The sequence below is a fragment of the Nicotiana tabacum genome, chromosome 12, assembly GCF_000715075.1.
Source record: "Nicotiana tabacum cultivar K326 chromosome 12, ASM71507v2, whole genome shotgun sequence".
NCBI classification, from domain to species: Eukaryota; Viridiplantae; Streptophyta; class Magnoliopsida; order Solanales; family Solanaceae; genus Nicotiana; species Nicotiana tabacum.
The window spans coordinates 6,231,314-6,303,402 of NC_134091.1; the positions used below are offsets into that span (position 1 = coordinate 6,231,314).

At 37.3% G+C, this 72,089-nt stretch overlaps 3 protein-coding genes, 1 long non-coding RNA gene and 1 other non-coding gene across 15 annotated transcripts; 3 read left to right on the plus strand and 2 right to left on the minus strand.

The window, feature by feature from the left end:
- The first annotated feature begins 10,098 nt into the window (after positions 1 to 10,098).
- LOC142166787 (uncharacterized) lies at positions 10,099 to 15,313 on the plus strand. The gene is made up of 2 exons (XR_012697181.1): positions 10,099 to 12,597; positions 14,570 to 15,313. It is a non-coding gene; the product is annotated as an uncharacterized LOC142166787 (long non-coding RNA).
- Positions 15,314 to 18,677: 3,364 nt separating this feature from the next.
- On the plus strand, positions 18,678 to 23,674 carry LOC107808730 (uncharacterized). Of its 11 annotated transcripts, none has more exons than XM_016633286.2 (13): positions 18,678 to 18,758; positions 18,877 to 18,929; positions 19,845 to 20,021; positions 20,120 to 20,177; positions 20,545 to 20,666; positions 20,747 to 20,948; positions 21,035 to 21,213; positions 21,289 to 21,349; positions 21,470 to 21,539; positions 21,626 to 21,716; positions 21,795 to 22,148; positions 22,221 to 22,412; positions 22,998 to 23,674. In XM_016633286.2, the coding sequence occupies exons 3-13, from the start codon at positions 19,926 to 19,928 to the stop codon at positions 23,406 to 23,408; spliced, it is 1,836 nt and encodes a 611-aa protein (XP_016488772.1). In that variant the 5' UTR covers positions 18,678 to 18,758; positions 18,877 to 18,929; positions 19,845 to 19,925; the 3' UTR covers positions 23,409 to 23,674. The 11 variants fall into 11 exon arrangements, with proteins under 11 accessions (XP_016488772.1, XP_016488775.1, XP_075082191.1 ...); XM_016633289.2 differs by having other exon boundaries at positions 18,708 to 18,758; positions 19,851 to 20,021; XM_075226090.1 differs by having other exon boundaries at positions 18,709 to 18,929; positions 21,795 to 21,986; positions 22,088 to 22,144.
- A 377-nt stretch (positions 23,675 to 24,051) lies between these two features.
- LOC107808731 (AP-2 complex subunit sigma) lies at positions 24,052 to 29,970 on the minus strand. The gene is made up of 6 exons (XM_016633294.2): positions 29,830 to 29,970; positions 29,547 to 29,645; positions 29,387 to 29,437; positions 26,078 to 26,251; positions 24,873 to 24,932; positions 24,052 to 24,367 (listed from the first exon to the last, which is right to left on the minus strand). Exons 1-6 carry the CDS (start codon positions 29,830 to 29,832, stop codon positions 24,326 to 24,328), a joined length of 429 nt encoding a protein of 142 aa, XP_016488780.1. The 5' UTR covers positions 29,833 to 29,970; the 3' UTR covers positions 24,052 to 24,325.
- A 14,733-nt stretch (positions 29,971 to 44,703) lies between these two features.
- LOC142166992 (uncharacterized) lies at positions 44,704 to 47,533 on the minus strand. The gene is made up of 5 exons (XM_075227139.1): positions 47,143 to 47,533; positions 46,358 to 47,022; positions 45,930 to 46,011; positions 45,702 to 45,815; positions 44,704 to 45,611 (listed from the first exon to the last, which is right to left on the minus strand). Exons 1-5 carry the CDS (start codon positions 47,531 to 47,533, stop codon positions 44,704 to 44,706), a joined length of 2,160 nt encoding a protein of 719 aa, XP_075083240.1.
- Positions 47,534 to 48,502: 969 nt separating this feature from the next.
- Positions 48,503 to 48,609, plus strand: LOC142167656 (small nucleolar RNA R71). Its single transcript, XR_012697745.1, has one exon. It is a non-coding gene; the product is annotated as a small nucleolar RNA R71 (small nucleolar RNA).
- Positions 48,610 to 72,089: the final 23,480 nt, after the last annotated feature.

Below are 72,089 nucleotides of genomic sequence, written 5' to 3' on the forward strand. Positions count from 1 at the left end.
GTCAAACTATTTTAAAATCAAAAACCCCTTTATGCAGGAACCAGGTTGTTCACAATGCACATGCTGTGCACAAGTGCACATGCCATCAATTCAGATTGCAGCTAACAATCTACCCTTTTATTTTCAGATTCAAATACAGCAACTATAAGTGACCCTACTTGATTCTTACTTTGATTCAAACAAAGTTGCAGCAAACAACAGGTTCAATCGTTAACATTTGAACTACTGAAATTAATTGAGACATTTGTCGACTCGACTATATTAGTTATAACACATACAGTCGTAACCAAAAATCAGACATTTAACAGTATCGACACATGATTTGAATTATACTGACTGAGCAAAGTGGTACTCGAGGAACCAATTGATCAGTCAACATTTGAAGCTCAATTATTGCACAACAAATACATACATACACATTATCAGAACAAGTAGAAGAAGATACTCAATCAAACAACAAAGGTTCAGGCAAAGTGGTCAGGGCATAGTTGCTAAAATTCGGGGACACAAACAAAACATGAACATACCTTCACCACAATCAGACGGACCAAAACAAATAAAGAAAAAGAAAGAACTCACCTTAAACCTTGAAAAATCAAAATCTTACTTGGATTCGAACAGACCCTTTTTAAGGTTGAACAGACTTCGATTAAGGTCTATTAGACCTTAATCTCTTTGGCTCGAACGGACATGGACTAGTGTCGAGGAACCCTAAGGTTCTAAAAATCAGATCTGGGATTCATGCTTCCCTGATCAGATTCGGACCAAACCAAGCATGGTTTGGTCTCGAGGGGGATCTGGGGAGTGTCTGGTATGAATTTAGGGCAGATCGGGGTAGATCGAGTTTTGACTTGAATCTTCAAATGAAGATTCGAGAAGGTGGGATGGGATTCGAGGTGAACGGTTGGTGGATCCATGTTCAGGGTGTCAAGGTGGTCCTAGGGTGTTAAGGTGAAGGTCACCGGCGTTCATGCCGCCGGGTTTCTGGTGAAGGGAGATGGGGGCGGCTAGGGTTTGAAGGGGAAAGGTTTGGTGAGGACGAAGGCTGGGGTGTTGGATAGGGGGGCAGGGTATGGTAAAGGGCTTATATATGGAATGGGTGGGTTGATCTCAGCCGTCGGATCAACTGAAATCAATGGCTTGGATCTAAAGGCTTAGGGGAAACGGTGTCATTTCAACTAAAGGGGGTTTGGGTTGGTCCGGGTGGAACGGGTCGGGTTTTGTTCGTGGGTATGGGAAATGTGATCTTGGCCGTTGATCAATCTGAGATCAACGGCCCAGATCAGGCTGGATTAAAATGGCGTCATTTGGACACCCTGGGTATCAGCTGGTGCGGACCGGGCAGGCCTGGTTTTGGGCTGTTTGTTTGGGCCAATTTAACAAATTGGCCCAAGTCCGAAAAAGGAAGGGTTTTCTTTTCTTTTTTTATTATTTCCTTTTCTTCTTTATTTTTTTAAAAAAACAAAACTAAGTAAAATCAGATTAAAATTAAATAAACACTTAATACAATTAATTGCACATACATTAAAATATTTTAAAACAGGTAAAATCAAGCAAAAGCAAAATCCCGGACAAAGATGCCCATTTATGATTTTCTATTTAACAACCGTGTCACGGTTCGGATTACGCATGACACGTACATTTTTTGTATTTTGTTTTAATAAGGTAAAAATGGGCAAAAATCATAAATAATTAACAAAGTGCCACGTAAAAATCAAAAAATTGTACAACAGGATCAATTGTTATTTATTTTTTATTTCTTTTGGAGCGATTGTCTCGTGAAACAAAAATCACGTGCTCACAGAGCCCTCCTAAAAGATTTGAACAGAAAAAAGGCACATTGAACTTGCCAAAGATGTATGTACCAAAAGGGACTTACGTGGTGCGAAGACCAACAATTCCACCCAGGCTGGATGAGCCTGTGATCATTAGTCGCGGACCGTAGAAACCCTTAAGAGACCTAATTATCGTCCCTTGCAATTACAATAAAATGGTGGTCGCATACAAGGAAAGGAAGTTGTGGGAGAAGTAAATGAAACAAACCAATCTAGGAAGTATCAAAACCCAGAAGAATTGAACAAAACAAAGCAGAAGCGGTTTCCACTCAAGAATCCGATTAGCGCTGAAAAAGCAGAGGAATTTTTCCGAAAGATGAAAACCTTGGAGTATGCTGTAATTGATCAACTTAGAAAGACTTCCTCCCAGGTTTCACTTTTGTCGTTGTTGATAAGCTCACATAAACATAAAAAGTGCTTCTAAAGACGTTGAATGAGGCATATGATCCGATTGAGACCACGGTTGAACAGTTGGAAAGAATGGCAGAGCGGTTTTTCGAGGTCAACCGAATCTCCTTCAGTCAAAATGACTTGCCTCCAGAAGGAGACGCCTACAACAAATCCCTTCACTTGACTGTCAAGTGTGAAGGATATTATGTGAAAAGGGTTATGTTAGATGGTGGATCTGGAGTTGACATTTGCCCACTATCAACATTACAAAGGATGGAAATTGGGACTGAAAGGATTAGACCCAATAATATTTGCGTACGTGCTTTCGACGGTGTCAAACAGGATACTATAGGGCAGATTGACTTGGTTCTAACTATTGACCCAGTAGATTTTGAAGTAACATTCCAAGTTCTAGACATTGACACTTCTTATAACTTTCTCTTAGGAAGACCATGGACCTATGCCGCAGAAGCCGTGCCCTCTACTATCCACCAATGGGTCAAGTTCAAACATGAAAATCAAGAAATATTTGTCCACGAAGAAGATGAATAGTCAATCTATAGGGATTCGTCAGTCCCATGTTTGGAGGCTAGAGAGGGTAGTGAACACATTGTCTACCAAGCCATTGAAATCGTGGTTGCCGACCAGTGCGAGGAAGGAACCCCATGTCCTCAACCCTACTTGTCAAACGCATCAATCATGGTTGCCAGCGAAATGATCAAACATGGGTACAAGCCCGGGAAAGGGCTCGGGGTATCCTTACAAGGTATTACAGAGCCTGTCACTTTGACTGTCAGCGAGAAGTTCTTTGGCATAGGCTTTCAAGCTACCGAGGCCGACGTTAAATAGGCTAATGAATGTAAGAACAATGGTTGGGCCCGGCCTCAGCCAGTCCCACACCTTGCCAGGTCATTTGTTAAGCCAAGGTATATAGAAGAAGAAGAATAACAAGAAGAAGAAGAAGAAGAAGAAGAGGCCTTCATGGCCGAAGAAATTGAGGACATATGTCGGGAAATGAGGCAAATGTTGTAACAGGTTCACATGGTCAAACCGGGCGAAGGCTCAAGCACTGCTGAGGTGCAATATATGGAGTCAGGCGGGAATCCCGGTAGTTTAGTCTTGCCATATTTTCTACATTTCGAGTTATTTCAGGGTGTAACTCGAATGTTTTTAGTTTGTTGTCTTTTAAATTCCGATGTAAACCCTCATATCTTCAAATTCAATGAAATAAAATCAACATTTCATCGTCTATGAATCACTTTCTATTATTCTTTCTAATTTTGTTATTTTTCTCATATTTCTCTTTTCAGTTCTAGTAATGCAGACTTCATGCCCAGATCCTAACACGCTGTCTAACTGTGAAATAATGAATCATGAATTGGAATACGATGAAGATGAGGCTTTTAGGGAAACAAATTGAGAACTCGAACAATTTGAGAATAAACCTAAGCCAAACTTAAATGAAACTAAGCCAGTCAATTTGGGTAGTCCAGAAGAGATCCGGGAAACCATGATAAGCATTCACGCCAATGAAAGCACTAGTGATGCATTGATCCAACTTTTGTTCAAATTCAAAGATGTGTTTGCATGGTCCTATGATGATATGCTGGGACTGAGTGTTGATTTGGTAGTGCATAAATTGCCAACTTATCCTGGTTTCTCACCTGTCCAACAAAAGCAAAGAAAGTTTAAGACGGACATCAGCGATAAGATCAAGGAAGAAGTCACCAAACAATTAAAAACTGGTGTGATCCGAGTTATTCGATACACCATGTGGTTAGCTAATGTGGTCCCAGTACCAAAGAAGGATGGGAAAACCCGAGTGTGTGTTGATTATCAGGATTTGAACAAAGCAAGCCCAAAGGACAACTTTCTATCACCGAACATCCACATTCTTGTCGACAATTGTGCCAAACATGAGATACAGTCTTTTGTGGATTGTTACGCTGGGTACCACCAGGTTCTAGTGGATGAATAAGACGCAGAAAGACAGCCTTCACCACACCCTGGGGAACCTACTATTATCGGGTCATGCTGTTTGGTTTAAAGAATGCTAGGGCAACTTATATGAGAGCTATAACTGCCATCTTCCATGACATGATACACCAGGAAATTGAGGTGTATGTGGATGATATGATCATTAAATCTAGAACACAGGATGACCATGTGCGGGATCTGAGAAAGTTCTTCGAGCGTTTGCGCAAGTATGAATTAAAGTTAAATCTAGTTAAGTGTGTATTCAGAGTTCCATCTTGGAAACTTCTGGGGTTTATAGTCAGTCGGAGGGGTATCGAGTTAGATCCAACAAAGATAAAGTCTATTCGGGATTTACCACCTCCGAGAACCAAGAAAGAGGTCATGAGTCTGTTGGGAAGATTGAATTACATCAGCAAGTTCATTGCTCAACTGACTACAATATGTGAGACCATATTTAAGTTGCTAAAGAAAGACGCGACGATTAAATAGACAGATGAGTGTCAAGAGGCTTTTGATAAAATCAAAGAATACCTATCAACTCCGCCGGTGTTGGTTCCACCTGAGCCTGGAAGACCTTTCTTGTACTTAATAGTCTTGAAGAATTCTTTTGGTTGTTTTCTCGGGCAACATGATGCGACTGAAAAGAAACAACAAGCCATATACTACTTGAGTAAGAAATTTACTGGTTACGAAGCCAAGTAGACTCTTTTAGAAAGAACTTGATGTGACCTAACTTGGGTCGCTCAGAAGCTTAGGCATTACTTGTTGGCCTATACCACATATCTCATAACCAGATTAGACCCCCTAAAGTACATATTCAAAAAATTGATGCCCACGGGAAGGCTAGCAAAATGACAGATCCTGCTTACTGAGTTCGACATTGTTTATGTCACCCGCACGGCCATGAAAGCCCAAGCCTTGGATGATCATTTAGCTGAGAACCCAGTGAATGATGAATACCAATCTTTGAGTACTTACTTCCCGAACGAGGAAGTGAATTCAGTTGAAGTAATTCCAGAAGGCGCCAACGCTTGGAAAATATTCTTTGATGGAGTTGTAAATGCAAAAGGTGTCGGGATTGGGGCAATATTGATTTCGCCCACTGGTCAGCACTATCCAGCCATAGCCCGGCTCTGGCTCTTCTGTACAAACACTGAGTATGAAGCCTGCATTATGGTCATGAATATGGTAGTTGACATGGATGTGGAAAACTTGCTAATCATGGGAGATTCTGACCTGATTATTCGGCAAGCTCAAGGTGAATGGGAAACTTGGGACATCAAGCTTATCCTATCATGCAACATGTGGAAGATTTGAGTAAACGGCTCAAATCTATTGAATTTATGTACATCCCTCGATTCCATAATGATTTAGCTGATGGACTAGCTGCCTTGGCGGCAATGTTGCCATATCCGAGTAATGTCCATATTGACCCATTGGAGATCCAAATTCGAGAAAGACATGGTTATTGCAATACAGTTGAAATAAAACTAGATATTCAGTCATGGTATCATGATATCAAAAGATTTTTGAAAACAAAGGAATACCCGAGAAAGCTAGTGGAGACCAAAAGAGAACCATTAGAAGGCTAGCCAGCAGTTTCTTCTTGAGCGGGGAGGTCTTGTACAAAAGAACTCCAGATTTGAATCTTTTAAGGTGCGTAGACGCCCAAGAGGCTAGAAAGATCATGAACGAAGTGCATTTGAGAGTATGTGGACCCCACATGAATGGATCTGTCTTTGCAAAGAAAATCCTTCGGGCAGGTTATTACTGGATGACCATGGAAAAGGATTGCTTTAGCTTTGTCCAAAAGTGTCATCGGTGTCAGATACACGGTGACCTGATTCATCACCGCCTTCAAAGTTTCATCCTATGTCAGCACCTTAGTTGTTCGTTGCCTGGGGTATGGATGTCAATGGGCTGATCGAACCAAAAGCTTCAAATGAGCACAGATTCATCCTGGTTGCCATTGATTATTTCACAAAATGGGTTGAAGCAGTCACTTTCAAAGCCGTCACTAAGAAAGCGGTGGTGGACTTCGTGCATTCCAACATCATTTGTCGTTTTGGTATTCCTAAAACTATCATTACAGACAATGCTACAAATTTGAATAGCCATTTGATGAGGGAGGTATGCGAACAATTTAAGATCACGCGTCGTAACTCTACCTATCGGCCCAAAGCTAATGGTGTTGTTGAAGCAGCAAACAAGAATATCAAGAAGATCTTCAGGAAAATGATCCAAAATTCTAGACAATATCATGAGAAACTGCCTTGTGCATTATTGGGATACCGCACAACCATGCGCACATCAGTTGGGGCAACATCCTATTTATTGGTTTATGGCACTGAAGCCGTAATGCCTACAGAAGTTGAGATTCCCTCTTTTCGAATCATTGTTGAAGCTGAGATTGAGGATGATGAATGGGTCAAGACCCATTTAGAACAATTAACCATGATTGATAAAAAGCGGATGGCCGCAGTCTACCACGGGCAGTTGTATCAACAAAGAATGGCTCGTGCCTACAACAAGAAAGTACGACCTAGAAACTTTGAAGTGGGGAAACTCACTTTGAGACGTATTCTCCCACATCATGAGGAAGCAAAAGGAAAATTTGCTCCAAATTAGAAAGGTCCGTACATTGTAAGAAAATTGTTGCCGAAAGGAGCACTATATTTAGGAGACATTGAAGGAAATGATCCCAAAACAGCTGTTACGCGATTTTAATACTTTCTAATTGGGATGGCAAAGGATTTATTTCTCGCTACCCAAACACTATCAGTCCTTTGCAAACCCTTTGATCCGGTTACTCTTCTTTGATTACCCTCTTTGTAACCAAGAAGTTGTTATGAAACAAAATGATGAAAAATGAAGCAAAACAAAACAAAAGAAAAACAAAAATAAAAGTTTTCCTTGAACTACGTTCGACTTGATTCCGAAAGGATACGTAGGTAGCCTCTCTCTGAGGTTCAGTCGCACCAAAACAAAATCCACATTTCCCCAAAGTCGAAACTGGGGCAGAAGTTACAATGATCCAGCAATAGTTTTTGCCTGAAAGGCTCCAAAGTTGTAATTCAATTCAAATTCTTTTTACCCAAATCTTGTTCAAGTCCTTCAGATCAATTGGCAAATATGTTCAAATTAGAAGATATATTTACTTGTATCTGATACAATCAAATGAGAGAAATAAAATGAGAGAGTCTTATTGGTAAAAATCCACACGGGCATCGTAAGGCAATGGTAGGCAGAGAAATTGAAAATGAAAGAGTTTTGTTAGTGAAAACTCACAAAGAGCACTATAAGGCGATGTTAAGAAGATAAATGAGAGAGGTCAGCTGTTGAAAACCCATAAAGGGCACCACTAATCGAAAAGGGGATCCACACAGCCATCGGCATCGACAGAGTCCTAGCAAGGTTTCTCAGTTTTGAGATATGAGTTACGATGAATTTATGAGAGTTGGACAGTCTATATAGATCGGGCATCCAGTCCAAGAGGCATGTCGTGTTCATTAAAGTCCGCATGCACTCCAGATAAGTCGTCATTTCCTTCCGAAATAGATACCTCTCGTCTAAGTTCATTTGTCCATTTCTTTGTTTGATTTTCTTTGAATCTCTTTCGGTCTAATTATGTTTCAAAACTAAGACAAATAAAAGATGGCAAGATTAATTTATAGGGTTTTTGTTTGATACAAGTCGATATTCAAGAAGGCACCCAGCCTCAACGGGTGCATCGAGTCGACTTCGACTGGGCATGATGGTCGATGCTCTAGAGTCGAAAACTCCCAAAAAGAAAGGAAATCAAAGTCAAATGCCCACAAGGCAAAATAAATTTGAAAAGGTTAAGTCTCACATGGTTAACCATCGTGTTAAAGTTAATATCCCCAGGTTTAGGAATGAAACCAATCCCTAGAGAGCAAGCAAGAAATGGAGACCTTTATCGAAGGAGTCGGGCCGAGATCAAGTGAATGAAACTCTCAAGACCACAAAAAACCAACCACTATTTCAAACTGATAAATTATTCTTTGTTTGAAAAACAGGAAAAACAAGTGTAATTCAAAGCAACCTTGCAAGAAGCAGGTGCAACAAAAGCAAACCACGTAGAGACTAAAATGGTTATGCAGCAATAGTTAACTCAGGAGGGAAGTCCCCTCCAAATTCTTTACTCATTCTCTTAAATAAAATTGATGAAAAATGAAATGCAAAGAAAGAAAAGAAGAAAAGTTCAAAGCCATGGTAGTATAGGATCACCAATACCTAACTGCATCTTTTCCAACATATGGTCACACTCCCTAGTTGATGCCAACATAACCTGATGACTTTGTCAACATAGGGTCTCATTTCCTAGTTGATGCCAGCATAACCTGACGACTTTTTACTTGATGCTAGCATAACCTGATAACTTTTATAACATAGGGTCTCACTCCTTAGTTGATGCTAGTATAACCTGATGACTTTTCCAACATAAGGTCTCACTCCCTAGTTGATTCTAGCATAACCTGATGACTTTTCCAACATATGGTCCCACTCTCTAGTTGATGCCAGCATAACCTGGTGAATTTTCCAACATACGATCTCACTCCTTAGTTGATGACAATAGGGTCTTCAATTCCTAGTTGATTTCATTTTAGATATAGGGTCTCCACTCCCAATCTCTTTTTCCCAAGGATACACAAACCTGGCTTTTATTGCTTTCAATAATGAAGTAGTATAGAGTTGTGGTTACCAATAACTCACGAAATTTTCCAAGTGAAAACTGGGGCAGAAAAATTCTGTTCGTTTGTTATTTTGGTGTCTGAGCATGTTATACCTCGAGACATAGGGTTCGAGATGACCAAAAAAAGAAGTCTCAATCCAGAATAAAAGAAAAAGAAGTGAACTCAAAGTGCAGAAGTAGAGAAGGGACGCGGACTGCTCAAGACATGATTGAAGTCACAAGATTTGCATGTCCCACATTGATCCGTGAAGCTGGGGAAAAAAAGAATGAACTGGCACCTGCAGTAACAAGCATCAAGATTCATATCAGAGTCTAAGTGAAAACCAATCAAGACTCAAGATCAAGCTTCAAAAGACTTATAGATAGGAATCTTGTAACTCGTAGATGATAGGCTTAGTTAGTCTTTTTCATTTGGATTTTGTTGTTATAGCAGGACCACGGACCGGAGCCTCGACGGAACCTCATTCGGCTCTGCAACTCATTAATTCTATCATTCTCCAAAACTACACTAACCTGATTCCTTTATAGTCAAGGATATGTAGGCAACCTCTGAAGCAAGGCTCGGTCAAACTTTTTCAAAATGCTTCTCATGGAGTATCCAAACGGGCAAATATCGCTCGTAATTACTCACTTTATCTTTGCCCAAAAATCCTTCATGTTTCCGAGCAAATAGGGGCAGCTGTGAGCACCTAATTTTTTCTCCATATGGAAATTACTCCTAAAAATAGACCAAAAATAATTTTAAATGAGTGTAGGAGTTTTTCTTTACTTAGTTGCATTTTAGCATTTTTAGTATCTTAAATCATTGAAAACCCATAAAAATTGTCACATTTTAATTTCATATCATCTTAGGTTTAATTTACACTTTAGAAATTAATTACTCTTTAATTGTTAGAATTAATACATAAAAATCAAAAAAAAAATTGCATGCATTTGTTAATAGATAAATAGAATTAATTTTGCTAACTAGATTTAAGTTAGAGTCTAATTTAGGATTTTTCTTTAGCTTGTTTATGATTTTAATTAATAAAATTAGATTTTTAAAATTAACGAAAAGAGAGAAAAATAAAGAAAAGAGGAGTTTTATTTGGTCTTGTTCAAGACTAGGCCAAAAATGTATAAATTGGCCCAAAACTTAACCCAATTCTCTAGACCACTACCCAAAACCCAATATCCCCTCATCTCTAAAATACACTCTAATTCCCTCTACATAAAATACTAGACCTAATTTTAATTCCCACACACACCTACACCTTGACAACAACCGTTTTTCCCTCAAAAATAGATCTGAGAGAGCCTACCCCATCTTCTTCCTTAAACAACCAAAAAAACTAGGGCCAAAGAGAACCAGCAGAGGCAGCTGAAGCTCGCCTGCTTCTCCTCCTTCAATAGAGGCAGCTTCCTTCTTCGTCCTAAAATCACGCCCGAAGCCACTCCAAATCCAACCGAAAAAAAACTTTAAAATAATCTGAAAACCTCAGCCAAACACCATCCTTTTACACCTGAAACCAAGCTCAAAACCAGCTGAAAAATCAGTCGCAAAACCAGTCAAAAACCAGCTTTCAAACCTCCATAAACACAGCTGAAAAATACCATGTAAATCAGTCACGTAACAACCTTAAACTAGCTGCAAATAGCCATGAAATCCCCTCAAAACCCAGTTGCAAACACATTCCAAAATAGCTCCAAAATCCAGCTTTATCTCCACCCCAAACCCAGCTAAAAACAGTCACGAAATCATCTCTAAAAATCGATCAAAATTTCACTAAAAACAGTCGAAAAACAACCACAAAACTACTAAAAATAACTCCCAAAACCCAGCAAAATCACCTCCAAAAAGCTCTTCAAACACTGTAAAAAATGCATCAGCAGTTCTGGAAAAACGCAGCAGCGGTTGGTTTCTCATATTCCATTTCCAAAATCAGTTTTGAAGCCATTTGAACTTAGTCCATCAAGGTCGTCGAGGTCCCCTGGTTTGAGGTTCTCGTTTGCTTGACGATTCGTTAATACTTGCAACTGTAAAGGTTCGATCTTGTTTCAGATTCTATGTAAATACTTGAATTCTTAGTTTGTTGTTTTGGTTGGAATTATTTTACATGTTTTGATTAGTTATTTCCTTATTACTTCTTTTTCGGTTTGTTTAGCGAGTTCTTTCATGAGATTTGCATATTGTTGCTTCCCTGTTACTCTTGATTTGTGAACAAGGTTGCTTTATTTGGTCAATTGGAGTTCAAACTTGCTATGTGGTCATACATGTTTTATGGTGTTATTTGGTTCATTTTAATCCGTTGGTAATTAGTCTACAACAACTCAACAGTAATATGATTTGTAAATGAACTCATTTATGTGCTTAACTGTTCACTTTGTTCATTTATGCAAACTTAATGAGTAGTTCAATTGTCGTAATCTCTTACTCAGTTATGTTAAGTTTGGACACCTGTGCTTGAGGCATGGTACATGGTGGCAAATTACTCTCTCATTTGGGGGAAAGTTTATATGTGCATGTGAGGGAAATGAACCTTTACCCTATACGATTAGGTTAGTATTGCAAAGCCAGTTATCTTAATATTATGCTGCCCAATTACGACTCACATAGCATTGGGCATTTACATCTAGTCTGAAATATATGAAAATACCTTATAGACATGATTATAGTTTGGGTATACTTTAAATCGAACTAACTATTACAATCATGTACACACATACGTGACATAGTTGTGATGCCAAAAATAAACCAAGGTATACGTTCGCGTGACCATGGTCAAACCTTTTATTAAATAAAATGCCTTAATCAAATATTCATAGAAATGCTTAAGGCGCGGTTTTTAAATTACTATCGTGATTGCGATTTTTTCGAATAAATCAAAGTTTGTGTTCGCGCGACTTTGACCAATCCTTTTTTTTCTTAAATAAACTAAGTGTTCGGAATTGTGTATACGTACGTGTGACATGATTTTTGACACACTAAAACTAAAAAGTATACGTACTTGTAACTCATCTTAAGTTAATTCTTTAAATAGGGATTATCAAGTGATTAATAGCGGTACAAGGTAAAATAAACATAGGTCCTAAAATGAGTAATTAGACAAAATAAGCCAAGTATAAATTGCTAAGCGATTGTGCTAAAACCATGGAACCCAGGAATGCCTAACACCTTCCCACGGGTTAACAGAATTCCTTACCTAGTTTTTCTGGTTTCGTAGACTTTTATATGAAGTCAAATTTTCCTCGATTTGGGATTTAAAATAAACCGATGACTTGGAAAACCATAAATTATTTCAAGTGGCGACTCTGAAATTAAATAAATAATCTCACATCGATTAATGTTACTTAAATTGGAAAAACTCCCTTATATCCCCCCTCGGGTAAAAAGGAGGTGTGACAATGAGCTTGTTTTGACTCCCACTCTATCGGGAGTTCATCCTATTTTCCACGTTTCTATGCTCCAGAAGCATCATGCCGACAGGTCGCATGTGTTAGATAACATCACGGTTCAGCTATATGAGAGCATAGGTTATGAGGAGGAAACAATTGTCATTGTTGACAGGCAGGTTCGCCAGTTGAGGTCCAAGAAGATTTATACGATAAAGGTTCAGTGGAGGGGTCAACCAATCAAGGAGGTAAATTGGGAGACCGGGGAGGACATGCGGAGCAGATATTCGCACTTATTCGGCACTTCAGGTATGATCCTAGACCCCTTCGAAGACGAACATTTGTTTAAGAGATGGAGAATGTAACGACTTGACTAATCGTTTTGCTTTTTAGATCCTCGTTCCTCTAATTAAGACTCCCTGTATGTGCTTTTACTATTTTATAACTTGCGGGGATGGTTAGTTCGAGTTTGAAAGGGTTCGGATTGAAATCGGAATACTTAGTTCCTTAATATTGGCTTTAAAGGGTTAAGTTTGACTTGAGTCAACATTTTGAGTAAATGACCTCAAAACTAGGATTTGACAGTCACAATAGGTTCGTAAAATAATTTTGAACTTTGGTATATGTTCGGATCGGGTTTTGGATGACCCGGGAGTGTTTCGACCCTTAATATTGAAAGTTGGCACATTGAAGATTTTGAAGTTTTTTATATTTGGTTTGAAGTAAGTTTTGGCGTTATCGAGGTCCCTTTGAGATTCCAAATCCGTGAATTGTTATATATGGTGATTTAAGACTTGCACGCAAAATTTGGCATCATTCCGAGTAGTCTAAGTATGATTCGGCGCGTTCAAAGCAAGTTAAAAACTCGAAGTTCATAATTTGATTCAATTTGATTTTGGGGTGTGATTCCTAGTTTCGATGTTGTTTTACGCACTTTGAGAGTTCGAGCAGGTTTGTTTTATGTTAGTGGACTTGTTGGTGCACTTGTACGGGATCCCGGGTGGCTCGAGTGAGTTTCGAGTTGAGTTCCAAAAATCTGGTGTGCTGGTTCTGGTTTCCTTCTTCGCGAATGTGAGAGCTGTGTCGCGTTTGCGGAGAAGGAAATAGTGAGGGACTGAGATTTCTCTACGTGTTCACGACCCCTTGCCCGCGTTTGCAAAGGTCTGAAACCTATGACCTCCGCGTTCGGGTGAGGAGGCCCGTGTTCGCGTAGAGAAATGGGCCTGGGGGCGGGGGGAGGCTGAGCTTCTTCTTCTTCGCGTTCTCAAGTTGGACCCCACGTTCGCAAAGCTTAGGCTCGTCAGCCTTCACGTTCCCGTGTGGTTCCTCGCGTTCACGATGGCTATTTTCCTGGGGGCCCGGGCAGATAGCCTTCACGATCACAATGACCTTTTCGCGATCGCGAAGAAGGCAGACCTAGGCAGTGAGGTTCATTTAAGACGGGACTTAGGCCATTTTGGGTTCATTTATTTTACTTCTTGGATGATTTTGGAGCTTATTAGAGAGGGGTTTCCACCTAGATATTGAAGGTAAGTAATTTTCACCCAATGTAAGTTCAATACATAGATTGTAGGTAGATTTTAACATGTAAAATTATGAAAATTATGGGTTTAGTTGAAAAATCTAGGTTTTTGATAAAAATGGGATTTGACCACGAAAATGATTATGGAATTCGGTGAAAATTATATATTTGAGTTCGTGAGATTATGGGTAACATTTATCTTCGAAAAATTTTCGGAATCTAGGCACGTGGGCCCGGGAGTAAATTTTAGGAATCTTCCAATTTGGGTTGGGTAATTACTCTAATAGTTAAATTATGAAGTTTTGATTATATATTGATTAATTTATATAATATTTGACTAGTTTCGGATTGTTCGCACCGAGTTGAGGCTTTAGAACGAATTTGTGGGTCGGAAAGTGAACCTGGAGACGAGATAAGTCTCTTGCCTAACCTTGTGAGAGGGAATATATCCAAATAGGTGTTTTAAATTACTATTTGTTTCTATTTGTGGGGGGGAGATACATACGTACTAGGTTACGAGAGTCCATGCGTAGCTACTAATCATGCTAAGTTCAGGTAGTTTAGGTCCCAAATCATGAAATACTTGAGTTGTTTGCACTCTACTTATTAATTTAAGTGCCTAGATTATATTGAAACTTGATAAAGAATTCTTAAAGACTGAACTTCACTTACTTTGAGTTTGGCGGACTACTTGACTGTTAATGAAAATTGTGTTCCTTGTGTATAATTGCGTGATAGCTTTAATTTGGGTGTTCATAGAATATTCTCTCTTCTTGTGGAGTGGGCCGAATGCCTCGACGGTATAACAGACGCATCTATGGTTCGTGTCGCTCGACCATCGACAGTGTACACATTATTCTGGATCGGACAGTACAACCTCGGCATAAATCGTGCGTAATAATGTTTGGAGCCCGAATACACTTGATATTATATTTATGACTTAAGAGGTTATAATTTATTTGATGGCCCAAAATTGTTGAAGTTCGTGTCGTGTCAATGGGAGATTCTAATTGATTATTATTTAAGGAACCATTTATTTATTGTTTGTTATTGTGTTATTATTGTTGTTGTTATTCACGTACACCATGCCTATTAGAATTTATGTATTTAATTATTATTGGCCCGTAGTAAGTATCGAAGCCGACCCATCGTCACTACTTCTTCGAAGTTAGACAAGATACTTATAAGGTACATGTTGTTTATGTACACACGCTACACTTCTGCATTGATCGTGCAACATCTGAGGCAGGTGCATCTAGCGGTTATTCCGGCGCGCACCCCCCAATACCCCGAGGCTTAGTGGTGAGCTGCCTTCTGAGTCCGTTCTGCAGCACCCGGAGTCTCTCTTTTGCATTTTATTTTCTGTCTACTCTATTTGAGACAGTAGCTTAGTGTTTTGTATATTGTACTAGTTGCTCATTTACTTATGATACAGGGTCTTGAAATACATGCTAGTAGGCTTTATGATTTTTGAGTATTTATAATACTACATTTGCTTTTTTACCTGTTTTCGCTTTACTTTGTTAAATTCTTCTACCCCTTGCTTTCTTTAATAAATAGAATTTCAACTACTAAAAAAATTATTAAAAAGGAACAATCACTTAGTTAGTTCACTGTTTATTTGCCTAGCGACGATGTTGGGCGTCATCATGGCCTATCTAAGGGCCTATCTAAGAAATGGGTCGTGATAGCAACAAGGATTTGAAAAAAGTCAGCAATTAAGTGGTTGAAACACACACAACATTGTCAAATTCAATTTATTTTTGAACCAAAACTGGTACAAAACAGCAGCTAATAAAGATTTTGCCCAATTTTTTTTAAATATAACGTTTTGCTTGCCCTGCCCTGCCCTGCCTGTCTTGTTTAAATATTCTCCTGCCTCGCCTCGTTAACAGTTTTCCCTGACCCGCTTTAATTGTCATCCCTAAATACATTGGAAAAAAATGGGGAAATGCCGGTGTTAGAGGTATGGCAATTAAATTTTTTTAAATAAAATAAGACGATATAAATATTTAGAAAGCATGATTTTATTAAAATCAAATCTCGGCGTAAGAAAAGAAGGGGGCATAAACGACTAACAGAAATATTAATATTTAATAATAGAATAAATAATCTAATCAAAGTAACTTGAAAACATAGATGACTTTCGGTTAGGAATATTAAATTTTGTCCAGAGAAAGATTATGAAAGTTTAATGATTTCTGAGAGTTAAGGATTTCAAAGCCTACCATTAAGATACACTCTTTAACTGCAACTTCAATTTCAATTTCAAATTATCTCCAATTCAAGATAAAATTCTAACCTCGATTCAACAATAAATGTCCATTTGCAAGCTGAGGCCTATTTAATATGACCTTTTTAGGCAAATTTTATTTAAGCAAAACAAAATAGGCAAAACAAAATAGACTAATAGTTGCAGGACACACGCGTGTTGCGGAGTAATAGAGTGCAAGCACAAAAGTCCCCTCGAACTTTCTGCTCATTTTGCAGTAATGCTACTTCCTCTGATTTCTTTAACTACTACTCCCTCCGTTCCAATTTATGTGAACCTGTTTGATTGGGCACGAAATTTAAGTAAAAAATGAAGACATTTGGAGTTTGTGGTCCTAAATAAGTCCAAATGGGGCCCAGAGTATTTGTGTGGTTATAAAAGCTTCTCATTAAGGGTAAAGTAGTAACTTTAAGCTAAATTGTTACCAAATTTAGAAAGGGTTCATTCTTTTTGGAACGAACCAAAAAGGAAATAGGTTCACATAAACTGGAACAGAGGGAGTAGTAGTATTTTCTTATTCCAAATACAAATTACTATTGTCATTTGCAAAATTGAGAAGAAACTAATAACTTTATTCAATTTTACTCTTACTGTTGTTTTAATTAATCAACGCTTACGACTTGTTTGGTATAAGGGATAAGGGATAAGTAATTTCGGAATTAAATTTAAGATAAATTTATCCACGTTTTATTGAGATAAAATAAAACTATAATTAATTCTGAGATTAGTTATCCCGAGATTGTAGTGTTTAACAATCTCGGGATACTAATACCCCGATAATTAGTCATGGGATACTTTTTTCCGAACCAAATCATCCTTATTGTCGAGGTTAGCTGCATTTTGGCATCATAATCTTCATCGCCACTTTTACTTACTAAAAATGACTCACTTAGAGTCGATTTTATGGTGCGGTTCAACAAATTATTCATACCATCCTACTTTAAAAAAATTGTTTAAACTAGGGAAATCGTTGTCGCGACTCTTTAGGTGGGTTATGGATAAACTCCACTTTAATATAATAGCTTGCAAATGATAGTAGATAGGTAAATTGTATTAGGCAAGTCTCATGCAACAAAGCTCGACAAAAACATTTAGGTGCCGAGAGGGACCTCAGGAAGAGTTATTATTTCAATTTGGTAGCATGTTCACTATTTAAGACTAACATATATTTATTAATAACTCATTTAAACATAAGCTAAGTATAATATGATCAAATATATCTTGCAATCAATGTTATTAAATTATTTTAACATGTACCAATTTTAAAATTCAAAAAAAAAAAAAAGTACCTGAAGGTAGGGGTGTACATAGGCCGGGTTGGTTCGGATTTTACAATTACCAAACCAAACCAATTGTGTCGAGTTATTAAATCTAAAGACCAAACCAAACTAATAAAACTCGGGTTTTTCAATATCGATTTTTCTCGGGTTTTCGTGTTATTCGGGTTTTTCTGAATTTTTTTTCCGGTAAAATCTTCGTAGAAAAAAACATATAACGTATGCTCAAAATATTTCTTTAATCCTAGTAAGATACAACTATATAAAGTATTTTCCAAGAAAATAATACAAAATATAAGATGTGTCATGGCATTATCCTAAAATATTCAACAATAAAGAAAATAAAATTATGTAATATAAATATTGCTAATTAAAAAGCCATAATAAAAATAAACATAATCTAAAATTACTAAGTCATGCTAAAATAAATAGACTAATAAGGGAGTATTAATTACATGACTAAAAGCTAAAGCAAAATAAAAATAGGTTATGCATTTTTATCTAAATTATTGCAAAATAAAAAATAGATATTCAATACATTCCTGTTCGTAATATTGAATTGAATTTCTTTTGTTAGCATTAGTATTGATTGTTAGCATTATTTAATTTACTAATATTAATGGCTATAAAACTTATTGAAGCATTCAAAAATTCTAAGTCTAACCTTGAAATAATACCTTAAAAGATAAAATTTTGATTTTTTAAGAAATATTTATAAATTACATTACAATAAGTATATTTATATATTAAATATATCTAAAATTTTTATATATGTAATGTCGGGTTAGTTTGTTTCAGTTTGACTTTCTTTAGTTAAAACCAAACCAAACCAATTATGGTCGGGTTTTTTTTCCAAACTAAACCATAATCGAATTTTTTTTCTCGGTTTGACTCGGAAGGAGTAATTTTCCATGGCTCCTTCCTTCCACTTTTTGGAACTGGAGGGGTACCCTGGTAACTGAAACTCCAAATGAAAGGCTAAATTAGTCATTTCATTAGTCTCTTTCAACTGAATTGATCTCAACTTCACGCATCATTCATGAAGCCCTCCAATTTCACCCAGCGCCAGAGAATCAAATCATTACCATACGTGGACCCCACCCAAAGCACTAAAAAAATCGTTAATCGCCGTAGTTTTCAATCACTCGCCGATTTTTCCTCTTTCCGGCTTGTAAAATACACGCTGGCAACTTATGTAAGAAACTCTTTGGCCACGTAGATGACACGTGGGATTACCGGCCTTTTGATCCAACGGTGACGAAAATCACGTTGCTGTGGTCCGTAGATAATGCGATGACGTAATAATTAATATATTCCTTATAAAACGTAGAAAAAGAGAAAACAGAACTCAGAGTGTGTGTGTGTGACTGACCGTTTTGTGAAATCTTCAGAGAATCGGGTAATCAGAAGCGAAAGCTTCGGTTTTTCCGTTTGTTAAGCAGAAATATTCTCAGCTGTAAAATCGTTACTATTTTAGTTAATCAAAATTTCTTCTTTTTTTTTCCTTTCCTGTTCAGTTATGAATTGCAACAGATTATAAGCTGGATTTTTCATCATTCTTTGGAAATGAGTAAGTAATTGGAATGTGTTCTAGTTTCCTTATTTTCTGCATTTTTTTAATTTTGTTATGTCGATCTGAAAGAGTGAGACTTTTATTTTCTGAGATTGTATGAAGAAATTGTACATACATACAATCCAAATAAATCAGAAATGTTAATTGTAGTACTTATTGTTGATTTTTGGTAGTTATGGATATTAATTTATTAAATGTATAGAGATTGGTTATAAGTACGCTTTTTCTATTTTTCTTTGATGTGAGTACTTTGCGTGTGCTTTGTTTTTCTCTCTCTTTCTTTTTTTCTGGGGTTGATGAGTGAGTACGAACCCGATTCTTTTTGTACATATTAAAAGGACCCAAATTCACTTTTCTTCTGGTAAAAATCTTTTTCAATACCATTTTTCTGTTGTTTACAGTAACTTTTTACCTCTTCTTCTTCAGCTGAAAAACCTCTGATTTTTAGGTTCTGGTTAGTCTAGATTTACTACAAAAAGCTCTGTAATTTGGAGGGTTTTTTTCTTTTTTTAACAGACGGGAGGCTATTTGGTGGAAACAAATTGGTAATGCTAAAGAAGATGTGAAGTGTAAATTTTGATTAATATGAAAATTTTAATTTTAACTCAATTGGTTTTTCGTCTCTCCGTATTAAAAGATCAACGGTTACTAAACAACAAAAACCATCAATGTAATATATTGTCTGTTTCTGTAAATATTCTTTTATTCTTATTTCATTCATCTGTATTTTTTGGTGTTTGCAAGGTTGAGTAACGCGTGTCGTATTGCATTCCTCCTTTTTACTTTTTTTTCTCCTCTTCTTTTTCGTTATCTGTTAGTAGTTCTTTATCCTTCTTATTCTCTTGATTTTTTCTTATAAGTTCTGTTTTCTCTCAATTGGCTCTGATAATATTACTGGGTTTTGCTTTGAAGGTTCAGATTGTAAGGAAGAAAATGTCATAATAGCAAAATAAACTGAAGAAAAAAGGTGAAAATTGACAAGTCTAATCCAATATGAACAGCAGTGAAATGAGTTGTTTAAGGTCCAATGGTGATAATGAGATTCATTCCAGTGCTTCTGTTAGGAAGCGGTTTAGATTTCCTAAAAAGGTGGGAAATTTTAGCTCAATTAGTATATCAATCTATAATTGGAAATATTGTAAATATTATTTAATCTTATTTAATTGTCAACTATTTTGAATTTGCAGTTTTTTGATGAGTGTAATGGAGTAGATCATGCTTCTGTTCCTCGGAAACTACGTTCAGGTATTTTGTTTTTTTTTAGTGGATTGAATTTGGAAATCAATCACTTGTTTATGTCTGTTATGTTATTGGAATTGTTCCGTATTAATTGGAGCCTAGTGCTTGGTAGTGGGTCATTTGTTGCTTTCTTTTTTTCATTAGTAAATTCCTTTTCACTTTTCTTTCTTTTTATTTAAGCATGAGAACTTAAAAAGTATTCAATCTGCAGTTGGGTGACTGCACATGCCAAGTTTCTGATTTTACTCTAGTATAAAGTTAAAAAAAATAGTTCCTGTTTAAGTAACACTTGGGACTTTGAATTAATTATAAAGTTGTATACAAGGATTCAAGCAACTTTAAGTCTGTTAAGAGAATTTATTTCCGTTTGTAGCCATCAAGAAGAGAAGTCGCCAGTCCATCACTCCGCCTTTGCCAGTTTCAAAAAAGCTGAATTACATGTTACATGGAGCTGAAACACTAAGGAAAGACGTCAACAAATCTAAGCTCAAATTGGTTAGGAACCCGTAAATTTTGCAGCTTTTTCCTTTTACTAGTTCTTTTGCCTCTCTGATTCATACATCAATTTAATACAGGCTCGTCGTGGCTCAAATGGGTGTGTAACGGAGCTTGAAGGGCCAATCACCAAAGATGAAGAAGAAGTGGCTGAAACCTTATATGCTTTGGCTGGTATGATACCAGACACTGGCACCTCGAGCGCAAGCAAATTAAATAGTCAACTGTCAGAAGTGAAATCGGAGTTAAAAGAAGCTGAGGCTTCTATGATTGCAAATGGAGGTCTGTTTGTTTGTTCTTTGTTTATGTGTTAGTATCTTCCATAATTGGTCATTTGTCAAACTAAGTACATTTCATGAATGGTGTAGTTGTGAAGGAAGAGCAGGAGATAAGGACAACCAACTCCCAATTCAATGATGAAGTTTCTAAGCAGTTTCCTGAAGTGGCTGTTTCAGCTGGAGAAGCTGCCAAATTAAAATCATCTGAGGATGCTTCCCAGTGCGATACATCGATCAGCACAGAGCAACTTGAAATTTCATTGCAACCAGTAGGTTTCATTTGGACATTTTTATGCATGGTTAATACGTGACATAGGTGTTGTTCTGACATTTTTGCTATTTAGATTGTTGCCTGTGGATTTCAAGCCAACCAACTGAACATGCTTAAGGAGAAGAGGAATAATGGTATAGCCTGCAAGTTACGAAATTTTCTAATGAATGGTTGTACATATAACAGAGACAGCGGCATCCAAATTATGCGTTCAATATTTACACTTACACAGAAATGTCGTTTTTGTTTATCAGGTTCATTGTTGTGGCCAGGCTTGTATGCAGGAGGGTCCTCTTGTTCCGACAAACTTGGTTTTTCAAAACAGTAATTTCCAATTTCTAGCCGTACTCTTTCTTAGTTTCTTTTGCCTACAAATATTGTTTGGCCTCTCATGCGCTGAGTAATGATAGGTATCCAATTGCCAAATTTCCTGCGTGGTTTGGAAGTACTGGAGCTGATGCTCAAGCTCAAAATGCAGAGTCTTCTCTCCCAACCGTGAAGGTGTTGTAGTATTTTGATATGGTTTTTAAGTTACTTGTATATACTTAAGAGAATCATTCATTTGATTTGATTCTGCAGGATTCTCAAGTTCCACTTGATTTGAGAAAATCATTTAAGAGGTGTGCTGCTCATGTTTATATAAGTCGGCTGATAAAAGTCTTACAGACTGCTGCAAGAGAAGACATCGTCTCCTCGCATCCTCCTCAGTCGTCATCCCACGATGGATCAAAGCAAGGGACTTGCCTACTTCAGAACTGCCTAACTGGAAAGGTAAATGAGATGCATGGCATTGTTTCTACCGGCAGCGTTGCCTGCACTTCTACTGAGAAGAATCAAACTGAAGTTAGAAATGCAATCCTTTTGCACCAAAGACTCCTTCAAGAGCAGCAACAAGCTTCTACAACATCTGGGGTCAATTCTTTAGTAAGGCAGGTCAGTTATATTCAGTAATGTATGATATTCTTCATTGATACGCAATAACAATCAACTTTCTGTAATGGGCAGAACATAGATTTCCTGTCATTGTCAGCTGGAAGTTACGTGATGAAAGGTGCTAACGGTGCTAATATTGCTGGTCATAACCTTGAAGCGCCCCTAACATCACAAGACCATCCAGCCATGCATTTCTTGCTGCCCCAGAATGGTTATTCATCCACATCTTTCCGTTTCCTTCCTGCAACAGCATCAGCTCAGCAGGTTACTTCTATTTTATTTTATTTTTCATAAAGAGCAGGTGCTTGTGAAATGTGCTTTCACTTAACTGCTTTTGCAATCTACAAGTAAATAGAATGCTTAGGTATCTTTATGTATCAGTACTCGGACAGCATAGGTACATACTTAAATCTGGACCCTTTGGCTGCCTTGATTATGTAAAACAACATAATGCCACTGGGTGGATCTGCCACGACCATGGACGGACTATAAACAATAGTTTATGCAAAGACACCTGCCCAGTCAAATACATATCTACGTGTTTATATACCAATACATACAAAAGCTTATGTTAAAGAACAATATCGGTATATTTGTGTGATCAACTGCATAAACAATACTTTATGCAAAAACACCTGCCCAGTCAAATACATATCTACGTGTTTATATACCAATACATACAAAAGCTTATGTTAAAGAACAATATCGGTATATTTGTGTGATCAACTGCATTTTACTGGTCAGCGTCTTTTGAAAGAGGATTTGGGAATAAGTCAGTTTATGTGGTGACACTACTAGTTAATACATTGCTTGGAAGATTAAGGCGATTCTTTTATGGCTAAGTTGCAGGTTCTGCTGCCTCCATATCTTGGAGGTGCATCAACCCGTCCTTCATTTGCAGCTGATATGACCTTACAAAGCCAAACATTGCAGCAGAATGAACTACGCAACGCTCATTTCACTGCTCAGTACAAGTTTGGAGTCTCTACCTCACAAACTTTTAGTGTCTGGCAAAATGCAGGGCGACAAATGCCTATCTTTGGACCTTCTCAAGCTCAATTTGCAGCTTCTTCCTCCATGGAATCTCTTTCTTCCAAGCTTGCTCCAGTTTTTCTGAGTGGGCAGGAGCTTATGTCCATTTCTTCGCCACGGCACAGAGGACCATATTACCTTTTCCCTTCTGGCTACGAGGGAAATGGACATGGACTCTACCCCAATAAGGTGCCTTCATTGCAGCTGCTGTGCAATGGTCATCTTTAAGATCGAAAGCGAGGGTACAATATTACCAATATGAAGATTATATCAGGCCTCTTCCAAATCACAATTGATTTATTCTTTTCTTTGCTTATGCACAAGAGTAAGTGTTCATTCTGTGAATGAAAATATCGTTAGGAGGAACAACAAGAAGGGAGAATATAGTAGATTGTGTCCCTTTGTTGGATGATGTAGTCTAGTACAATTTCATATATTAAAGGCTTACATGTTATGTTTCACTTTCAATTAGTTATAAAGTTAACATTTTCAAAGAGGTTTTCTTCTTTTTCCTTTCTTGCTGTAGATAGGAATTAACACACCTGCTAATATATGCCTAAATGGCTATTTGTTCTCTGGATTCTATGGAAAGAAAGTTAATCTGTCTCAGAAGATTGTTGACTTAAGAAGAGATTATCTCATTACTCACGTATGAAGAGACTCGAATCTTGGGACAAAAGGGGGAAATTAAAAGAAAAGAGATGAAATAATTTCAGGGCTGCTTTAAATTTCTTTCAGTAAGCTATTCATCCTAAAAGAGCTGCTCCTTGGTTTTCTGCACCTTCATGCTTTCAGAAAAATGACCTACTTTCTGGCATTGAAATTTATAACTCAAGGTCACCCTAGCGCAGTTCGCCAGAAAAATGTTAACTGATCAGAAAAGTCAACTGCAAGATATGTATTTTCAAACTTGGTGAAGTTCAGTACACAACGAAGAATGAATCGGTAACACTGCCTATGAAGTTTTTTTGCAACAGAAAATCACCTTTGAATGTATGAATGAATAAATTTGGAGATAAATGAGGCACAGCGACATTCAGGTATTAACATAAGCACAGAATTTCTAATGCAGTAAATACAGCCAGACAGAAAAGATGTCCAAACTACAACGGAAAAGCGTCTATCTTGAGCAAGCATGAAAATCTTCACTCCTGCTTTTCCAATTCCCCCATTCTCTCTATAATTGCCTGCCATATAAAATAAAAAGGTTGTTCAGCGCAAAGTCATACAGAATTTGGCAGAGTCGAAGCAGGATCAAATATGCATTAGATTTGACATTTCATGCATAAGAGAAAAACAAACTGATACAGATATATAATAACCCTGCCTCTGCTGAAAATTTTGCATCACTGTGAAATATGTTTGTGGCAACTGTGAGGCCAAACTAACCAGTAAATTAGCATATACATATGCACATATATACATATACATACAACAACAACAACAACAACAACAACAACAACTACTACCCAGTAAAATCCCACATAGTGGGGTCTGGGGAGGGTAGTGTGTACGCAGACCTTACCCCTGCCCCGGTAGGACAGAGAGGCTGTTTCCGTTAGATCCTCGGCTCAGAATGACATATACATATACATACACGCACACATTTGCATGTATGGATATGGATGCACATCAAAAGAGCAAAAACGAAAATTTTGGCCAAACGAAGTGATTAGAGTAGCATTTTCTTACCCTCTTACTTGTTTCTTGGAGCTCCCCAGCAAGAATAAACTCATCTAATATCAGATATACCTGTAGAGGGAATAAAATTGATTATAAACGATAGATTGTGTTAGTAAGGTGGGCATCAACTCTACTAAGGAAAAGTATATTTCTTCGTCAACATTTTTCTAGAGATGAAAGGAATACAGAGTGCCTGTTGATAAAAGCTGCACGCTAGAGAATAGCTGATTTCCCCTAATTTTTAGTAAACTGGTATTTTCAGTTAGTGCACCTGATGAGGCATGATAGTATTACAAGTTTTTGCTGGCAATCATTTGTAAGTTGAAAGGATGATTAACCACCCACCCAGGAAACCTAAAATCCCACCTACTCTAATCGCCCTATTGCCAAGTTTTGAAATCAATAAGGAAGGATTGAGAAACATTACTGGCCTCGACTCCTTTACAAGTTAAATTTAGAAATATTTTCAACTTCTAAAAGTAGCTGGAATGATAAAGAAAAACCGCTCAACTCTTAATGGTAAAATACCATAACCAGTAAGAGGGAACACTTCGTGTTTTCATACAGGACATGATGCTGATAATGGTTGCAGATGGCAATGTGAGATGGGCCGATGATTGGGGGAAACAATTTGTTATGGTACCCATCAGTTTTTACCTTGAAAGAACCCTGAACTAACAACCATGTTAAATTCTTCAGTAAAGCATTTGCTCATGGAATAATCAACTTCAATTCCTCTATCTTTATTCCATAGCCTTCCATCTCTGCCTAAAACCATGTTCAAACACTGAAGGCAGCCTCGTGGAGTTGATAAAAAGGTGATATTTTGTGTAACAAAGTAAATTAGTGGTTAAGTCTCATAGTATACGTAGGATGTTACACCCATGGAAGTTCGTAAATCACTACTTTTGCTACTGGAGGATCACGCTTTCAATAAGAAACCAAGTGGCAATACAAAGTAATTGAGTATAAAGTATAAACCAAGCTGCCAACTAAAGATTTGAGGACAGGCACTCAATTGGAGAGCCCGCACAAAACTTAAAAAGAAAAATACAGCAGAATTTAGTAGGCATCTTAGAAGATTCAATATATTGATTGATTTACCACAAATAAAAGGACCATTGTGACACAACAGGGTTCATCAGAAAAGAAAGATATTAAAACCTTTGCTGATTCTGTAAGTAGCAACCATAGTTTGATAAGAAATGTCTAACCTTATGGAAATTGAAAACCAAATCTAGTTCGCAGACATTGCTGAAAAAGTGATCCAAAATCTCCACGAACAAGTGGATGGACTCCAAATAAGCCAACTCATTGTCTGTGATATCAACACAGAGTGAAAAAAATAATCCTGCATATCTTCTGTATATTACCTTGTGGGTACGGAACTGCAAAGAGGGAAAATCACAGGCCGGTGATATTTATTAGTGAATTATCAAAAAGTATATAACTTTACGAAAATTAAAAAGTAGAGACGGAAAAATAAATCTTGGATGCTGCATCAAGATGACAAATATGTCCACCATTTTTACTGATGTTAGTATCCTGAAGACCAATGTCTAACTAAAATACACCATGACTCGGCCATTATGTATATCTCATGAGCAACCTAATATTAAAGAAAGTTGAGCAAGCCCCTCATTCAAATAAACTCCTCCCTGGGTTCAGTTCTTTCATCAATTCTGTTGAGGTTTCAGCACAAAAGGTAATGATTTCCTTTTCTTTTTTTGATTGCATTCAGTTGTATTCTATCTTATAATACACACAGGTTCAAGCTTCAAACTTGCTTTCTCTCCCTTCGGTTGCTTGAATTCCCCCTTAAAGTTTCAATCATAAATCACTAATTTAAGGAGAGAAAACAATTTCTGCTTTCTTATTTCTTGCTTTTTCCTTTTTGTCAGAAAGGTGATGTTTGGTTCGGAATAGTGGAGAAATTTAACATTGTTAATACAATACAATGTTTAGTTTCATTTTCCTTTCCACATAAAACTTAGCATTATTTTATATAATGTTTCATTCCAACTTTTCTTTTCCGCATAACTAATACCGGCATAAGTTATGCGAGAATTTATGTATTATTTTGTTATTGTTCTTGTGGTACTTGTACCTTTCAGCGAATGTATTTATTTTTAATCTTATCTAATCTTGTATGACTGCATATCTTTCTTAGCATTCGCATCTCCACGATACTATCTTATGACGGTGTTGGACTTTAGCAGCCCAAGATTCAATCTCATATAACATTGTTGGTCTTATAACCATTCTTTTTCTTTCAATGTCTTATAACTATTGAACTTACCTTTCACTTTGATAGGCATCTTCTGATCACATAACACCCCGATAGCACTTCTCTATTAAAACCATTCGATTTTGATTCTATGTGTTATATCTTCCATTCTCCTAGAATGACACGCCTAGATATCTAAACTGTTTGCATTTAGGCACCACAATCCCATCCAATCTCACATCAACTTCACTCTTCTTATGCAGACTAAACTTGCAATGCATATGGTCAGTCTTACTTCTACATATCTTAAATTCTTGTCTTACTTCTACTTATCTTAAAATTCTTGTCTTACTTCTACATATCTTAAATTCTTGTCTTACTTCTGCTTATCTTAAAATTCTTGTCTTACTTCTACATATCTTAAATTCTTGTCTCTAGAGTGCTTCTCCATAGTTCAAATTTTTGGTTGACACCCTAGTTGCTTGTCAATTAGTGTACAGTATCATTAGCAAATAGTATATACTATGAGATCTCATCTTGTATTGTCTTAGTTAGCTCATCCATAATAGGAAAACAAGTACTGCTCAATGTCAATCCCTAATGTAAACCTATAGTAATGGGAAACTCCTTTGTATCTCCAACTACTGTTCTCAAGCTAGTGACGGCTCTTTCAAACATGTCCTTTTATGGCATCTATATATTTAACATGGATTATTTTCGTCTCCAATAACCACCAAAAGACCTTTCTTGGAATATGCTTTATCCAGGTCAATAAATACCATGTGTTGATCATTCTTCCTCTCACATTAATCTTACTCTCTGCATTACTAATCTCAACATTCGTAATGTAGGGATTGTAATGTATGTATTATTTCTTATTGGATTGTTGGCTTGTTGCATTAAAAATTATTACTATTGTATGTTTTAAAATATGTTTTTACTAAAAAAAAAAATAAAGTATTGGTTACAACATTAAGGGTTTCCTTAGCCATTTAATAGTTTCCATGTAGTGTTAATCCTCATATCCTTACTCCACACTCTATCCTGCATAAAATAATACATGGATTCCCACATAACTTATGCGGATACCAGTTATTCAGAAAAGAAAAGGTGGAACCAATGATTTATAAAATAATGTTAAGTTTTATGTGGAAAGGAAAAGTGAAACCGACATTGTATTAACAATGTCAAATTTTATGTGGAGATTATTTTCTCCATTACTCCAAATCGTTTAAGGGAATTAAACAGTTGGTTACGCTTCATGAAGCATCTGATGATTACTTAAGAAAATTAAAAACAATGCATCTTCTGTTTTCTTTTGCAGGTTAAAAATGTAATGCATAAATCCAAATGCCGTATTGTTCAAGGAATTAAATCCGAGAATAGAACACCAATACTGAATCCATATGTACTGCACAAAAATAGTGAATGCTAAATGGTTCTTCAATCTTCACAAATCCTCTTATCACACAGACACACACAAGCAAAAGCGAAAAGGAGATCCTCTTCTTTCTCGACTCTTCCCTCCTCTCCCTCCCTCCCCTTCCTCCTTTTGACCCTCCCACTCTCTGCCAACACCTATACTTTTAAGGCCAAGAGACAGAACAAAGAATCAAACATGCAGGTATGGAAGAAACGTCCATAAAATGAATTTCAACTCAGCCATAACATAAGTTTCTATTGCCAGGAATTATCTGTTGTGCAATAAACTATGAATACTGCCAAATCCTTTAAACATATCATGGAATTTCTTCCTTCGACCTACTTGTAGAAGTGAACACTGAAGATTAATCTGAACTGGGCAATATTGATCCTCCATATGTTAGAATTCTAGTAGTTAGACACAATGGTAAATGAAATAATAGGACAAAGACAAATATGATAAGCCCTCTTAATATGACTTCACCTAAAATGTGAAGTGCCATAACAATGTACGGACGGGAAAAACCAAAATAATCATTCACCAAGAGACATCTTTCACGCACACTATAAGGTAGTCTAAAATAAACATTTTAAGAAAATTAAAGACTAGCAAAAAAGATTTCATCTTTGGCTTAGCACAATTGCAACACAGTAGCTTATTCTGGTGTTCTGTAAACGAAATGAAAACAAAATAAAATACATAGTCACCTAGTAGCTTTTTCTATTCAAGCTGACCAAGTTGAACTTAATTCCACAGAAGCATGATAGGAAAAAGCTTAATAATGTAGAATCTCTTAAAAGTATAAAAAAAACGTAGCTTTTGTATACTGATGGATAGGAAATATCTGAAATAAAAGATTTTGGAAGTTATTACCTCAACAAAATTGGTAAATTTGGGATCTCTATTCACCACCAACCGATGAACCTACGACCAAATTGATTAAATAAATAAACCCATTATATGAAATTAAAAGATTTACGTTATCAAAGTTGAAATAAGAAAAACAACAGAAGCAAAAGAGAAAGAATAATACCTCGTACTCAACCTTGTGTTTCTCGGATTCCTCGAGAGGGATGTAATACTTGGCCAGACGTGTCTTTCCTTGTCTGTTTTGAAGCAAAATGAAACGGATCTACCAATTTTTGAAATGACCCAATTGAAAAGAAAGGATCAAAAATTAGTATGTTAGAAGAGAAATGAAAATAAATCTTAAAAATACAAATTCTTGAAATGGGAAGAGAAGCATTTCCCCAATAGATTGTAGTTTCAGTTACTGAATATTTTTCATTTAGATCAAAGGGAAGAAGAAAAGTTACCATTTTTACAGAGGATCTGTAGGCAAAAGCGAGCTGATGAAACACTTGGAAAAGTTGCCCAGATTTCTTTGATTCTCAATTAATTCGTAGAAACTAGTAATTTGAGTCCAGGGTCAGAATAGAGGGGCAAGACCAGCATATGGCAACTTTTTCCAATAAGGGGAAAATGTTTTTTTTTTTTTTTTTGGTAAGTTGGACAGAAAATAGAAATAGAAGTGCAAAAAATAGTTGTAAACAAACTTTGTTAGTTTTCGTTTTCGACCGAAAATCAAAAGACGCGTGGTTGTTATATACTCCTCTCGTTCCAATTTATGGGAACATGTTTTATTGGGCACGAAATTTAAGAAAAAATAAAGATTTTTGGAATTTGTGGTTCTAAACAAGTCAAAAAGTAGCCCAGAATATTTGTGTGGTTATAAAAGTTTCTCATTAAGTGTAGAATTGTAAATTTAAGCTAAATTGTTACCAAATATATAAATGGGTTATTCTTTTTGGAACGGACGAAAAAGCAAATAGGTTCACATAAAGGGATACAATGAAGGGCGTTAAAATTTGTATGTATTCTCTAAGATACTAGTATATTTTTTTAAATTTATTTTAATAAGTATACTAGCATAAATAATAAATGGTACAACGCTATAGACTGCCCAATGAAATTTTGCTTTTATTGGAAAAACTTTGGAATCATGATTTTATTTTTTTAAGTGTAAATCATGGACCCTCTCTAATTTAGCTTTGTTACCAAGGCAAAAGAAATGTCTTAACCTTTAAAAATATATTCACTTTAGTCCTTAGAAGCTGCACTGCATTTCTCTCTCTAGACTTTAGATCTGCTAATGTTATAGTAGTAAATTTAGTCGAAATACATAAATAACCCTTTTAAGTTATCCCAAATACTCTAGTACAACTAAACTATTTAGTGAATGATTGTTGGATTTATTTTAGAATCTCAACTATTTGGTTGAGTTTTATTAAGCATTGAGCGCGTGAGGACTATTTAGCGAATGATTAAGGAAACAAGCCAACAATCTCAACTATTTAGCGAAACTCAAGGTTGACCAACAGTAACAAATGAAAAAATAAGAGATTTGACCCAAGAAGGGCCATGAATTTGCAAATTCCCATCTCCGGTGAAGCACTTGATTACTGCAACCATTTGTACCTCATTGTCGTTATCGTCTAAGAGCTATTTTTCAAGCCCTTGAAGCTGATTCATCAAGTTTTTCTCCGATTTCTAGCCAAAATTGTCTAACCAATAACAGATCTATTTATGAACCAGAGTTAGAGACAAAACCTATGTGGAATTATTCTTGATGAAGTCTGCTGGTAATTTCAAGGCTTTATATTAAGGAGATAATGTGGGCGTTACTATGTTAAAACAAAAATCAGAAAATAAAACTGTTAGAAGAATAAAGAAATCTAGAAAAAACAATAAGGAATCAGAATTATTCCGAGTCCACAATTTTCTTGTGTGTCCTTAAGGAATTTTAACCCCCTCACACGTTGCCAAGGTAATGGATTAAATCCTTCCATGATAAAGCGGAATAAACCTTCCTGCAACAGTGGCAATCCAAACTGCAGGATACCAACGAACTCAAAGAACGGAGCAAAATCACACTTACGAATTTGAGAGAGAGAGACTGCGAATTAGGATGCAGTGTATTCAGAAAGAAAGAAGTTCTAGAGTATTTTTCGTGTGTAGAAAATAGAGCCTTGCCTCAGAATTTATAGGCAATTATCAGAAGAGGCGTCTGGAAAAGGTGACTTTTCAGAAGAATACGCTGCCTGCCGCGATTCTACCGCGACCGCGGCAGAACCGCGGTCAGAGAGGCTCTCTGAATAAACCTGCCGCGGTTCCACCGCGACGCGGCAGAACCGCGGTCAGATAGGCTCTCTGAATCTTCAGCAAGATTCTGGCGTATTTTCAGCAGTGACTTGGCATTTAATTAATTATTAAATAATTAAATAAATTTTGTCCAAAAAGTAATCTCATCGATCATTTGACAAATCCAAATCCAAATCCAAATCCAAATCCAAATCCAAAGCCAAAGCCAAAGCCGAGCCGAGCGACGACGCCGCGGGGGTTCATTCTCTTCAACTCCTTTTAAGAGCTTTAAGAAGTGATTCTATATATAAGCACACAAATGTGGTTGTCTCTCACCAATGAGGGACAAAGTGCAAGACAAAAGTTCACTTCTTCAAATTTTTTATTTTCCCTCTATTTTATTTCCCTCCATTTCCAATTCACACTTCTTCTTCCGTAGTGAACATATGTCGGATATACTCGGTCAATCAGTAGATTTGATATCTTTGAACCGTCGAACTTTAGTGTATACCTAGATAGCCATATGTCACACAACCAACCCTTAACCGTCTTTTGGTTCTCATTGTTGTGTTCGTTTTAGCCATGAACACCGCCTGGTCTCATAAGTGCGTAGAGAATTGGCCTTACAGAATTCTCCTTGAAGTAGCTTACACTTCACACTTACGTAGGTGATTCCTAAACGTGCAATCCTTTAGATTGACACTATTTGATAGATACCTCATCAAACTTTGGTAATCATTAAAGAACGTGTAAAGTTCTATCCTTGTTACTGAACATTGTCTTCATCACGAGAATGGACCAAAGATTTTATTTTGACAATGTTGAACCGGTCAATCACAACTTTGTTTGAGCTCCTTGAACCTAGACCTCGGAACATCCAAAATTCTAGGTAGAGTTACCGCCATGTTGACTTGTCCTCGGCCATAGTCCCATTCCCCTAGATGATTTCTCAACTCCCTCTCTAGATAAGCCTTTTGTAAGCGAATCTGCCACATTATCCTTTGATCTTACATAATCAATGGTGATAATTCCACTAGAAAGTAGTTGTCTAACGGTGTTATGTCTTCGTCGTATATGACGAGACTTTCCGTTGTACATAACGCTCCATGCCCGTCCTATGGCAGCCTCACTATCACAATGTATGCAAATAGGAGCCAAAGGCTTTGGCCAGAACGGAATGTCTTCTAAGAAATTTCGAAGCCATTCAGCTTCTTCACCGGCTTTATCCAAAGCTATAAACTCTGATTTCATTGTAGAACGAGCGATACACGTCTGTTTGGAAGATTTCCAAGATATTGCTCCTCCATCAACAGTAAAAACATATCCACTTGTGGACTTTGTTTCTGTTGAGCCGGTTATCCAATTTGCATCACTATATCCTTCGATAACCGCAGGATATTTATTGTAGTGCAAGGCGTAGTCTTGGGTATACTCCAAGTATCTCATAACTTGTTTCATTACCACCCAGTGATGTTTGTTGGGATTACTTGTGAATCGACTAAGTTTACTTATTTCACAAGCTATATCAGGTCGTGTATAGTTCATGATGTACATTAAGCTTCCCAACACACGAGCATACTCCAATTGAGACGTACTTTCACCTTTATTCTTTATAAGATGATGGTTTAAGTCAATTGGAGTTCTTGCACTTCTAAATTCCAAGTGTTTGAATTTTTCCAGTACCATTTTCACGTAATGTGACTGAGACAAAGCTAGACCTTGAGGAGTCCTCTGGATTTTAATTCCTAGAATTATATCGGCAACTCCTAAGTCTTTCATATCAAACTTACTAGCAAGCATACGTTTTGTAGCTTGAATGTCGGCAATGTCTTTGCTCATTATTAGCATATCATCAACATATAAGCAAACAATGACTATATGATTTGGAACGTTCTTAATGTAAACGCATTTATCACATTCATTAATCTTAAAACCATTTGACAACATTGTTTGGTCAAATTTCTCATGTCATTGCTTGGGTGCTTGTTTTAGTCCATAAAGGGACTTGACAAGTATACACACCTTCTTTTCTTTTCCCGGAACCACAAACCCTTCAGGTTGGTTCATGTAAATTTCTTCCTCAAGATCACCATTTAAGAATGTTGTTTTTACATCCATTTGATGGATTTGAAGATCATACAAGGCGGCTAACGCTATTAGCATCCGAATGGATGTAATTCTTGTTACCGGCGAGTACGTGTCAAAATAGTCAAGACATTCTCGTTGTCTAAATCCTTTGACAACAAGTCTTGCCTTGTATTTGTCAATAGTACCATCGTCCTTCATTTTCTTCTTGAAAATCCATTTAGAACCCAACGTTTTGTTACCTGGAGGAAGATCAACCAATTCCCAGGTATGGTTGCTCAATATGGATTCTATTTCACTATTGACAGCTTATTTCCAATATTGTGCTTCTGAGGAAGACATTGCTTCCTTGAAGGTACGAGGCTCATTTTCTAACAGAAAAGTTAGAAAATCTGGACCGAATGAAGTAGATATCCTTTGACGTTTACTTCTTCTTGGATTTTCTTCATTAGGCATACCATCTGTTATTTCCTCCCGAGGTCGTTTTGACTTTTGGTAGGTCACTTCACTTTCCTTTTTATACGGATAAATAGTTTCAAAGAATTCAGCATTATCTGATTCTATTATTGTATTAATGTGAATCTCAGGATTTTCTGATTTATGAACCAGAAAACGATATGCCTTGCTATTGGTTACATATCCAATAAACACACAATCAACCGTTTTTGGACCTATCTTAACTCTTTTAGGTTTAGGAACTTGTACCTTAGCTAAACACCCCCACACTTTGAAGTATTTCAAGCTAGGCTTCCTTCCTTTCCATTTTTCATAAGGAATGGACTATATTTTACTATGAGGTACACGGTTGATTATCCGGTTAGCTGTAAGTATAGCTTCCCCCCACAAGTTATGTGGTAAGCCAGAACTTATTAGTAATGCATTCATCATCTCCTTCAATGTTCGATTCTTCCTCTCCGCAATTCCATTAGATTGTGGAGAGTAAGGGGCAGTTTTTTGGTGAATAATGCCATTTTCCAAACAAATTTTTTTAAAAGGAGATTCATATTCGCCACCCCTATCACTTTTTATCATTTTGATCTTTTTGTTTAGTTGAGTTTCAACTTCACTCTTGTATTGCTTGAAAGCATCAATTGCCTCATCTTTACTATTAAGTAAATAAACATAGCAGTATCTCGTGCTATCGTCAATAAAAGTAATAAAATACTTTTTCCCACCACGAGATGGTGTTGACTTCATGTCGCAAATATCTGTGTGAATTAAGTCTAAAAGACTTGAATTCCTTTCAACGAACTTATAAGGATGCTTAGCATACTTTGATTCCATACATATTTGACATTTGGAATTAATGCAATCAAATTTTGGCGATACTTCTAGATTTATCATCTTCCGCAATGTTTTGAAATTTGCGTGACCTAAACGTGAATGTCATAAAGTGTTTGACTCAAGTAAGTAAGAAGAAACATTCACTTTATTGATAGGAACTGCTATTACATTTAGCTTAAAAAGGCCCTCACTTAGGTAACCTTTTCCTACATATACATCGTTCTTACTAAGTACAACACTATTAGAAACAAAAATACATTTGAATCCATTCTTGACAAGAAGTGAGGTAGACACAAGATTCTTGCGAATTTCTGGAACACGGAGGACTTGATTTAGAGTCACTATTTTTCCCGACGTCATCTTCAACGCAATCTTTCCAACTCCTTCAATTTTGACCATAGATGAATTTCCCATGAAGATTGTCTCGTCGGGTCCTGCGGGGGCATAAGAAGAAAATAACTCCTTGTTAGCACAAATATGGCAGGTAGCTCCAGAATCTATCCACCATTCTTTTGGATTTCCTACCAAATTGTATTCAGACAACATGACACATAAGTCCTCCATTTCATCTTCAACCATGTTAGCTTGATTCTTTTTCTTCTTATCATTCTTGGGCGCACGACAATCCATGACCTTATGCCCAGATTTTCCACAGTTGTGGCAATTACCCTTGAACTTTTTCTTGTTTGGGTAATTCTTTGGTCCGGAAGCCTTCTTCCCCTTCTTATTTTGTGGCGCCTCCTCAACAACGTTGCCTCCATTATTGTCGAGTTTTCACGTGACTTCTTTTCAGAATTTTTGTTGTCTTCTTTTATCCTCAAACGAACAATCAAGTCTTCTAGTGTCATCTCCTTCCGCTTGTGTTTAAGATAGTTCTTAAAATCCTTCCACAACTGAGGTAACTTTTCAATGAAAGCAGCGACTTGAAAGGCCTCATTTATGACCATACCTTCAATAACAAATTCATAATTAATAATAAGATAAATCTTATTAATAACATTATTGATTCGGGTCATACCTTCAGCAAGGAGGTCATGCACAATGACTTGTAATTCTTGGACTTGAGTTATGACTGACCTAGTGTCAATCATCTTGAAATCCAAAAACCTTGCAGCCACGAACTTCTTAAGTCCGGCATCCTCAGTCTTGTACTTCTTCTCAAGCACATTCCATAACGCTTTTGAAGTTTCCATGACACTATAGACATTGTACAAGCCATCTTCCAAACAACTCAATATGTAGTTTTTGCACAAGAAATCAGAATGTTTCCATGCTTCAGTTACAACAAGTCGTTCATCATCCGGAGTATTTTCAGCCATGACCGGAGGATCCTCCTTGATGAAACGTTGCAAACTCAACGCAGTAAGATAGAAGAGCATCTTCATTTGCTAGCGTTTGAAGTCAATACCGGAAAACTTTCCGGGTTTTTCTGCCGGTGCCATAGCATGAGCCGGAGTAGAACGGCTTGACGAGGCAGCAACACTCGTAACAGTAGCAACCGTTCCCGCAACACTTCCATTAGTTTGGTTTTTATTCGTCATACTTCTGTAAAGTTGAAAACAATACAGAACTTGTTAAATCAGTAAAGTTTTGATATCTTCAAACTGAATACCAAACCAACCATACAACACGTAACAATGGTGAAGTTTTTATATACTTCAAACCCGTACGTTTATTATTCCGACAAAGTTTTTATGTACTTTAAACCGGACAGAAACAATTATAGGAGTAGAAAGCTACAAGGCTTTAGTCTCCAACAAAGTATATAGAAAATAGTTTAATAATCAACACAAAAACGTTAGTAATATAAAATTCCTTAAGCTTGTGGGCGTTACTGTGTTAAAACAAAAATCAGAAAACAAAACTGTTAGAAGAATAAAGAAATCTAGAAAAAACAATAAAGAATCAGAATTATTCCGAGTCCACAATTTTCTTGTGTGTCCTTAAGGAATTTTAACCCCCCCACACGCTGCCAAGGTAATGGATTAAATCCTCCCAGGATAAAGCGGAATAAACCTTCCTGCAACAGTGGTAATCCAAACTGCAGGATACTAACGAACTCAAAGAACGGAGCAAAATCACACTTACGAAATTGAGAGAGAGAGACTGCGAATTAGGATGCGGTGTATTCAGAAAGAAAGAAGTTCTAGAGTGTTTTTCGTGTGTAGAAAATGGAGTCTTGCCTCAGAATTTATAGGCAATTATCAGAAGAGGCGTCTGGAAAAGGTGACTTTTCAGAAGAATACGCTGCCTGCCGCGGTTCTACCGCGACCGCGACAGAACCGCGGTCAGAGAGGCTCTCTGAATAAATTAATTATTAAATAATTAAATAAATTTTGTCCAAAAAATAATCTCATCGATCATTTGACAAATCCAAATCCAAATCCGATCTGATCTGAGCCGAGCCGAGCGAGCGACGACGGCGCGAGGGTTCATTCTCTTCAACTCCTTTTAAGAGCTTTAAGAAGTGATTCTATATATAAGCACACAAATGTGGTTGTCCCTTACCAATGAGGGACAAAGTGCAAGACAAAAGTTCACTTCTTCAAATTTTTTATTTTCCCTCCATTTTATTTCCCTCCATTTCCAATTCACACTTCTTCTACTTTAAAGCCCAATGGCTTAAAGTCCAATAGATAAAAGTGAAGCCTTATTTGGAACATGTAGAAGAAAACAAATTAAAGAGAGAATAAATGGGTAAAGATCATCGGGACTGAAGAAATGGGTGAAAAAGACGGTGAACATATCTTTTCCATAGAAGACGACAAGCTTTTAGTGGAAGAATTGAAAAATTGTGTTTTAGTCCTTTTTAGTATTTTTTAATTACATGTGTTCTTATTTAATTGGGTCATTTTCCATGTCAACAGCAAGTGTATGTCAGGCATGTTGTCTGCTTGACTTAAGTGTCCAATAAATACACTTGTATCAAATAAAAGTGTCTAAATGGCCAGTAAGTTAGTTTGAGTGTTCAAATGATCGTTGGGACAACTTAAAGGGGCTATTTATGTATTGACGAAGCTTGTGTGTATAGGATTTGCTGCTCGTACTTTGTCAATTCTAGTATAATTTATGATATCGTCCCACAGAGATTGGACAATCTAAGCTATAAACTTATAATATTTTGACTACTATTTGAGAGAACCAAATTGATGAAAGGTGTGTTTGAAATTATAAATTAAGACAAATTTCTTCCGAAAAGTTTATATTTAAAAAGATTTGGGAATCGTTGAATTCACTTGATATATTATTACAATAAAATCTCAGTTTCATATGTATTTCTCTAAAGAATAATTGCTTATTGCCAATACAATTATGTTTTTACACTAAGAAATACATAAATAATTAAGACTCCGTGAGGTTATGTCAATTAATTGATTTAAAACTAGTGACGATTAAATTGAAATATCTTGCCTGAATTGTGCTCAAGCGTAGTAAAAACTTCGTGAGAATATTTTTACTAGAAAATCAATAATCTTGCCTTCAACAATTCCTCCGTGAGAACTAAAACTGAGGAAAGCAAGATTATAAACTTGAAATAATACTCTTACCAAAAATTACTTTCATTCTAATATTCTATTCATCAGTTATTATATATTAATTTTGCTTCGTGAGAATTACAAAATTAATATAAGAATAACTTAGATATAAAATATGTAGATGTGATAATAATGATTAAAAAATCATCATTCCAGCACAGTATGAAATGTAAATAGAGTTTTAGGCCAAGAATGTATTGAACTGAGATAGTATTATAATTATATCAAGCTTCATCAACTATCCCAACAAAAAAAAATTGCTCCATTATGAAGTGAGAAAGCTAAAAAATACTTTCAAAAGACTAAGAATTTTTTTACTACAAAGAGATAGACTAGAGTAAGAGACCAAGATTACTTTCTCTTTCTCTTTAGAAACTTAGAAAAAACTAGATAGGAAATTGGACACAAAGAGGGATGTTCTTTCTTCTACAAATATATGCCTATTTATAGGAAACTTTCTACAAGACCTTGGTGAGAATCTGCAAGATAATATCAATATATCATATGGCCTTGATGAGAAATTGACATGGCAATTTGTCATGAGATTTTGGTGAGAATTTGCCATAACTTTTATATCTCTTGACTTTGTGTAGTCTTAGATGAAATTGTCACGGATGTATCCTTCTTCCTGGAACTGTAGGTTATTTCTTTTTCTCTTTTTCCATGTATTTTTTTTCCTGCAAGAATTGTTAGAAAAGTGCGAGAATAGGATATAAATTGGTCATGTTTTATATCTAAAATATTATATTTTTTATTAAAAATATAAGAATAATTTATATCCATCAAATACCTCCACACTTGAATTTTTGCTCGTCCTCGAGGAAAAGAATTTTGAAAAATATATATAATATATTACTATTTTTTGTTTAAAATTATGGCTACTCTTGTAAAATAAAAATTTAATCAAATAAAATCTATCATGCTTTCAAACTTTATGAATTTTCTATATTCATCAAATCTTTACCTTGTTTTTACTTTTATTTTTATTCAAAAAAAATTGTACCTTCTTTCTTTTTGAGACTTCTCTGAAATTGATAACTTTATGATCATTTGCATTTAGTACTCTTCATCTTTTGTCCATAGGCTTGCCCTTTATGTCTATCTCCACTAATGTAGACTAAACACTGATTTCTAAAATCTTTTAGGACCTTTTCTGGCTTGTAATGTTGGCTTCAGGCTGGTGGGTTAAAGGTTATATTTGTAGTGGCTTGCCTTTTCCAGTTTTGGAGTAGAATGTTTCTAAGATCAGACTTTTCAAATATTTACTATTGATTTTTTTTTGTACTTATAATGCTTGAACATAAGATCAATCTCTCCTTTTTTTTCTTTAATTCTGATTCTTTCTCAAAATGAGCTCCAAACTTATTTTCTGAAAAAGGACTTTTCAAATCATAAGCACGAATGTGATATTTAAATTTGGGCATATTTAGGTATTAAAAGGAAAAAAATAGGTCTTCAAACTTCAAAATAGGTGCTAGGGATTTATTTTTTCTGTAGTAAATTTTTGTGCAATATCTAGAAAAGACTGAGGTAAATAAAGAAACCCTAAATTCATATTTCAACAATCAGTGTTGTCTAGGATTTCGCCTCGAAAGACATTTGGGGAAAGTTCTAGCATATAAATTATAAGTTCTACTTGCTTTTTGATCATAATTCTTTTCAATCTCAGAATGTCTAGCCAAGTATTGAAGATATTTGTTCTTGCCTTCATAAAAATAAACTTAAAAACAAGAAAGTTATGTGGTAAATATAAAAAATATATATTTGATATAGAATGATAAGAGTTTTATTTTGATAAATTAACACTTTATAAGAGGCATAATTATAAAAAAAGGATTATAAAATCTTTTTGGCTTTCAAATATACAATTGCAGAAGAAAGCTTGAAAGAAATTGCAGCCACGCACCTTTTGCGTACAAATAACAAGTCTAGTTTGTATATAAACTAGAAAATCTATTCCAACATATGAATTGAATTATTAAATGGTTAACCAACCAGTTAATTAGGCATACCGGTCACCATGGAGTTACTCCTGTATAGGCGACTCTGTTTTTGTAGAGGCCTTCATGAGATGTTCTGAGTGTACAATAACCTGGATATTAATCAGATCAATTCATTAAGCATTTAACTATTTAAATCTATGTTGGACTTATGAGGCTCCATTGCTTCACCCTCAATGGCTACGGGTAAGGAGCCATAGTTCTGAGTTTAACGTCGCCAGCTTGACTTATTAATTATAGACTTCATCAATCTATCAAAGTGACAAATGGTTGTTGCTCAAAATTCACTCCAAAATATAATTTTAACCTGTGACCATTTACCTTAAATTTGTCTCCTCCATTGGCTTGTTGAATTTCAATTGCTCCGTATGGAGTAACATCTGTAATGTGACGACCCGGCCGATCGTCTTAAGAATTTATGCCCCGATCCCCTATTAACTATTTTTCCAAGTTTATTTCTGCTATTTCGATTTGCTGGGATGTTCGGTTTTGAGTTTCGGAGAGTTTTGGGACACTTCGTCCCTAAATGAGAGCTTAAGTATTGGAAAGTTGACCGTAGTCGGAACAGTATGAAAACTGCCTTAGAATAGAAATACGATGGTTTCATTAGCTCCGTTGGGTGATTTTGGGGTTAGGAGCGTGTTCGGATTGTGTTTTGGAAGTCCGTAGCTAATTTAGGCTTGAAACGCCGAAAGCTGAATTTTTGAAGTTTCTGGTTCGATAGTGAGATTTTGATCCGAGGGTCGGAATGTAATTTCGAGAGTTTTAGTAGTTCCGTTATGTCATTTAGGATGTGTGTGCAAAATTTCAGGTCATTCGGAGGTGGTTTGGTTGAGTTTTTGATCAAAAGCGTAATTCGGAAGATTTTGGAAAACTTAGGCTTGAATCTGATATGTTTTGGTTGATTTGATGTTGTTTGAGGTATTTTGAAGATTGGTACAAGTTTGAATAAGGTTTTAGGATATGCTGATGCCTTTGGTTGAGGTCCCGGAGGCCTCGGGTGTGTTTCGGATGCTCAACGGATCATTTTTAGTTGTTAAAAAGTTGTAGAATTGCAGGTTCAGCTGTTGCAGATATTTACTCTTCGCGTTCGCGAGTGGACCCTCGCGTTCGCGAAGAGTCAGTGGAGGTTAGTGAAATTTTATCCTTCGCGTTCGCGAGGAAGACTCCGCGTTCGCGAAAGGCTGGATACTTGTGAACCGCGTTCGCGATTGGGCTTCGCGTTCGCGTAGAAGGAAAATTGACCCAGCAGAATTTACTCATCGCGTTCGCGAGGGCCTTGTCGCGTTCGCGTAAGAGGACTTTTGGTCAACGTCATTTTTGTGCTTCGCGAACGCGAGGCCTTGACCGCGTTCGTGAAGAAAGAATTAAATGCCTGGGTAGAATGTTTTAAAAGGTTTATTTCGCGAATTTTAGCCTAGGTTCCTCCATTGTTAGGCGATTTTGAAGCTTTTGAAGAGGGTTGAAGGGGGATTCAAGGGGAATCACTTGGAGGTAACATTTTTTACTTTATAACTCATTTTTATGTGATTAAAGACCTAATTAGTGGTGTAAAATTTAGGGAAAATGGGTAATTAGAGCTTGAGTTTAAGAGGCCTTTAAATGAGGATTTGAGGGGACATTTGGACTCCGATTTCAGTGTTCTTGTTATTTATGGACTCGTGAGAGTACGAGGTTTCTGAAAATGTGAATTTTACTGCATTCTGAGATGTGGGCCCGAGGGGTGTTTTGGTTATTTTACATAATTTCGCATATTAGCTTAGAGTTTAATTGTAGTATCAGTTACTTGAAGTGTTATTTACATTATGAAATTGAATTGAATAGATTTGATCCATTTGGAGTCGAGTACTCGTGGCAAGAGCGTGGTTTCGGATTGATTATTGAGCCGGTTCGAGATAAGTGGCTTGTCTAACCTTGTGTGGGGGACTTTCCACTTAGGATTGGTACTGTGATAATTGAAATGCCTTGTACGTGAGGTGACGAGTGCGTACTCGTGATAATTGTCGAAAATCCGGTTTTCATTAAGTAACTTTAATTGTGTTTTTCCTTTCTATTTTTTTTACTTGCACCTTTAAACCTGTTGTTAGTTAGAGAATCATGTCTAATTGACTTAATTGCTTTATTTGCTTTAACTGCCTTATTTGTATTATGTGAAGCATGCTAGGTTAGAATTATCTGTGTTATCTTGTTATGAAGTTGAGTTTATTTGAGTATTCCTTGTGCCATTGTTGTGTGTTTTACTTTGGAACTACTAGACGACATCCTGGGAGATCTCATGTACGCATTTACGATTTGAGCTAAAGTGTGGGATACCGAGAGATCCCCAGCACGTATATTGAGGATACCAAGAGATCCTCAGGATACTAAGAGATCCCTAGAATATATTGAGGATATCGAGAGATCCTTGGGGTACCAAGAGATCCCTAGCATATATTGAGGATACCGAGAGATCCTCGGGATACCAAGAGATCCCTATCATACATTGAGGATACCAAGAGATCCTGAGGATACCAAGAGATCTCTAGCATATATTAAGGATACCGAGAGATCTTCGGGATACCGAGAGATCCTCGGGATACCAAGAGATCCCTACCATACATTGAGGATAACAAGAGACCCCTAGCATACATTGAGGATACCGAGAGATCCCATGTATATATTGAGGGTACTAAGAGATCCTTGGTATACCAAGAGATCCCCGGTTATCATCCTTGTTATGAGTGATACTTCCTTGTGGGTTGCCTTTATCTCTGTTTCCGTTATTGTACTCTTATTATCATGTATAGATTCTTATTGTAGATTCTCAATTGCACAGCTTATCTTATCCTGTCATCTTTATATTTCATTTAACCTCAGTAGGGCCCTGACCTTCCTCGTCACTACCCAACCGAGGTTAGGCTTGGCACTTACTGAGTACCGATGTGGTGTACTCATGTTCCTTCTGCGCATGTTTTTCATGTGCAGATCCAGGTACCACTACTCGGGCCTATCATCGTTGAGGTGGCGACTGCTCTAGAGACTTCGAGGTACATCTGCCGCGTTCGCAGACCGAGAAGTCCCTTTCTATTCCCGCTTTTAGTATTTAGCCCTTCTGTATTTTTCTGTTCTTATTAGACATTCCGGAGTTAGAGCCATGTAGTATTGATCTTAGCTTGTGATTCGTGGTTTTTCGGGTCTTGGAGTTACGTATTGATATTGAGAGTTAAACATGGTGTACGTCGGGTGGCATATTTAAACACTATTATTACTTTGTTCATGTTTTAAATTATTTTACTTGCACAAAATTTGGTTTTTCTTCCACAATTTAGGCTTACCTAGTCGTAGAGACTAGGCGCCGTCACGATGGTTCATGGAGGGCGAACCGGGGTCGTGACATGTAACATTGTAAGGACCCGTCCACCTGGATTTTAATTTTCCAGGAAATAGCCTGAGTCTACTGTTGTATAGAAGTACATGATCTCCAATTTTAAAAGTTTTCTGTCGGATTAAATTGTCGTTCCATTTTTTTGTTTTTTTCTTTAAAAATTTTGGCATTTTCATAGGCTTCTAATCTGAGTTCTTCCAATTCATTCACCTGAGAAAATATATTTTTACCAGCAGATGTCAATTCAAAGTTCAATGCTTTCAACGCCAAAAAAGCTTTGTGTTCTAATTCAACTGGAAGATGACAAGCTTTCCCAAAAACTAATAGATATGGAGACGTACCAATTGGTGTTTTAAATGCCGTTCGATATGCCCACAGCGTGTCATCTAATTTTGAAGCCCAGTCTTTTCTGGAGATTCCAACCGTTTTCTCAAGTATTCTTTTTAATTCACGGTTAGAAACCTCAACTTGCCCTTATATTTGAGCATGGTATGGTGTTCCTGTTTTGTGAGTCACACCATATTTTGACAACAATGCTGAAAATTATCTATTCATAAAATGAGACCCTTGGTCACTAATGATGACTCGTGGTGTACCAAACCTGGTAAAAATATTTTTCTTGAGAAAATTACACACAGTTTGAGCATCATTTTTCCTTGTTGGGATGGCTTCAACCCATCTTGAAACATAATCCACAGCCACAAGGATATATTCAAAAGAATGAGATGAAGGAAAAGGACCCATGAAATCTATTCCCCGAACATCAAATATTTCACATACCTATATTGATTGCAATGGCATCTCATCTCTCTTAGTGATATTACTTGTTCTTTGACACCTGTCACACTGTGCAACGTAGGCACGAGCGTCCTTAAAAAGTGTTGGCCAGAAAAATCCAACCTCTAAAACCTTAAAGGTAGTTCGATTTGCTGCATAATGTCCTCCAACTGCTCTATCGTGGCAATGATACAAAATTTTGATCATTTCTTCTTCTGGTACACACCTTCTGATAATATTATATGCACAAATTTTAAACAAGTAATGGTCATTCCACAAATAATATTTAGCATTAGATATCAACTTTTTCCTCGGTTGGTAAGTGAGATTTTGAGGTGTCCATTTTCCAACAAAGTAATTTATAATATCTGCAAACCAGGGTGGTTGAGTCACAACTGAGTTGATAGAAAAAATATGTTCATCAAGAAACTCTTCTTTTATATCACATAACTCAAGTGGGGGGTTCTCTAATCTAGACAAATGGTCAGCTACCTGATTCTCTGTTCCATTTTTATCTTTTATTTCGAGCTCAAATTCTTGGAGAAGTAAAATCCATCTTAATAATCTAGGTCGCGCATATTTTTTTGCTAAGAGGTATTTTAGAGTCACATGATTAGTAAAAACAGTGACCTTGGTTCTTATCAGATAGGAACGAAACTTATCAAATGCAAATACCACTGCTAGTAGTTCTTTTTCAGTCGTGGCATAATTTAGTTGAGCCTTATTCATTGTCTTGTTGGCATAGTAAATTGGACGAAAATTTTTATCTTTTCTCTGGCCTAAAATAGCTCCAACTATTGTATCACTAGCATCACACATGACCTCAAAAGGTTGGTTCCAATCAGGGGACACAACTACAGGGGCAGTTGATAATTTTTCTTTAAGGGTGTCAAAGGCTTTCATACAATCACCTGAAAATTCAAACTTAACATCTTTCATTAATAAGTTAGTCAGCGGTTTTGAAATCTTTGAAAAATCTTTTATGAACTGTCTGTAAAAACCTGCATGACTTAGAAAGCTTCTAATGCCTTTAATAGTTGTGGGAGGGGGTAATCCTGCTATAAGATTAATTTTAGCCCTATCAACTTCTATCTCTTTAGCAGTGATTTTATGTCCTAAAACAATTCCCTCAGTAACCATAAAATGACATTTTTTCCAATTAAGAATTAAGTTTGTCTCTTCACATCTCTTAAGAACTAAGGTTAAATGGTGAAGACAATCCTCAAAACCCTTGCCGAAGAGTGTAGAATCATACATGAAAATTTCAAGAAATTTTTCAGTCATGTCAGAAAAAATTGCTGACATGCAACGCTGAAATGTGGCAGGAGCGTTGCACAAACCAAATGGCATTCTCCTTTATGCATATGTTCCATGAGGACATGTGAAAGTTGTCTTATCTTGATCTTTTGGTGCGATTGGTATTTGGTTATACCCTGAATAGCCATCAAAAAAACAATAAAACCCATATCCTACAATTCTTTCTAACATTTGATCAATAAATGGCAAAGGAAAGTGATCTTTTCTGGTGGCATCATTAAGACGTCTATAATCTATACAGACTCTCCATCCTGTGACGGTCCTGGTAGATATTAGTTCATTATTTTTATTTTTATCACTGTCATACCTCCCTTTTTGGTACTACCTGAACAGAACTTACCCAAGGGCTGTCTAAAATAGGATAAATAATACATGCCGCCAAAAGCTTTACAATCTCCTTTTTTACCACTTCCTGCATTGTTGGGATTAATCTCCTTTGGGGTTGGACTATCGGTTTGTAGTTATCCTCCATGAGGATTCTGTGCGTCCAAATTGCTAGATTAATTCCTTTGATATCTTCTACAGTCCATCCCAAGGCTCCTTTGTGTGCTTTCAATACTTTAATCAATCTTTCTTCCTGTTCTGTAGTTAGAGAATATGAAATAATTACTGAAAATAATTCATGCTCAAGATAGACATATTTCAAATGAGAAGGGAGAGTTTTGAGTTCATTTTTTAGTTGAACTGCTTCTAATTGCATGCCTCCTTCCTCATAATCTTTTTCCAATAATTTTGCATCATTTCTGATAGTCAGATCTTCATTCTGTATGGTGCCAGATTTGGCCAAACATCTTTCCATTGAGTCAGAAATTAATTGATCATCTTTGAATTTATCTATAAGATTATTAATCATGTCAATTGAAAAGCATGAAGATGATGTATCATCTTCTGAGAATCTTAGTATCTTTTGCATATCAAAAATAACTCTTTCTTCATCAACTCTTAAAATTAGTTGTCCTTGATGGACATCTATGATTGCCCTGCCTGTTGCAATAAATGGTCTACCTAAAATAATTGGTTCATCAGAACACTCCTTCATTTAAAGTACTATGAAATCTACAGGAAAAACAAATTTATCTACTCTTACAAGCACATTTTAAATTATTCCCTTTAGTCTCTTAGTACTTTGATCAGCAAATTGAAGTGAAACACCTTTGTCTTTCATTTCACCAAGATCTAATTTTTTAAAAATAGGAAATGGCATCAAATTTATTAAAGCTCCAGAATCACAAAGTGCTTTTTCAATGTATACTCCTCCCAGAGTACATGGAATGGTAAAACTACCTGGGTCACCAAGTTTTTGTGGTAGCTTATTTTGAAGTATAGCACTGCATTTTTCAGTAAGCATTACCACAGAAACTTCTTCCAATTTCCTTTTGCTTGATAAAATTTCTTTAAAAAATTTGGCATATGAAGGCATTTGCAATAAAGCATCAGTAAAAAGAATGTTAATGTGAATTTGTTTTAAAATCTCCAAAAACTTTGCAAATTGATTATCCAGCTTTTCTCTTTTCATATTTTGTGGGAAAGGAATTGTAACAGGGAAAGAAGTCAAATTTTTAGTATTTTTTTCTTCTTTTTTCTTGGCTTCTTTCTCTTCTAATGGGTGAGAGGGTGTCTTAATATTCTTACCCTTGCCTACCTGTTGTTCTGATTGATTCTTTTCTTATTTGTTTGCATAAGGTTCAACAAGAGTCATACCTGACCGTAAGGAAATGGCCTTAAGGTGTTCTTTTGGATTTTTATTTGTATTGCTTGGTAATGGATATTGAATCTTTTTAGACACAAGAGTTGCCAATTGGCTTAACTGAATTTCAAGATTTTTTAGAGCTGAATTTTGACTTTTCATTTTTTCATCAATAACCTTAATGTACTTGTACAAAAGGTCATCAAGACTTGGATGACCTTGTTGAGGCCTTTGCTGATATAGAGTTGCTTGCTGATAAGGCCTGAAATTTTATTGTCCACAATTTTGATTTTGATATTTGGGTGGACTCTGTACGTGTTGCTTTTTGTAGTTTTGAGAGTTTTCAACACCATTTGCATTGCTCCATTGAAATCCTAGATATTTTTGTGCTAATAAACTTCCAAAAGGATACGGCTTGTATCCGATGACATTGACCTGTTCATCATTTTGATTAGTTTCTTGACATTCGTGGTTTAGATGGTTTCCTCCACACAAGTCACAAGCCTTAGACTGGCTTGGTTGTTGTGTATTTACCTGAAAAGATTCAAATTTTTATGCCAAAAAATAATATGTTGTATTAGTGTATTTAAAGCATCCACCTGATTTATTGTAGCAACTTTTTTAATGATTACATGCTCAGATGGCCAGTGTATGGCATTTTCAGAAATTTTATTAAGCAATTGCAATGCTTCTTCCTTGTTTTTTCCCATTATGGAACCTCCTGCAGCTGCATCTATTACATTTCTAGAAAATAATTTCAAACCATGATAAAAAATATACAACTGCATATGTTCAGGAATGTCATGATGTGGACACTTCCTTAATATTGTTTTCAATCTTTCCCAAGCTTGATAAACTGACTCAGTGTCAGTCTGCAAGAAGTTAGATATATCATGTCTTAACTTTATTGTTTTAGCAGGGGAAAAATATTTATTTAAAAATTTCTAAGTTATTTGGACCCATGTGGTAATAGAACCTTGCGTCAAACTTCGTAACCAAGTTTTGGCCTCTCCTTTTAAAGAAAAAGGAAATAGCCTTAACTTAATTGCTTCAGGAGGTACTCCATTATACTTTGCGGTTTCAACCAATTCTAAAAAGTCAATTAAATGACTATGTGGATCTTCACTTAGATCACCAGTGAAAATGCAAGATTGTTGAATTGTTTGAATCAGGCCTGCCCTTATTTCAAAGTTATTGGTTGCTACTGGAGGTTTCCTGACACTAGATTCACAGTTAAAGCGATTAGGTCTAGCATAATCCCTTAGGATTCTATTTGTTGGTCTTGGCGCCACTTCATCAAACTGCTCCTCTACATGAGCTGGTGGTGGAATTTATAGTGGATTATTATCATCTTCTAATTAGTGCCTCATTCTATTACAAGTTATGTTTTGAGACGATATTTGTCCTTTCCTGCACAATCGCAAAGTTTTTTCAATTTCAGGATCGTAATTGGCCAACTCTTTTGCAGAAGAGCGGGTCATACACTATTTGAAATTAAAGTAAAATAAAGACAGTTCCTAAAATAGTAATAGATAATTTTTTTAAAAAAATAAAAAAAATAGTACGGTAATATTATAGTTAACTAAAACAATAAGTTGTAACTAACCATCAAAAGAAATAATATAATACTAATTATATTATATGGAAAAAAAATCAATAATAAATCAAGTATGTTGGAGGATTAAAGTACTATCACTTAAAAAAAACTTGAACAAAAATATTATTTTATAAAAATATAGTAAAAGTAATAGTTATAATAATAGTAATATAGAATAGTACAAAGGATACTTTTAGAACTAGAATAGTAAAAACAAGTACTTACAATAATAATAATAATAAAATATACTTAAAAAATGACAAATAAAAAAATGAGATTGTGAATCACAAAACTAATATATTATACTATTATATAGATATTAGTACTAACAATAATAATATAATAATAAAATATAAAATAGAATAGGTTGAAGTATGACTATGAGGGATTTCTTTTTTATTTTTATTTTATATGCTTTTTTACAATATTACATAGAATTGCTCCTAATAATAGTAACAATTATGATAGTAGTATGTAGGAGATAAAATTTTGAAGGAAAAATTAACGATAATAATAAATGCTCAAATTAGTAATAAAATATTTAATCTGAAGTAGATGTGTGCCAATCCCCGGCAACGGTGCCAAAAATTTGACGAAGCTTGTATGTATAGGATTTGCTGCTCGTACTCTGTCAAATTCTAGTATAGTTTATGATATCGTCCCCTAGATATTGGACAATCTAAGCTACAAACTTGTAATATTTTGACTATTATTTGAGAGAACCAAATTGATGAAAGGTGTGTTTGAAATTATAAATTAAGACAAATTTCTTCCGAAAAGTTTATATTTAAAAAGAGTTGGGAATCGTTGAATTCACTTGATATATTATTACAATAAAATCTCAGTTTCATACGTATTTCTCTAAAGAATAATTGCTTGTTGCTAATACAATTATATTTTTACACTAAGAAATAAATAAATAATTAACACTCCGTGAGGTTATGTCAATTAATTGATTTAAAACTAGTGACGATTAAATTGAAATATCTTGCCTGAATTGTGCTCAAGCATAGTAAAAATTTCGTGAGAATATTTTTACTAGAAAATCAATAATATTGCCTTCAACATGTCACGACCCCAAATCGGCCCGGTCGTGATGGCGGCTCTCGTGAAGACAAGGCCAACCGACATCACACTCACATTAACCCCTTAAGCCTTAAGAGTCATTTTTAAGCCTTTAGTTAAACAATATTTCACAATAAAATCCTGAAATAACAGTGCGAAATAAAATACCAGCCCGACATCGGGGTGTCACTAGTCATGAGCAACTATCAAGGTCTGAGTACAACAAAAGTCTAAAAATGTACTAAACACAGTAACACTAATGAGGGGAAGGAAGCGGTGCTGCGAACGTCATGCAGCCACCTTGCTAACTCTGATGACTCCGCGCCTGAGCAATCAACATCCGCTACCGGGTTCCGATATACCTGAATCTGCACACGAGGTGCAGGGAGTAATGTGAGTACTCCAACCCAGTTAGTAATAAGAGTAAATAAAGGCTGAGCAGTAGGAAACAATGAATCCACATTCACGTTAGACTCAATAAACGTAACAGGCTTTCAAATCATGATACGAGTTAATCTTCCCTTTTTAAAATCCAGCTTTTAGTAAAATCATTTTGAAATACTTTCTAGTAGTTTCAGTAGGGGTTTAATACCCTTTAAAATAATAATATATATTAAAGCCATAATCGCCTCCCTTGGTCAAAGCATAGTTCGTAAAACAACCCCTCGGGCAAAACAATAGTCATAAACATTTCTTAACTTGAAAAACTCAGTGGAAATAACTAATGCCAAATCAGTGATTAATTTCTGAACATCTCATAAACCCCAGTTTAAATAAAAAATATTTTAAAACATTTGTTCAATATTTTGACAGAGGCTTAATATAAAAATGAGTGAAAAACAATCACTAAATCAACATATTCGATAGAAACTCACTTTAAAGAGGAGTGAAATCAATGAGTTCATAAACAGGCCTCTCAGGCAAAGCATCACTCATATGCATGTATATATATCTATCGCCCCTCGGGCTAGCCTATCTGTCCCTCGTGACTCAACTCTTACCAATCAATACTCACACTCAGTATTCACGCTCAATAGGTACCATATAATAACCGCTGCGACGTGCAACCCGATCCATATATTTCGTCGATGACGCTCACTAGGGGTGTGCAGACTCCGGGAGGGCCCCCTTACGGCCCAAGCGTAATATCAAGCCATCTTGTGGCATCAAATCTAGGCCCTCGACCTTATATCAATGTCAGTATAACACTGCTGCGGCGCCCAGCCCGACCCATATAAGTATTTCTGCGGCGTGCAGCCTGATCCATAGATATATAATCCTCACAACTAGGCCCTCGACCTCTCTCAGTCATTTACCTCACCATCAGACTCTCGGTATATCTCAGTCATCAATCTTACAATCAGACCCTCGGTCTATCTTAATAAAACAGGGAACTCAGCCCAAGACAGTTTCCACATTTTTAGGAATGTAGTGATAAAGCCAGATTTGAGCAATAAGCAGGTAAAACATGACTGAGGATGTGCTTTCAAACAAATAGAGTGAGAAAAAATAGTAAAATGCCCCTAAGGGTTTCAACAAGTCAGCACAAGGCCCCAAACATGACATACAACCCAAAGCAGTTATAATAACATCAAACAATTAACTATCAAATGCGCATTTAATTTAATCATTCGGGATGGACTAAGTCATAATTCCCAGTGGTGCTCTACCCCACACTCATCATTTAGCGTGTAAGTTACCTCAAAGTAATACAACGATGTGTAATCTGGGGTTTCAAACCCTTAGGACAGTATTTACAATCATTACTTACCTCGAACTGGCGAAATTTCTGGCTCGCGACGCCTTTGCCCCTCAAATTAGCCTCCACACGCGTCAAATCTATCCAAAATCAGAACGAATACATCACAATATGCTAAGGGAGCGAATCCCTAGCAAAAACAATCAACAAAAGGCACGATTCCCGAAATTACCAAAACCCGAGCCCCGGGCCCACGTCTCGGAATCGGGTAAAATTTACATTTTCAGAATCCTCATACCCTCATGAGTCTAACCATACCAAAATTATCCAATTCTGATACCATTTGGTCCTTCAAAATCATCATTTTATATTTTTGAAAGGTTTCACAATTTTCTTCCCAAATTTCATCACAAATCACGAATTAAATGATGAATTCAATGATAGATTCATGTACTCTAGCCAAATCTGAGTTAGAATCACTTACCCCGATGAATTTCTTGAAAAACCTTCGAAAAATCGCCAAAATTCAAGCTCTCTAGGTCAAAATATTAAATAAAACCCAAAACCTCATATTTATAGAGTACCCCTCAGATTTCAGCCTCCGCGGGCCGCACCAAATCGACCGCGGTCTGCGCAAGCAAGTGCGGTCCGCGCAAAAACAACCGCGGTCGCACAGGCCTTCCTCTGCAATGACAGGATTTAATATTCTGGCCATAACTTTTGTTATAGATGTTCAAATTGCAATATCTTTAATTTTCTGGAAACTAGACACGAAGGGCTACAACTGTCGTTTTTGAATCATCTCAAAATTCATTGTGGATCAAACGATATGAGCTTCCGAAGTTGGACCGACTATCTGCAGATCTTCATGACTGCGGCCGCGTTAATTCTACCGCGCAGCACTAAAAATTCTGTCCCCATCCATTTTTTCAGTTCCGAAATGTCGGGTACTCGCTCAAAACTCACCCGAAACACACCCGGAGCCATCAGACCTCAACCCAAACATGCCAACACCTCCCATAACATCATTAACACCTAGTCGAGTTTTCGAATCACTCCGAACAACATCAAAACACAAAATCAACTTCGGATTCAAGCCTAAGAACTCCAAGAACTCTTAAATTATGCTTTCGATCAAAAAGTCTATCAAATCTCGTCCGAATGACCTGAAATTTTGCACGCACATCCCAAATGACACAACGAAACTACTAGAACTCTCGAAATTCCTTTCCGACCCCTATATCAAAATCTCACCTATCGACAAGAAAGTGCCAAAATTTCAATTTCGCCAATCCAAGCCTAAACCTTCCACGGACTTCCAAAATGCATTCCGATCACGCTCCTAAGTCCCAAATCACCTAACGAAGCTAACCAAATAATTAAAATTCCGATCCGAGATCATATACAAACAAGTCAACTCTTGGTCAAACCTTTCAAATTTAAGGCTTCAAACTGAGAACTGTTCTTCCAAATTCATTTCAATTACCTTGAAAACCAAAACCAACGATTTACATAAGGCATAATATATACACGGGGCAAGTCATGCCCAAAGACTGGCGATCAAAGTGCAAAAGTTCAAAACGACCGGTCGGGTCGTTACATCCTCCTCCACTTAAGCATACGTTCGTCCTCGAACGTGCTCGGAGTTGTTCTAAAAGCAAACCAATCGCTGAATAACCTCACCTTGCATATACCCGGGGGTGATACCACGTCACCCTATCTCATATAGGTTCGATAACACATGCAACTAAAATTTCACAACCCATTATAACCCATAAGCCCTAGAACCACATTTCTACTTTTGAAATCATTCACAAGATCAGAATCTCACATCTATTTTGTGAATCACTCCAAACAAGCCGTAATAAACCATATCTGCTATCTCAGGTGCAATCACATGATCTACCACATAACTCAAACACCAGCAGCGATAACTTCTAATCACAACAATTGTACATAACAACCGAATACCGATAGGAAACCTCTTATCAACTAAAGTCTCATTCTAATACTTCCATATACTGCCAATGATAAATGAAACACGCAATAAACCATAACCATTTCTCAGATCAATCATTCCTAAGGCCATTTCTCCTTTGGCAAGGACCATAGCAAATTTCTGAGTCGAACCTCGATATTTATCCTCCCGACATACTGAAATCGAATCTGTTTGTATTCATTAATGTTACCGACAATCTCCTCTAATCCAACACACCACTCTGGTGACATGACACAACAATATAGGCCTAAGCCACAACTCGCATAATACGCGCACCAATAAGCAACGGTCCGAACATACTCAAATAAAAGAGTTGTACCTCAAGATCACCAGTACCACCACAACACAAGGCTGAGAACCCGTTTCACATCTTAGAAATAGAACACACGAATCTAACCCGCCAGGTCATTTTCCTACATAGCTTCGCTGCAACACGCGATCCAATCCAAACATTGCTCCGCATAAAACACCTCAAATTACTATGCTCGAAATCGAAAACCACGCTCAATTGATGTATGGAACCAAAAGAAAACCATTACACCACGGTGAAACAAATGACATACACCATGCAAACTCGATAGGACATAACCAATACGCCATTCACCGAGCAACTCCCAATTACTCTTCGCGCTTGACTTCCATTATGAAACTCCGATTGAACCGCACCATAGGTGCCTATAACCAGCATATTGTATCATCTCACAACACAGAAAGGTAACACATAGATCCCCCTAATTGCTAATAGCTCAAAACAACCGAAGCAACACATCCTTCGTCAATAGCAACTCGAAGTAAACAAAGCCGTCTCGATGCCGGACACATATCCCATATAGGTTTACCAGTGGACCATACATCAACTCCAGTTACACATAACAGATAAATAATCCTTCGAAGGTCCACAATGACTGAATCATAGCACATACAAATATCTGACTAACTTACCCACATTTTGCCATCCACAACCACAAGCTAACATGTATATGAGAACTCCTAGTCTCCAAGTCCATAAAATACATTAATTACTATATCTGATCCCAATTCCGCCAATCTCATATATAACTCACCTCTAGTACCTAATCACCCCACGGGAGATATTCTAAGATTCTTCGGTGCTGCCAAGCAAACCGGAATATCAACAGTTAACGTGACGAGAAGTGCTATAATACTACCGAAGTACCATCAACTCAATCACATTGACTCTTTCTGGAACATATACCCTCGTCAAATCACCTCAATTAGCATTACCATTTCCTTAATCTTCTGGAGATCCCTTCTCAAATCATCTGAAGTTCATTTCTCTAATTATCTGAAACTGCCCGCGCTGCCTAAGAATTTAAGACCTTCCATTCAAATCTGAACCGTGACCTTACACATGCAAATTTCAGTCTTACCCAACATACCGTATAAACCGTACCACTCTAGGATAACCGCGAGAAATTCATATCCCTTCCGAGCCACCAACATCTACGCACTCAACCAGTCAAGAACTTTCCATTGGTCCCATCTAGAAGAAAATCACTATACATCCCATGCTACGCATGCCCATAGAAAATATACATCTCCAAACCATGGTAAAAACCATCAAGAACTCTCCGAGTTCCCTTTGCACAAATCAGACTGGTTAGGACTGAATCCTTCTAACTCAACCAAGCTAATCAAGCCATCAAAATCTAAGAGCATCGCCGCAAAATACATGAAAGAACTTATTACCTCGAACACACACTAGGAACTAATCATATCCTTACCATACCGATTCGATCTACTATCAAGCTACCCCATCTATCTAAATTTCCTTCTGATTCATCTTCAACTTGATATTCTCTCTTAAATATTCCCAAAAGCACTACATTAGAAATACTTTGCTCTGAAGAACTTCCTGCAGATCTAAGTCCGTTACCTCCTGAATCCCACAATTAATATAGAAAACACCACAAGTCTTGATGTCCTCCAAGGAAAACTCAGTTTCAATCCGTAAGTACAACTTGAAAGCCTCCAATTATTGCATGTAAAATTTTGAACACAATAGGACCATTCTCTAGAGGCATCCACTCTACTCAAACTGCAGTTAGATTGATTAAACGAACCAAACAACCTGTGCTTCATTTGCGCCCCGACACTGCAGAATGTGACCTCATTCCAATATAACCAAGCAACTTCCTGCCCTATGTGCCGAGCATTCCTTACCAACCACAACTCAAGCCATTCCCCAATTTTCGTATACCCATAAGGCCTAACATAACCTTTATTGAAATTTCCTTTACTCGAGCCATAACTGATTCACAAATACGCCTCAAACTGGAACCATTAGAGCACATAACCATGTAATCAAATATTCAATAGCAGACTCCCCCACTTGGCTCAAAGCCGTAGATCAAAACACGCACCATAACTTATAACACGTATACTTTATTGCTTCCATAATACCATAGTGAGATAAGACTCAGTCCTTCATAAGTTCTTGAAACATCAACCATCGGGTACTTTAACTCTATGCAAATCTCGCATTCACTCTCATAACAGTAGTCATAAACACTTCTTAACCTGAAAATCTTAGTGAAAATAACCAATGCCAAATCAATGATTAATTTTTGAACATCTCATAAACCCTAGTTTAAATAAAAGTTGTTTTAAAATATTTGTTCAACATTTTGACAGAAGATTAATATAAAAATAAGTGAAAAACAATCACTAAATCAACATATTCGATAGAAACTCACTTTAAAGAGGAGCGAAATCAATGAGTTCATAAACAGGCCTCTCAGGCAAAGCATCACTCATATGCATGTATATATATATCTATCGTCCCTCTGGCTAGCCTCTTTGTCCCTCGTAACTCAACTCTTACCAATCAATACTCACACTCAGTATTCATACTCATAGGTACCATATAATAACTGTTGCAGCATGCGGCTCGATCCATATATTTAGTTGACGGCGCTCAATGGGGGTGTGCAGACTACGGGAGGGGCCCCTTACAGCCCAAGCGCAATATCAAGCTATCTCGTGGCATCAAATCTAGGCCCTTGGCCTTATATCAATATCAGTATAACATTGTTGCGGCGCGCAGCCCGACCCATATAAGCATTGTTATGGCGTGCAGCCCGATCCGTATCCATATATATGTATATATATTGTTGCGGCGTGCAGCCCGATCTATAGATATATAATCCTCACAACTAGGCCCTCGACCTCTCTCAGTCATTTACCTCACCATCAGACTCTAGGTATATCTCAGTCATCAATCTTACAATCAGACCCTCGGTCTATCTCAGTAAAACAGGGAACTCAGCTCAAGACATTTTCCACATTTTTAAGAATGTAGTGATATAGCCAGATTTGAGCAATAAGCAGGTAAAACATGACTGGGGATGTTCTTTCAAACAAATAGAGTGAGGAAAAATAATAAAATGCCCCTAAGGGTCTCAATAAGACGGCACAAGGCCCAAAACATGGCATATAACCCAAAACAGTTATAATAACATCAAGCAATTAACTATCAAATGCGCATTTAATTTAATCATTCGGGATGGACTAAGTCACAATTCCCAGCGGTGTTCTACCCCACACTCGTCATTTAGCATGTAAGTCACCTCAAAGTAATACAACGATGTGTAATCCGGGATTTCAAACCCTCAACATAGTATTTACAATCATTACTCACATCGAACCGACGAAATTTCTAGCTCGCGATGCCTTTGCCCCTAAAATTGGCCTCCACGCGCGTCGAATCTATCCAAAATCAGAATAAATACATCACAATATGCTAAGGGAGCAAAACCCTAGCGAAAACAATCAACAAAGGGTACGATTCCCGAAATTACCAAAACCGGAGCCCCATGCCCACATCTTGGAATCGGGTAAAATTTATATTTTCAGAATCCTCATACCCTCACGAGTCTAACCATACCAAAATTATCCAATTCCGATACCATTTGGTCCTTCAAATCATCATTTTACATTTTTGAAAGGTTTCACAATTTTTCCCCAAATTCCATCCCAAATCACGAATTAAATGATGAATTCAATGATAGATTCATGTACTCTAGCCAAATCTAAGTTAAAATCACTTACCCCAATGAATTTCTTGAAAAACCTTCGAAAAATCGCCAAAATTCGAGCTCTCTAGGTCAAAATATTAAATAAAACCCAAAACCTTGTATTTATAGAGTACCCCTCAGATTTCAGCCTCTGTAGGCAGCACAAAATCGACCGCGGTCCGAGCAAGCCACTGCGGTCCGCGCAAGCCAGTGCGGTCCGCGCAAGCCAGTGCGGTCCGCGTAAGCCAGTGCGGTCTGCGCAAGCCAGTGCGGTCCATGCAAAAACAACCGCGGCCGCACAGGCCTTCCTCTGCAGTGACAGACTTTAGTATTTTGGTCATAACTTTTTCTACAGATGTTCAAATTGCAATATCTTTATCTTGCTGGAAACTAAACACGAAGGGCTACAACGTTCATTTTTGAATCATCTCAAATTTCCTTGTGGATCAAAAGATATGAGCTTCCTAAATTGGACCGACTATCTGCATATCTTTATGACCGCGACCGCGGTTACTTTTACGCGCCCAGCGCTAATTCTACCGTGGTTAGCGCTAAAAATTCGGGCCCCATCCATTTTCTAAGTTTTGAAATGTCCGTACTCGCTCAAAACTCACCCGAAACACATCCGGAGCCATCAGACCTCAACCCAAACATGCCAACACCTCCTATAACATCATTAACACCTAGTCGAGTTTTTGAATCACTCCGAACAACATCAAAACACAAAATCAACTTCGGATTCAAGCCTAAGAACTCCAAGAACTATTAAATTATGCTTTTGATAAAAAAGTCTATCAAATCTCGTCCGAATGACCTGAAATTTTGCACGCACATCCCAAACGACACAACGAAACTACTAGAACTCTCGAAATTTCATTCCGACCCCTATATCAAAATCTCACCTATCGACCGAAAAGCGCCGAAATCTTAATTTCGCCAATCCAAGCCTAAACCTTCCAAGGACTTCCAAAATGCATTCCGATCATGCTCCTAAGTCCCAAATCACCTAACGAAGCTAACAAAATCATAAAAATTCCGATCCGAGATCATATACAAACAAGTCAACTCTTGGTCAAACCTTTCAAATTTAAGGCTTCAAACTGAGAACTGTTCTACCAAATTCATTTTGATTACCTTGAAAACCAAAACCAACGATTTTCATAAGGCATAATATATACACGGGGCCAATGATTTACTAATACTTCCATATACTGCCAATGATAAATGAAACACGCAATAAACCATAACCATTTCTCAGATCAATCATTCATAAGGTCACTTCTCCTTTGGCAAGGACCATAGCAAATTTCTGAGTCGAACCTCGATATTTATCCTCCCAACATACTGAAATCGAATCTATTTGTATTCATTAATGTTCCCGACAATCTCCTCTAATCCAACACACCACTCCGGTGACATGACACAACAATATAGGCCTAAGCCACAATTCGCATAATACGCGCACCAATAAGCAACGGTCCGAACATACTCAAATGAAAGAGTCGTACCTCAAGATCACCAGTACCACCACAACACAAGGCTGAGAACCCATTTTGCATCTTAGAAATAGAACACACGAATCTAACCCGCCAGGTCATTTTCCTACATAGCTTCGCTGCAACACGCGATCCAATCCAAACATTGCTCCGCATAAAACACATCAAGTTACTATGCTCAAAATCGACAACCACGCTCAATTGATGTCTGGAACCAAAGTAAACCATTACACCACGGTGAAACAAATGACATACACCACACAAACTCCATAGGACATAACTGATACGTCATTCACCGAGCAACTCCCAATTACTCTTAGCGCTTGACTTCCATTATGAAACTCCGATAGAACCGCACCATAGGTGCCTATAACCAACAGACCGTATCGTTTCACAACACAGAAAGGTAACACATAGATCCCCCTAATTGCTAATATCTCAAAACAACCGAAGCAACACATCTTTCATCAACAACAACTCGAAGTCAACAAAGCCGTCTCGATGCCGAACACATATCCCATATAGGTCTACCAATGGACCATACATCAACTCCAGTTACACACAACAGATAAATAATCCTTCGAAGGTCCACAATGACTGAATCATAGCATATACTAATATCTGACTAACTTACCCACATTTTGCCATCCACAACTACAAGCTAACATGTATATGAGAACTCCTAGTCTCCAAGTCCATAAAATACATTAATTACCATATCTGATCCCAATTCCACCACTCTCATATATAACACACCTCTAGTACACAATCACCCCATGGGAGATACTCTAAGATTCTTTGGTGCCGCCAAGCAAACCCTAATATCAGCAGTAAACCTGACGAGGAGTGATGCAATACTACCGAAGTACCATCAACTCAATCATATTGACTCTTTTTGGAACATATACCCTCGTCAAATCACCTCAATTAGCATTACCATTTCCTTAATCACCTGATGATCCCTTCTCAAATCATCTTAAGTTCATTTCTCTAATTATCTGAAACTGCCCGCACTGCTTAAGAATTTATGACCTTCCATTCAAATCTGAACCGTGACCTTACACATGCAAATTTTAGTCTTACCCAACATACCGTATAAACCGTATCACTCTAGGATAACCGCGAGAAATTCATATCCCTTCCGAGCCACAAACATCTACGTACTCAACCAGTCAAGAACTTTCCATTGGTCCCATCTAGAAGAAAATCACTATACATCCCCTGCTACGCATGCCCATAGAAAATATACATCTCCAAACCGTGGTAAAAACCATCAAGAACTCTCCGAGTTCCCTTTGCACAAATCAGACAGGTCAGGACTGAATGCTTCTAACTCAACCAAGCTAAGCAAGCCATCAAAACCTAAGAGCATCGCCGCAAAATACCTGAAAGAACTTATTACCTCGAACACACACCAAGAACTAATCATACCCTTACCATACCGATTCGATCTACTCTCAAGCTACCCCATCTATCTAAATTTCCTTTTGATTCATCTTCAACTTGATATTCTCTCTTAAATATTCCCAAAAGCACTACATTCGAAATACTTGCTCTGAAGAACTTCCTGCGGATCTAAATTTGTTACCTCCTAATATTAATACATAGAATCCCACAATTAATATAGAAAACACCACAAGTCTTGACGTCTTCCAATGAAAACTCAGTTTCTATCCATAAGTACAACTTGAAACCCTCCAATTATTGCATGTAAAATTTTGAACACAATAGGACCATTCTCTAGAGGCATCCACTATACTCAAACCGCAGTTAGATTGATTAAATGAACCGAACAACCTGTGCTTCATTTGCACCCCTACACTGCAGAATGTGACCTCATTCCAATATAACCAAGAAACGTCCTGCCCTATGCGTCATTCCTTACCAACCACAACTCAAGTCATTCCCTGATTTTCGTACACCCATAAGGCATAACATAACCTTTATTAAAATTTCCTTTACTCGAGCCATAACTGATTCACAAATACACCTCAAACTGGAACCATTAAAGCACATAACCGTGCAATCAACTATTCAATAGCAGACTCCCCCACTTGGCTCAAAGCCATAGATCAAAACACGCACCATAACTTATAACGTGTATACTTTATTGCTTCCATAATACCATAGTGAGATTAGACTCAGTCCTTCATATGTTCTTGAAACACCGACCATAGGGTACTTTAACTCTATGCAAATCTCGCATTCACTCTCGTAACAGTTAAGCCCACTCTATTAAGTGACCCAAATTTAAATTTCAACACATATGTTTCACTTGTGAATGAGATCTTCTAACAAACAACATAAGGATCACATAATCTCAGAACACCGCAGGAGACAACCAGCCTACTTCGCCTCAATATAACATTTCTGTATACCTTCCACCATCATACACATTACACAGTCACTTAATCTTCCTGAGTCTGAACTCATACCGCAACATGAAATTTACTTCACTCCAACTAGGAGACATGAAAAGATTCTTCACGCGCCCATAACTCGGGGCTACACATCCAACCACAATGGAAATCAAACACTTAATAGTTCATCTATCATCCAGCAGACCTTCCTCATCACTTCCAAGTCATATAAATACCTCTCGCAGTACCAACATACTCATCACATAGTTGTCAGCCATCACTTCCACTAATAGGGACAATAACGCACATATAAGTTCAAAACACTTGCTCACATAATCAACACCTCGGTGCTCAAGCCATAGGCAAATATCCAGCCTCAAGTCCTCTAGATTGGCCCAACATCAGACTCACAGAGATCATATCTCACCCCTTGATTAGGGAATCACAAGCCATCAAGGTATCTGATACTGAGCGCTCATACGTACATACGAACACGTGGAAGGAATTTCAAGAGTTACTTTTCAAGCTGAATCAAGGACGCACGATAAGAATTCAAGAATGCAAAGTTTTCCTAAAGGTTCTGCAACCTCTCGAAGATAAATACAGCCGTCTTTGTATCGATCCGCGAGACTCTACTAAACCTATTCATGACTTGTGAGACCTATGTAACCTAGGCTCTGATAGCAACTTGTCACGATCCCAAATCGGCCCGGTCGTGATGACGCCTCTCGTGAAGACAAGGCCAGCCGACACGACACTCACATTAACCCCTTAAGCCTTAAGAGTCATTTTTAAGCCTTTAATTAAACAATGTTTCACAATAAAATCCTGAAATAACAGTACGGAATAAAATACCAGCCCGACATCGGGGTGTCACTAGTCATGAGAAACTATCAAGGTCTGAATACAACAAAAGTCTAAAAATGTACTAAACACAGTAACACTAATGAAGGAAAGGAAGCGGTGCTGCGAACGTCATGTAGCCACCTTGCTAACTCTGATGACTCCGCGCCTAAGTAATCAACACCCGCTACTGGGTTCTGATATACCTGAATCTGCACACGAGATGCAGGGAGTAATGTGAGTACTCCAACCCAGTAAGTAATAAGAGTAAATAAAGGCTGAGCAGTAGGAAACAATGAATCCACATTCACGTTAGGCTCAATAAACATAACAGGCTTTCAAATCATGATACGAGTCAATCTTCCCTTTTTAAAATCCAGCTTTTAATAAAATCATTTTGAAATACTTTCCAGCAGTTTTAGTAGGGGTTCAATACCCGTTAAAATAATAATAGAGATTAAAACCATAATCGGCCCCCTTGGGCAAAGCATAGTTCCTAAAATAATCCCTCGGGCAAAACAATAGTCATAAACACTTCTTAACTTGAAAATCTCAGTGGAAATAACCAATGCCAAATCAGGGATTAATTTTTGAGCATCTCATAAACCCCAGTTTAAATAAAAGTTGTTTTAAAACATTTGTTCAATATTTTGACAGAGTCTTAAAATAAAAATGAGCGAAAAAAATCACTAAATCAATATATTCGATAGAAACTCACTTTAAAGAGGAGTGAAATCAATGAGTTCATAAACAGGCCTCTCAGGCAAAGCATCATTTATATGCATGTATATATATCTATCGCCCCTCGGGATAGCCTCTTTGTCCCTCGTGACTCAACTCTTACCAATCAATACTCACACTTAATATTAACACTCAATAGGTATCATATAATAACCGCTGCGGCGTGTAGCCCGATCCATATATTTCGTCAACGGCGCTCACTGGGGGTGTGCAGACTCCAGGAGGGGCCCCTTATGGCCTAAGCGCAATATCAAGCCATCTCGTGGCATCAAATCTAGGCCCTCGGCCTTATATCAATGTCAGTATAACACTACTACGGCGCACAGCCTGACCCATATAAGTATTGCTGCGGCGTGCAACCCGATCTGTATCCATATATATGTATATATATTGCTGCGACGTGCAGCCCGATCCATAGATATATAATCCTCACAACTAGGCCCTCGACCTCTCTCAGTCATTTACCTCACCATCAGACTCTTGGTATATCTCAGTCATCAATCTTACAATCAGACCCTCGGTCTATCTTAGTAAAACAGGGAACTCAGCCCAAGACAGTTTCCACATTTTTAGGAATGTAGTGATAAAGCCAGATTTGAGCAATAAGCAGGTAAAACATGACTGAGGATGTGCTTTCAAACAAATAGAGTGAGGAAAAATAGTAAAATGCTCCTAAGGGTCTCAACAAGTCGGCACAAGGCCCCAAACATGGCATAGAGCCCAAAATAGTTATAATAACATCAAACAATTAACTATCAACTGCACATTTAATTTAATTATTCGGGATGGACTAAGTCACAACTCCCAATGGTGCTCTACCCCACGCTCGTCATTTAGCATGTAAGTCACCTCAAAGTAATACAACGATGTGTAATCCGGGGTTTCAAACCCTCAGGACAGTATTTACAATCATTACTTACCTCGAACCTCCGAAATTTCTAGCTCGCGTTGCCTTTACCCCTCAAATTGGCCTCCACGCGCGTCGAATCTATCCAAAATCAGAACGAATAAATCACAATATGCTAAGGGAGCAAAGCCCTAGCGAAAACAATCAACAAAGGGCACGATTCTCGAAATTACTAAAACCCGAGTCCCGAACCCACGTCTTAGAATCGGGTAAAATTTACATTTTCAGAATCCTCATACCCTCACGAGTCTAACCATACAAAATTATCCAATTTCGATACCATTTGGTCCTTCAAATCATCATTTTACATTTTTGAAAGGTTTCACAATTTTCTTCCCAAATTCCATCCCAAATCATGAATTAAATGATGAATTCAATGATAGATTCATGTACTCTAGCCAAATCTGAGTTAAAATCACTTACCCCGATGAATTTCTTGAAAAACCTTCGAAAAATCACCAAAATCCGAAACAACCCAAAACCTCGTTTTTATAGAGTACCCCTCAGATTTCAGCCTCTGCGGGCCGCACCAAATCGACCGCGGTCAGCGCAAAAACAACCGCGGCCGCACAAGCCTTCCTCTACAGTGATAGGCTTTAGTATTTTGGACATAATTTTTGCTACATATGTCCAAATTATGATAGCTTCACCTTTCAGGAAACTAGACATGAAGATCTACAACTTTCATTTTTGAATCATCTCAAATTCCTTTTAGATCAAAAGATATGAGCTTCCGAAGTTGTACCGACTATCTGCAAATCTTCAAGACCACAGCTGCGGTCACTTTTACGCGCCCAACACTAAGCCAGCACGCCGAGAGCTAATTCTACCGCGGCCAGCGCTAAAGATTCTGCCCCCATCCATTTTCTAAGTTCCGAAATGTCCGTACTCGCTCAAAACTCACCCGAAACACACCCTGAGCCATCAGACCTCAACCCAAACATGCCAACACCTCCCATAACATCATTAACACCTAGTCGAGTTTTCGTATCACTCCGAACAACATCAAAACACAAAATCAACTTCGGATTCAAGCCTAAGAACTCCAAGAGCTCTTAAATTATGCTTTCATCAAAAAGTCTATCAAATCTCGTCCGAATGAGCTGAAATTCTGCACGCACATCCCAAATTACACAATGAAAATACTGGAACTCTCGGAATTCTATTCTGACCCCTATATCAAAATCTCACCTATCGACCGGAAAGCGCTGAAATCTCAATTTCGCCAATCCAAGCCTAAACCTTCTACGGACTTTCAAAATGCATTCTGATCACACTCCTAAGTCCCAAATCACCTAACGGAGCTAACCAAATCATAAAAATTCCGATCCAAGATCATATACAAACAAGTCAACTCTTGGTCAAACCTTTCAAATTTAAGGCATCAAACTGAGAACTGTTCTTCCAAATTCATTTCGATTACCCTGAAATCCAAAACCAATGATTTACATAAGGCATAATATATACACGGGGCAAGTCATGCCCGAAGACTGGCGATCAAAGTGCAAAAGTTCAAAACGACCAGTCAAGTCGTTACATCTTCCTCCACTTAAACATACGTTCGTCCTCAAACGTGCCCGGAGTTGTTCTAAAAGCAAACCAATTGCTGAATAACCTCACCTTTGCATATACCCTGGGATGATCCCATGTCACCCTATCTCATATAGGTCCGATAACATATGCAACTAAAATTTCACAATCTATTCTAACCCATAAGCCTTAGAACCATATTTCTACTTCTGAAATCATTCACAAGATCAGAATCTCACATCTATACTATGAATAACTCCAAACAAGTCGTAACAAACCATATCTGCTATCTCAGGTGCAATCACATGATATACCACATAACTCAAACACCACCAGCGATAACTTCTAATCACAACAGCTGTACATAACAACCGAATACCGATAGGAAACCTCTTATCAACTAAAGTGTCATTCTAACACTTCCATATACTGCCAATGATAAATGAAACACGCAATAAACCATAACCATTTCTCAGATCAATTATTCATAAGGCCACTTCTCCTTTGGCAAGGACCATAGCAAATTTGTGAGCCGAACTTCGATATTTATCCTCCCGACATACTGAAATCGAATCTGTTTGTATTCATTAATGTTCCCGACGATCTCCTCTAATCCAACACATCACTTCGGTGACATGACACAACAATATAGGCCTAAGCCACAACTTGCATAATACGCGCACCAATAAGCAACGGTCCGAACATACTCAAATGAAAGAGTTGTACCTCAAGATCACCAGTACCACCACAACACAAGGCTGAGAACCCGTTTCGCATCTTAGAAATAGAACACACAAATTTAACCCACCAGGTCATTTTCCTACATAGCTTCGCTGCAATGCGCGATCCTATCCAAACACTGCTCCGCATAAAACACCTCAAGTTACTATGCTCAAAATCGACAACTACGCTTAATTGATGTCTGGAACCAAAGCAAATCATTACACCCATGGTGAAACAAATGACATACACCACACAAACTCGATAGGACATAAACGATACGCCATTCACCGAGCAACTCCCAATTACTCTTCGCGGTCGACTTTCATTATGAAACTCCGATAGAACCGCACCATAGGTGCTTTTAACCAACAGATCGTATCGTTTCACAACACAGAAAGGTAACGCATAGATCCCCCTAATTGCTAATAGCTCAAAACAGCCAAAGCAACACATCCTTCGTCAACAACAACTTGAAGTAAACAAAGCCGTCTCGATGTCGGACACATATCCCATATAGGTCTATCAATGGACCATACATCAACTCCAGTTACACATAACAGATAAATAATCCTTCGAAGGTCCACATTGACTGAATCATAGCACATACTAATATCTGACTAACTTACCCACTTTTTGCCATCCACAACCACAAGCTAACCTGTGTATGAGAACTCCTAGTCTCCAAGTCTATAAAACACATGAATTACCATATCTGATCCTAATTACACCACTCTCATATATAACTCACCTCTAGTACCTAATCACCCCACGGGAGATACTCTAAGATTCTTCGGTGCTGCCAAGCAAACCTGAATATCAGCAGTTAACCTGACGAGAAGTGCTGCAATACTACCGAAGTACCATCAACTCAATCACATTGACTCTTTCTGGAACATATACCCTCATCAAATCACCTTAAATAGCATTACCATTTCCTTAATCTTCTGGAGATCCCTTCTCAAATCATCTGATGTTCATTTCTCTAATTATCTGAAACTGCCCGCGCTGCCTAAGAATTTATGACCTTCCATTCAAATCTGAATCGTGACCTTACACATGCAAATTTCAGTCTTACCCAACATACCGTATAAACCATACCACTCTAGGATAACCGCAAGAAATTCATATCCCTTCCGAGCCACCAACATCTACGTACTCAACCAGTCAAGAACTTTCCATTGGTCCCATCTAGAAGAAAATCACTATACATCCCATGCTACGCATGCCCATAGAAAATATATATCTCCAAACCATGGTAAAAACCATCAAGAACTCTCCGAGTTCCCTTTGCACAAATCAGACAGGTTAGGACTGAATCCTTCAAACTCAACCAAGCTAAGCAAGCCATCAAAACCTAAGAGCATCGCCGCAAAATACCTGAAAGAACTTATTACCTCGAACACACAATAGGAACTAATCATATCCTTACCATACCGATTCGATCTACTATCAAGCTACCCCATCTATCTAAATTTCCTTATGATTCATCTTCAACTTGATATTCTCTCTTAAATATTCCCAAAAGCACTACATTCGAAATACTTTGCTCTGAAGAACTTCCTGCATATATAAATCCGTTACCTCCTAATATTAATACATAGAATCCCACAATTAATATAGAAAACACCACAAGTCTTGACGTCTTCCAAGGAAAACTCAGTTTCAATCCGTAAGTACAACTTGAAAGCCTCCAATTATTGCATGTAAAATTTTGAACACAATAGGACCATTCTCTAGAGGCATCCACTCTACTCAAACCGCAGTTAGATTGATTAAACGGACCGAACAACCTGTGCTTTATTTGCACCCCGACACTGCAGAATGTGACCTCATTCCAATATAACCAAGCAATTTCCTGCCCTATGCGCCGAGCATTCCTTACCAACCACAACTCAAGTCATTCCCCAATTTTCGTACACCCATAAGGCATAACATAACCTTTATTGAAATTTCCTTTACTCGAGCCATAACTGATTCACAAATATGCCTCAAACTGGAACCATTAGAGCACATAACCATGCAATCAAACATTCAATAGCGGACTCCCCCACTTGGCTCAAAGCCATAGATCAAAACACGCACCATAACTTATAACACGTATACTTTATTGCTTCCATAATACCCTCGGCCTTATATCAATGTCAGTATAACACTGTTGCGGCGCGCAGCTCGACCCATATAAGCATTGTTATGGCGTGCAACCCGATCCGTATCTATATATATGTATATATATTGTTGCAGCGTGCAACCCAATCCATAGATATATAATCCTCACAACTAGGCCCTCGACCTCTCTCAGTCATTTACCTCACCATCATACTCTCGATATATCTCAGTCATCATTCTTACAATCAGACACTCGGTCTATCTCAGTAAAACAGGGAACTCAGCCCAAGACGGTTTCCACATTTTTAAGAATGTAGTGATAAAGCCAGATTTGAGCAATAAGCAGGTAAAACATGACTGAGGATGTGCTTTCAAACAAATAGAGTGAGGAAAAATAGTAAAATACCCCTAAGGGTCTCAACAAGTCGGCCCAAGGCCCCAAACATGGCATACAACCCAAAACAGTTATAATAACATCAAACAATTAACTATCAAATGCGCATTGAATTTAATCATTCGGAATGGACTAAGTCACAACTCCCAGCGGTGCTCTACCCCACGCTCGTCATTTAGCGTGTAGGTCACCTCAAAGTAATACAACGATGTGTAATCCGGGGTTTCAAACCCTCAGGACAGTATTTACAATCATTACTTACCTCGAACCTGCGAAATTTCTAGCTCGCGATGCCTTTACCCCACAAATTGGCCTCCACGCACGTCGAATCTATCCAAAATCAGAACGAATACATCACAATATGCTAAGGAAGCAAAGCCCTAGCGAAAACAATCAACAAAGGGCACGATTCCCGAAATTACCAAAATACGAGCCCCGGGCCCACATCTCGGAATCGGGTAAATTTTATATTTTCAGAATCCTCATACCCTCATGAGTCTAAATATACCAAAATTATCCAATTCCGATACTATTTGGTCCTTCAAATCATCATTTTACATTTTTGAAAGATTTTACAATTTTCTTCCCAAATTCCATCCCAAATCACGAATTCAATGATAGATTCATGTACTCTAGCCAAATCTGAGTTAAAATCACTTACCCCAATGAATTTCTTGAAAAACCTTCGAAAAATCGCCAAAATCCGAGTTCTCTAGGTCAAAATATTAAATAAAACCCAAAACCTCGTATTTATAGAGTACCCCTCAGATTTTATCCTCCGCGGGCCACACCAAATCGACCACGGTCCGCGCAAGCCAGTGCGGTCCGCGCAAAAACAACCGCGGCCGCACAGGCCTTCCTCTGCAGTGATAGGATTTAGTATTTTGTCCATAACCTTTGCTACAGATGTCCAAATTGCGATATCTTTACTTTTCTAGAAACTAGACACGAAGGGCTACAACTTTCGTGTTTGAATCATCTCACATTTCCTTGTGGATCAAAAGATATGAGCTTCCGAAGTTGCACCGACTATCTGCAGATCTTCATGACCGCGGCCGTGGTCACTTTTACGTGCCCAGCACTAAGCCAGCGCGCCTAACGCTAATTCTACCGCGGCTAGCTCTAAACATTCTTCCCCCATCCATTTTCTAAGTTCCGAAATATCCATACTCGCTCAAACTCACCCGAAACACACCCGGAGCCATCAAACCTCAACCCAAACATGCCAACATCTCCCATAACATCATTAACACCTAGTCGAGTTTTCGAATCACTCCGAACAACATTAAAACACAAAATCAACCTCGGATTCAAGCCTAAGAACTCCAAGAACTCTTAAATTATGCTTTCGATCAAAAAGTCTATCAAATCTCGTCCGAATGACCTGAAATTTTGCACGCACATCCCAAATGACACAACGAAACTATTGGAACTCTCAGAATTCTATTCCGACCCCTATATCAAAATCTTACCTATCGACCGGAAAGCGTCAAAATCTCAATTTCGTCAATCCAAGCCTAAACCTTCCACGGACTTCCAAAATACATTCCGATCACGCTTCTAAGTCCCAAATCACCTAACGGAACTAACCAAATCATAAAAATTCCGATCCGAAATCATATACAAACAAGTCAACTTTTGGTCAAACCTTTCAAATTTAAGGCTTCAAACTGAGAACTGTTCTTCCAAATTCATTCTGATTACCCTGAAACCCAAAACCAATGATTTACATAAGGCATAATATATACACGGGGCAAGTCATGCCCAAAGACTGGCGATCAAAGTGCAAAAGTTCAAAATGACCGGTCGGGTCGTTACACAACAATTCCTCCGTGAGAATTAAAACTGAGGAAAGCAAGATTATAGACTTGAAATAATAATTTTACCAAAAATTACTTTCACTCTATTATTCTATTCATCAGTTATTATATATTAATTTTGCTCCGTGAGAATTACAAAATTAATATAAGAATAAATTAGATATAAAATATGTAGATGTGATAATAATGATTAAAAAATCATCATTCCAGCACAGTATGAAATGTAAATAGAGTTTCAGGCCAAGAATGTATTGAACTGAGATAGTATTATAATTTATCAAGCTTCATCAACTATCCCAACAAAAAGAAATTATTCCATTATGAAGTAAGAAAGCTAAAAAATACTTTTAAAAGACTAAGAATATTTTTACTACAAAGAGATATATTAGTGGAAGAGACCAAGATTACTCTTCTCTTTCTCTTTAGAAACTTAGAAAAAACTAGATAGGAAATTGGATACAAAGAGGGATGTTCTTTCTTCTACAAACATATGCCTATTTATAGAAAAATTTCTACAAGACCTTGGTGAGAATTTGCAAGATAATATCAATATATCATATGGCCTTGATGAGAAATTGACATGGCAATTTGTCATGAAATTTTGGTGAGAATTTGCCATAACTTTTATATCTCTTGACTTTGTGTAGTCTTAGATGAAATTGTCACGGATGTATCCTTCTTCCTTGAACTGCAGGTTATTTCTTTTTCTCTTTTTCCATGTATTCTTTTTTCTGCAAGAATTGTTAGAAAAGTGCGAGAATAGGATATAAATTGGTCATGTTTTATATCTAAAATATTATATTTTTTATTAAAATATAAGAATAATTTATATCCATCATGTATTTCGCCTAAAATTTATGAACTTTCAAGATCTTGTTATTTATCATAGTTTGATTGTATAAAGAATTAAGAACTCAATGTCTACCTGTTGAGATAAATGGAGCACATGTGAAGAGGCCCAATAGTTGATAAGTAGTTCTGGGCCCAATATGTACAGCTGGCCCATTTCATTTTTACTGATATTTTGTATTAGTATATTAGGTTCTCTTTGTATTAGTATAGGCAATT

Bases quoted from the DNA above. Each gene is read 5' to 3' on its own strand.
- LOC142166992 (XM_075227139.1), bottom strand. From the start codon at position 47,533: ATGAAAAGAGAAAAGCTGGATAATCAATTTGCAAAGTTTTTGGAGATT. The intron at 46,012-46,357 runs GTAAGTTCTGTT...GCCACATTTCAG, and splicing joins CTATTTTAGACAGCCCTTGG to CGTTGCATGTCAGCAATTTT. The intron at 45,612-45,701 runs GTTTTTACAGAC...TTGAATTTTCAG, and splicing joins AAGCTTTCTAAGTCATGCAG to GTGATTGTATGAAAGCCTTT.
- LOC107808730 (XM_016633286.2), top strand. From the start codon at position 19,926: ATGAACAGCAGTGAAATGAGTTGTTTAAGGTCCAATGGTGATAATGAG. The intron at 21,717-21,794 runs GTGTTGTAGTAT...TTGATTCTGCAG, and splicing joins CTTCTCTCCCAACCGTGAAG to GATTCTCAAGTTCCACTTGA. The intron at 22,413-22,997 runs GTTACTTCTATT...GCTAAGTTGCAG, and splicing joins CAACAGCATCAGCTCAGCAG to GTTCTGCTGCCTCCATATCT.
- LOC107808731 (XM_016633294.2), bottom strand. The intron at 29,438-29,546 runs GTATTATTCTTT...ATTTGGTCGTAG, and splicing joins AACACAAGGTTGAGTACGAG to GTTCATCGGTTGGTGGTGAA. The intron at 26,252-29,386 runs GTAATAACTTCC...CCCTCTTTGCAG, and splicing joins AATTTACCAATTTTGTTGAG to TTCCGTACCCACAAGGTAAT.